Source organism: Rana temporaria, chromosome 4 (genome assembly GCF_905171775.1).
Source record: "Rana temporaria chromosome 4, aRanTem1.1, whole genome shotgun sequence".
In the NCBI taxonomy this organism is placed as follows: domain Eukaryota; kingdom Metazoa; phylum Chordata; class Amphibia; order Anura; family Ranidae; genus Rana; species Rana temporaria.
This window is the reverse complement of record NC_053492.1, coordinates 31,741,373-31,813,461: the sequence shown is the minus strand read 5'-3', so window position 1 is coordinate 31,813,461 and position 72,089 is coordinate 31,741,373. Positions and strand designations below refer to the sequence as shown.

Sequence of the window (72,089 nt, the reverse complement as noted above, 5' to 3'; positions counted from 1 at the left end):
CATTGCTTTGCATGGGACTTTAAAGAAAAACCCCGACCATGGCAAGTGGGGGTGGGTAAGGTTTAAACCACCTATCCTATGTTTGTGGCTGACATATAAGTAACCTGTGTGCCAAGTTTCATATAAATATCTTTAGCCGTTTGTACGTGATGCTGGAACATACATACATACATACATACATACATACATTTATGCACACACACACGTTGAGTTTTATATATATAGATTACCACTAAATTCCTGTGTTAGGAGTGGGGTTGTTATAGTAATCCCGTGTGCTCCATCAGGCCCTTTTTTTAACATGAGATGGTCTGAACAAAACAAAGTAGACAAAAACAGCTCATTTTAACATGGTTGCATCCCAGCTCACGCTCAGTCCCCTGTAGTGCCCACAAGACCCTTTAATATAACATTGTCCCATTGGTTAACTGTCTATATAAATCAATTTGTATTCATATACAATACAGCAGAGTACACAGAATTTGCATACGTCATTAGAAAACATTTTTATAATATATGAACATTGTGTTATTATAGGAGCTCCAATGCCAGTTGTCCGCGCCAAGCGCAGAAGGCGCCAGGCCGATGAGGAGGAGGAGGAGGATGCGGCAGAGGAGGATGCGGCAGAGGAGGAGATGCATGAGGAGGAGCAGCCAGGGCCCTCCCACTCCCCAACCCCAGCTCCTGTTGAGGAGCAAGCTGAGGAGCTTCCCCCCCCCACCACCCCAACTTCTCAAGCAGAAGAGCAGGAGGAAGAGAGCGGTCCTGTGAGCCTCATTCAGGAAGGTAAATATGTGCACAATGATTAATAACATTTCAACAACAAAATGTAGATATAAAAATGGACAACATATAAAGCGCACCTGTCAGATTGTAGAACCATAATATGGTATTGATGCTAGAAGTATACAGGTAGTGCATAATTATTAGGCAAGTTGTATTTTTTGAGGATTCATTTTATTATTGAACAACAACCATGTTCTCAATGAACCCCAAAAACTCATTAATATCAAAGCTGAATTTTTTTGGAAGTAGTTTTTAGTTTGTTTTTAGTGTTAGTTATTTTCGGGGGATATCTGTGTGTGCAGGTGACTACTATTACTGTGCAGAATTATTAGGCAACTTAACCAAAAAATAAATAGATAGCCATTTCAATGATTTATTTTTAACAGTGAAACCAATATAACATCTCAACATTCACAAATACACATTTCTGACATTTAAAAACAAAACAAAAACAAATCAGTGACCAATATAGCCACCTTTCTTTGCAAGGACACTCAAAAGCCTGACATCCATGGATTCTGTCAGTGTTTTGATCTGTTCACCATCAACATTGCGTGCAGCAGCAACCACAGCCTCCCAGACACTGTTCAGAGAGGTGTACTGTTTTCCCTCCTTGTAAATCCCACATTTGATGATGGACCACAGGTTCTCAATGGGGTTCAGATCAGGTGAACAAGGAGGCCATGTCATTACTTTTTTTTATTTAATACCCTTTCTTGCCAGCCACGCTGTGGAGTACTTTGACACGTGTGATGGAGCATTGTCCTGCATGAAAATCATGTTTTTCTTGAAGGATGGTGACTTTTTCCTGTACCACTGCTTGAAGAAGGTCTCTTCCATAATCTGGCAGTAGGACTGGGAGTTGAGCTTGACTCCATCCTCAATCCGAAAAGGCCCCACAAGCTCATCTTTGATGATACCAGCCCAAACCAGTACTCCACCACCACCTTGCTGGCGTCTGAGTTGGACTGGAGCTCCCTGCCCTTTACCAATCCAGCCACGGGCTCTTCCATCTGGCCCATCAAGACTCACTCTCATTTCAGCAGTCCATAAAACCTTAGAAAAATCTTTCTTGAGATATTTATTGGCACAGTCTTGACGTTGCAGCTTGTGTGTCTTGTTCAGTGGTCATCGTCTTTCAGCCTTTCTTACCTTGGCCATGTCTCTGGGTATTGCACACCTTGTGCTTTTGGGCACCCCAGTGATGTTGCAGCTCTGAAATATGGCCAATCTTGTGGCAAGTGGCATCTTGGCAGCTGCACGCTTAACTTTTCTCAGTTCATGGGCAGTTATTTTGCACCTTTGTTTTTCCACACGCTTCTTTTGTTTGATGATCACGCTTCAGAAGCTTTGCAACTTTAAGAGTGCTGCATCCCTCTGCTAGATATCTCTCTATTTTGGACTTTTCAGAGTCTGTCAAATCCTTCTTTTGGCCAATTTTGCCAAAGAAAAGGAAATTGACTAATAATTATGCACACCTGATATAGAGTGTTGATGTCATTAGACCACACACCTTCTCATTACAGAGATGTACATTACCTAATATGCCTAATCTGTAGTAGGCTTTCGAGCCTATACAGCTTGGAGTAAGACAACATGCATAAAGAGGATGATGTGGTCCAAATACTCATTTGCCTAATAATTCTGCACTCCCGGGATGTGTTAGACACATAACAAGTGTATACACATGATAATGATTGATTAATAAGCAAAAAAAAATATTTATTTATTTGGTAACGTTATTTGAAATCCAAATGTTTTTTTATTATATCCTAAAAGCATCAAGAGATATGAGGAGGCAAAACAGACTCATCGAAAAGACGCACCAGAAGATCCTTCAGAACCAGCGGAAGATGAGCTACCTCACCCAACAAAATGCTCTGCTAGAGCAGCAGCTATCGGGTCAGATTGCGGAAATGCACCGCATTCAGAAACGGATTGAGAGCTATATTTAAATTTATTTTTGTATTAAAAAAACTTATTTTTTGGAAATGTTTCATTTCTTTTTGAGATAGAGTTGTAGGTTTTTCAACACATCTAACTTCACATCAAACAAATCAACATCAACACATTTAACTTCATAATAAGCAAAAACATTTTATACTATTATTTTATTTAACATTAACCTAGGACAAACTAAAGCACACGACACAGACACGACGAACACAAAATAAACTGTTGAAAAATGAACATAACAAAAGCAACAATATATATATATATACAAAGAGAGAGAGAGGGAGAGCAAGAAAGAGAGAGAATGCAGATGAGCTCTTGCAGTCAGCCCAATGGTTGCAGTATAAATGCCGCAAAACAGGGTTTAACATAAGGTTCATTGTTATAGTTACACTTGCTGTTTAGATCCGGTCTGGTAGTCCGGTCTGGTAGCTTGTAGCGGAGGCTGTTGGTGGATCCGCTGTGCCAGAGAGGTCATGAAGCTTTACTCAGCATGGAGGCAGCAGCAGGAGTATTAAAATATAATATAACTAGACAATGCATTTCCTGAGGAAAATGCGAGTGGGAATGCTGAATAGCTTAATTGGTGAGCCCCTTGCCAAAGACATTCACCATAACCACTACACTATCTTTAGGACACACAGCTTCTTTCTCTATCTGCAAAGTATAGAGTATGCTGACTTCCTGGTCGCCCCTCCCCCCTCAATAGGTTTCCCCTCCCCCCCAGGTCAGTGAGGAGGAATATTGCACTGAGGTCAGGAAAGTTATTTATGGAAAGAAATAACATTACAAACGCTTTTAATTCACAGATCTAATACATGATTTAAGCCTCCAAACAAAGCTTAATAAATCCTCAAACGTACATGCAATTGATACAACGACTACACCGTTTGAAATACACGGCCCTTGTAAACGCATCGATATGAAATTTATGTAGATAAACTTAAAAATGTGGCCATGTCTGCGATTTAGAAAAGAGCGTCTTTGTGAGTTCTGCAGCAACATTTTTTAGATAATTTCACATGAGAGTCTATGAGACATAATTTCTGGCTGTTGCTCCAATAATTAAAACTAAAATACGTATCGCAGAATTGGTCACATTGCCATAAACCAGACAAGCATAGCTACGTTTTGATATAAAAATTGTGTATGAAAAGTAGATCTTGTGGGCGTGAGACCAATTTGTTTCCCCTTTTTGTAAAGATATTTTTAATTACAAAGATCTCCAATGTTAAGGTCACATGACAGACTCTAAATCCCCTCCATAGGATTACATTATAACCTATTGCATTTTTGTGAAAAATTCGCAAAACGTAAATTGCGTTTTCACCAAAAAATTGTAAACGATAACGATCTGAAAAGTCATAGCCGGATAGCTAAATATTTTGTGACCGCTTTAAAGTTTTTTCAGTGTCTGTAAGTGAAAGTATGAAGTAGCTGAAACTTTTGGCATGGCATGTGAATTCAAAGGGGAAAAGGATGTTCTCATTGACTTCAATGTTTAAAAAAAGGGTCTAAAAGCTTAAAATTTATAAAAGTGTAAAAAGTAGAAAAAAACTTGAAGAAGTCCCATCATTAGCTGAACGAGACGAACATTTTTACAGTTGAATGGTCTCAATAACTGAAAGTATGCCGAAGTTAAGCAGAACCAAAAACCGTAAGGAATAATAAGATTACTAAATTTACGGATATCAATACTGGAAATGTTTATTAAAGCATTCACACTAATTAAGATTAATACATTTACGGGTATCCATACTAGGAATGCTTATTAAAGCATTCCCACTAAGTATCACACAGGCATGATTTACAAGCAGTAGTGGTAATAGTAATACATAGCATAAAAACACTTGGGGAATACTTTACAGCATCAGTAGTGGTCATAGTAGTCAATAGTGTACCAAAAAATTGGGACACAGGTGTCTTGACTGAGCTGTAATAGTAGTAGTAGACATTGACAATACAGTGTCAAATCACTCGGGCAAGAGGTGCCATGATGAACAGCAGTCTTAATAAGAGTATATAGGGTGTGAAATAACTGCTGACATAGGTGTCTTGACTGGGCAGCAGAAGCAGCAGTAGTAGTATTAACAGTAGTAGTTGATACAGAGTCATATCACATGGGCAGGAGGTGCCATGATGAACAGCAGTAGGAATAGGAGTATATAGAGTGTCAAATAACTGCTGACATAGGTGTCTTGACTGGGCAGCAGCAGCAGAAGCAGCAGTAGTATTAACAGTAGTAGTTGATACAGAGTCATATCACATGGGCAGGAGGTGCCATGATGAACAGCAGTAGGAATAGGAGTATATAGAGTGTCAAATAACTGCTGACATAGGTGTCTTGACTGGGCAGCAGCAGCAGCAGAAGCAGCAGCAGTAGTATTAACAGTAGTAGTTGATACAGAGTCATATCACATGGGCAGGAGGTGCCATCATGAACAGCAGTAGGAATAGGAGTATATAGAGTGTCAAATAACTGCTGACATAGGTGTCTTGACTGGGCAGCAGCAGCAGAAGCAGCAGTAGTATTAACAGTAGTAGTTGATACAGAGTCATATCACATGGGCAGGAGGTGCCATGATGAACAGCAGTAGGAATAGGAGTATATAGAGTGTCAAATAACTGCTGACATAGGTGTATTGACTGGGCAGCAGCAGCAGAAGCAGCAGTAGTATTAACAGTAGTAGTTGATACAGAGTCATATCACATGGGCAGGAGGTGCCATGATGAACAGCAGTAGGAATAGGAGTATATAGAGTGTCAAATAACTGCTGACATAGGTGTCTTGACTGGGCAGCAGCAGCAGCAGAAGCAGCAGCAGTAGTATTAACAGTAGTAGTTGATACAGAGTCATATCACATGGGCAGGAGGTGCCATCATGAACAGCAGTAGGAATAGGAGTATATAGAGTGTCAAATAACTGCTGACATAGGTGTCTTGACTGGGCAGCAGCAGCAGAAGCAGCAGTAGTATTAACAGTAGTAGTTGATACAGAGTCATATCACATGGGCAGGAGGTGCCATGATGAACAGCAGTAGGAATAGGAGTATATAGAGTGTCAAATAACTGCTGACATAGGTGTATTGACTGGGCGGCAGCAGCAGCAGCAGAAGCAGCAGTAGTAGTATTAACAGTAGTAGTTGATACAGAGTCATATCACATGGGCAGGAGGTGCCATGATGAACAGCAGTAGGAATAAGAGTATATAGAGTGTTAAACAACTGCTGACATAGGTGTATTGACTGGGCGGCAGCAGCAGCTGAAGCAGCAGTAGTAGTATTAACAGTAGTAGTTGATACAGAGTCATATCACATGGGCAGGAGTTGCCATGAAGTACAGCAGTCTTAATAAGAGTATATAGAGTGTTAAACAACTGCTGACATAGGTGTATTGACTGGGCGGCAGCAGCAGCAGCAGAAGCAGCAGTAGTAGTAGTATTAACAGTAGTAGTTGATACAGAGTCATATCACATGGGCAGGAGGTGCCATGATGAACAGCAGTAGGAATAAGAGTATATAGAGTGTTAAACAACTGCTGACATAGGTGTATTGACTGGGCGGCAGCAGCAGCTGAAGCAGCAGTAGTAGTATTAACAGTAGTAGTTGATACAGAGTCATATCACATGGGCAGGAGTTGCCATGATGTACAGCAGTCTTAATAAGAGTATATAGAGTGTGAAATAACTGCTGACATAGGTGTATTGACTGGGCGGCAGCAGCAGCAGAAGCAGCAGTAGTAGTATTAACAGTAGTAGTTGATACAGAGTCATATCACATGGGCAGGAGTTGCCATGATGTACAGCAGTCTTAATAAGAGTATATAGAGTGTGAAATAACTGCTGACATAGGTGTATTGACTGGGCGGCAGCAGCAGCAGCAGAAGCAGCAGTAGTAGTAGTATTAACAGTAGTAGTTGATACAGAGTCATATCACATGGGCAGGAGGTGCCATGATGAACAGCAGTAGGAATAAGAGTATATAGAGTGTTAAACAACTGCTGACATAGGTGTATTGACTGGGCGGCAGCAGCAGCTGAAGCAGCAGTAGTAGTATTAACAGTAGTAGTTGATACAGAGTCATATCACATGGGCAGGAGTTGCCATGATGTACAGCAGTCTTAATAAGAGTATATAGAGTGTGAAATAACTGCTGACATAGGTGTATTGACTGGGCGGCAGCAGCAGCAGAAGCAGCAGTAGTAGTATTAACAGTAGTAGTTGATACAGAGTCATATCACATGGGCAGGAGTTGCCATGATGTACAGCAGTCTTAATAAGAGTATATAGAGTGTGAAATAACTGCTGACATAGGTGTATTGACTGGGCGGCAGCAGCAGCAGAAGCAGCAGTAGTAGTATTAACAGTAGTAGTTGATACAGAGTCATATCACATGGGCAGGAGTTGCCATGATGTACAGCAGTCTTAATAAGAGTATATAGAGTGTGAAATAACTGCTGACATAGGTGTATTGACTGGGCGGCAGCAGCAGCAGCAGAAGCAGCAGTAGTAGTAGTATTAACAGTAGTAGTTGATACAGAGTCATATCACATGGGCAGGAGGTGCCATGATGAACAGCAGTAGGAATAAGAGTATATAGAGTGTTAAACAACTGCTGACATAGGTGTATTGACTGGGCGGCAGCAGCAGCTGAAGCAGCAGTAGTAGTATTAACAGTAGTAGTTGATACAGAGTCATATCACATGGGCAGGAGTTGCCATGATGTACAGCAGTCTTAATAAGAGTATATAGAGTGTGAAATAACTGCTGACATAGGTGTATTGACTGGGCGGCAGCAGCAGCAGCAGAAGCAGCAGTAGTAGTAGTATTAACAGTAGTAGTTGATACAGAGTCATATCACATGGGCAGGAGGTGCCATGATGAACAGCAGTAGGAATAAGAGTATATAGAGTGTTAAACAACTGCTGACATAGGTGTATTGACTGGGCGGCAGCAGCAGCTGAAGCAGCAGTAGTAGTATTAACAGTAGTAGTTGATACAGAGTCATATCACATGGGCAGGAGTTGCCATGATGTACAGCAGTCTTAATAAGAGTATATAGAGTGTGAAATAACTGCTGACATAGGTGTATTGACTGGGCGGCAGCAGCAGCAGAAGCAGCAGTAGTAGTATTAACAGTAGTAGTTGATACAGAGTCATATCACATGGGCAGGAGTTGCCATGATGTACAGCAGTCTTAATAAGAGTATATAGAGTGTGAAATAACTGCTGACATAGGTGTATTGACTGGGCGGCAGCAGCAGCAGCAGAAGCAGCAGTAGTAGTAGTATTAACAGTAGTAGTTGATACAGAGTCATATCACATGGGCAGGAGGTGCCATGATGAACAGCAGTAGGAATAAGAGTATATAGAGTGTTAAACAACTGCTGACATAGGTGTATTGACTGGGCGGCAGCAGCAGCTGAAGCAGCAGTAGTAGTATTAACAGTAGTAGTTGATACAGAGTCATATCACATGGGCAGGAGTTGCCATGATGTACAGCAGTCTTAATAAGAGTATATAGAGTGTGAAATAACTGCTGACATAGGTGTATTGACTGGGCGGCAGCAGAAGCAGCAGTAGTAGTATTAACAGTAGTAGTTGATACAGAGTCATATCACATGGGCAGGAGGTGCCATGATGAACAGCAGTAGGAATAAGAGTATATAGAGTGTTAAACAACTGCTGACATAGGTGTATTGACTGGGCGGCAGCAGCAGCTGAAGCAGCAGTAGTAGTATTAACAGTAGTAGTTGATACAGAGTCATATCACATGGGCAGGAGTTGCCATGATGTACAGCAGTCTTAATAAGAGTATATAGGGTGTGAAATAACTGCTGACATAATTGTCTTGACTGATCCAAAGGAGTCATGGGAGAAAATCATGTGGTCAGATGAGACTATAATATAATTTTTTGATCATAATTTCACTAACCGTGTTCGGAGGAAGAATAATGATGAGTACCATGCCAAGAACGCCATCCCTAATGTGAAGCATGGGGGTGGTAGCATCATGCTTTGGTGGTGTTTTTCTGCACATGGGACAGGGTGACTGCACTGTATTAAGGAGAGGATGACCGGGGCCATGTATTGCAAGATTTTGGGCAACAACCTCCTTCCCTGAGTTAGAGCTTTGAAGATGGGTCGAGGCTGGGTCTTCCAACATGACAATGACCCAAAGCACACAGCCAGGATAACCAAGGATTGGCTCTGTAAGGAGCATATCAAGGTTCTGGCGTGGCCTAGCCAGTCTCCAGACCTAAACCCAATAGAGAATCTTTGGAGGGAGCTCAAACTCCGTGTTTCTCAGCGATAGCCCAGAAACATGACTGATGTAGAGAAGATCTGTGTGGAGGAGTGGGCCAAAATCCCTCCTCCAGTGTGTGCAAAGCTGGTGTAAAACTACAAGAAATGTTTGACCGCTGTAATTGCAAAGAAAGCCTACTGTACCAAATATTAACATTGATTTTCTCTGATGTTGAAATAGTTATATTCAGCACTGTAAATACATCAGGTCCGGGGCTTCATCAGGGAATGCATGGCAAGGGACCCTTCAGCGCCCTGAACCGACGACGGGTGCCAGAAAGTCACCGCCGATCCAGGACTCATTCATCTTTATGAATGTGAGTCTGTCCACGGAGTCTGTGGACAGACGGGTCCTCTTGTCCGTGACCACCCCACCTGCCGTGCTGAATGTCCGCTCAGATAGTACGCTGGAGGGGGGGCAAGACAATAACTCCAGCGCATACTGAGCGAGCTCGCGGCAGGTGTCCAATCTGGCAACCCAGTACTCCATGGGGTCGTCGGTGCTCATACTGTCAGAAGCACCGACGGACGCCATGTAGTCTGCCACCATGTGGGCCAGCCGCTGGTGGTGACTGCTGCTGCTGCTGCTGGTGGTGGTACTGGGTCGCTCGGTTTGGAAGAACATCCTCATCTCTTCCATTAGGTCCCCTGCTCGGCTGCAGCTGGGTGCAGCCACCTGCTGGGTGAGATGAGGGGGGACAACTGGAGGCCGGGGAGTTGCCTGCTCCAACCGTCTGACAATGGCTGCCTGCAGTTCCTCCATCCGGTGCTGCCTCCGGCTGGCTGGGATGAACTGCTCCAGTTTCCCCTTGCACCTGGGATCCAAAAGGGTGGCCATCCAGAAATCATCCCTCGTCTTGATGGTCTTAACCCGGGGGTCCCTCCTGAGGCATCTCAGCATGTGGGCAGCCATGGGGAAGAGCACAGCCCGCTGTGACTCCTCAATGCTGGCCAGGTGAATGAGGTGCGACTCTTCATCCCTGAGGCGCTGCTGGTCAAACTCAGACATGCCCAACCCCCGGACTATCGGTGCCCCCAACACCGGCTCTCCCTCCTGACCAGGCCCTGACTCCGGGACGACACCAGCAACCACCTCCTCCTCCTCTTCATCATCATCCTCCTCCTCCTCCTCCTCCTCGTCCTGGCCCTGGTCTCGGTGGAGCATTGCTGACTCCTCCTGCTCCACCAAGGCACTCTCCCCAGCCTCAAGCAGGCGATCTAGTGTCCTCTCCAGCATGAACAGTATTGGCAGCACGCTATTGAGGCCAATTTGCTCACTGCTGACCATCTTGGTCGCCTGCTCGAAGGAGGACAACACTTGGCAGACCTGGTTTATCTGCCCCCACTGCGCACAGGCGATGAAAGGGAGTTGTGGTGAAGCCCTCTCAGTGCCTAGTTCCATCAGGTACTCCCTCACCGCCCTTTGCTGCTCCCACAACCTCTTCAGCATGTGGAGGGTGGAGTTCCACCGCGTCACACTGTCCACAATCAGCCTGTGAAGGGGCAGATTGTACTTCCGCTGCAATTTGGACAGGGACGCGGTAGCGGTTGGGGAGCGCCTGAAGTGGCTGGCAATCCTACGCGCCTTTGCCACAATGTCACTCAACCCTGGATAAGTGCGCAGGAACTTCTGCACCACCAGGTTGAGGACATGTGCCAGACAGGGCACGTGCGTCAGACTGCCAGCATGGAGGGCGGCGAGTAGGTTGCTGCCGTTATCGCAGACAACCATACCTGGCTGGAGCCTTCGGGGTGTCAGCCACTTCTGGACCTGAGCTTGAAGTGCTTTCAGCACTTCTTCTCCAGTGTGTCTCCGGTCCCCTAAACTAACAAGCTGGAGCACGGCCTGACAGCGCACGTGCCCCACACTTGAGTAGCTACGGGGGCGCTTGCTGGGAGGCTCAGCAGCTGCGGAGACAGTGGCTTGAGGGAGACCAGCAGTTCTCCCCTGGACACCCCGGGGCGGCACCACAAGATCGGTTGCCGACGATCCCTCACCGACGCCTCGGAGGGAAACCCAATGGGCCGTGAAGCTGATGTAGCGTCCCTGCCCATGCCTGCTGGTCCAGCCATCCATTGTCAGATGAACCCTGTCGCTGACAGCGTGATCCAGCGACAGGGTTACATTCTGCACAATGTGCTGGTGTAGGGCAGGGACACCAGTCCTGGCAAAGAAATGGCGGCTGGGGACACGCCATTGGGGTTGGGCCTGCTCCAACATCTGCCTGAAGGGGTTGCTGTCAACTATGTTGAAGGGCAGCAGATGTTGGGCAATAACCCTTGCCAGGAGCCCATTGAGGGAACGCACACGTCGGTCTCCAGGGGGGAAGGGAGTGGTGCGGTCAAAGGCGTCTGAAATCGACGCCTGGCGCCGGACGGCAGTGCGGGACACAGACGTGGAGGGTGCTGTGGAAGTAGAGGTCTGGCTGCCGGTACCAGTACCTCTACTAGAGGGAGCGGGGGGGCATGACCTGCTGGAAAGAGATGAAGATGTGGCAGGGGCTGCTGTACCCTGCTCACTTGTGGTGGTGGCGCTGCTACCACCACCACGCTTCATCTCGTCATACAACGCCCAGTGGTTTATCCTCAGGTGCTGGTTCAGGGCTGTGGTACCCACCCGAGCCAAACACTTCCCTCTCTTCACCCTCACTTTACAAATCCGGCAGATGGCCACGGTAGGGTTGTCTGCCACCAGGGTAAAGAAATTCCAGACAGGTGACTTCAGCACCGCCCTCCTGTCAGATGGGGTGACGCTTACTTGCACCTGCTGGGACTCGGTGCGCACAGGTGGAGCTGCCTGCTGCTGCTGCTGCTGCTCCTCCTCCTGACACCTCCTGCTGCCATCACCAGTGGAGACCCTGACGATGGTCTCCCTGGTGGTGACCTGGCGCACCGTTTCACCAGGGTGCCTACCTTCCCCGTCGTCACTGACGTAGTGAGCCGACGCGTCAGATGGCAACCATGATGGGTCACCCTCTTCGCCCCCAGAGATGTCAGACCAAGGGCTGAGATGTGTTGGTCTGAGGGAACCACGTGACATGGAGCCTCTAGCCTGGCTCCGCTGTCCCCTCACCCACGCCTGGGTCTGACTAGGTGCTGCTGTTTCCTGCACCAAAACAGCAGCACCAGTTTGAAGGGATGTCTCTGGGATACTGCCAGCAGGTATCCCATCCTCCTCATCCATCCCTTCAAAAAGGTCCTGACCATCAGGACAGAGCTGGAGGTCTGCCTGATGCATGGCCTCCCCCAAGAGATCCCTCTCACTGTCGCTGTCGAACAGTAAGATGCTGGACTCTTGGGGGCTGGGGGGGGTAGTACAGGCACCGGTGTAATGGTGGTACTACTGTGAGTCGGGACCGACGACTCAGTGGCACTGCTGTGCCCCATGTAGTCCACCACTACTTGAGCCTGAGATGGCAATATCGGGCGGCTGCCCGATGGGAAGAACTCCCGGATCAGGCGTACTCCCCTTGCACCCGATCCTCTACCACTAGTAGGGGCACGAGAGGTACCCCGTGCTGGCAGCGATCCAGCACTGGGAGTAACTCCCCTACCCCTGCTGCCACGGCCACGGATGCCGCTCATTATTGCTGATATGTGTGTGGGGGGGGGGTAAACTTTATTGGGGGGGGTAAATGTGAACAAAATGTGTTTTTGTGTATTTTTTACAAGACAGGCACGCAGACAAAGACGTACACAGACAGCTACTAAACTATAAGAAAAGTAGTACACCAGACAAGGACTACAAAATTAAAGAAAAAAAAAAAGCACTAAACAAACACTAACTTTTTTTTTTTTTTTTTTTTTAAACACAAAACACAGACACTAAACACACACTAAGCTAAGCTAGATGAAATAAATGTACACTAACAGTGTGTACACTTACTACACAAAATTTAACTAAACTGAACACAAAACTTAGCTTTTATAAAAGCTCTTTAGGGAAAACTAAACAAAATGTGAACTGAGATGCCTATCAAATATCACTGAACAGCGAACCTGCAAGATCTAACAGTAACACAAGATGAACAAAACTTAGCTTTTAGAAAAGCTCTTTTATAAAGCTCAGCAAAATGTGTTCTGAAATCTCTTGCAAATATCACTGAACAGGGAGGATTGCAGGATCAAACAGTAACACAAATGAAAAAAACAGCACAAAACAGCACAAAACGTAGCTTTGAAAAAAGCTCTTGGGTCTATTGCTTTGAAAAAAGCAGTTGATATACTGGAAAAGATCCACTGGAATCACTAAATAGCAATGCTGGTGATGATCTAAATCAATCAAGAACAAAGACACAGGAAACCAGGAACACAGAAACAGCCTCCACACTCTATAGCCAGCTTCTGAATCTGCAATGAAATGGTGCTGGGAGTGAGCTTATATAATGTCCATGCAGGCAGGTTCCTATTGGTTGCTAACCTGTGACGAGTGTGGAAGGAGAACTCTGATTGGCTCTGATGCAAAAGGGCGGAGCAAATAATCGCGCAATATTCCTATTGCCGAATATTCGCATTGCGAATATTCGGCAATATAAAATGATCGCTTCAGCTACTCGGCCCAATGGCTCTAATCATACCAGCAATGCTTTCAGACGTCTATGGAGATCACTAGGATGTGATCTGTTTTAAAAATGAAACTGTAAAAATCGCTCTGATGCGGAAGATCGGGGCGAGGAAAATAATCGCGCGATATTGCGTTTGCCGAATAATCGCATTGCGATCTTTCTGGAAAATTCAATGAACGCTTCAGCTACTCGGCCCAGGGTCTCTAATGATACCAGCAATGCTTTTAGACGTCGATGGAGATATCTAGGATGTGATCTGATTAAAAAAAAAAATTGTAAAAAATCGAATATTCGGAATTGCGAATATTCACCGCGAATTTCGAAATATAGCGCGATTTCTCGAATATGCTATATTCGAGTCGAATATTCGCAATGCGAATATTCGTGAGCAACACTACCTGCCTTATCTATCTGGTAGAAAAGACACTGTGTCTCTCTCTATCTCTCTCTCTGTCTGACTGACTTATCTTTAACAAAGCCGGAACACACTGCACGCGGCCGCCTTGCAGGCGGCCTTATATAGCGTGGGGCGTGTACTAAACCCCCTGAGCCATAATTGGCCAAAGCCACCCTGACTTTGGCCAATTATGGTTCTTCGTTTTTTGCGTGCTGTGATTGGCCAAGCATGCAGGGTCATGGTGCATGCTTGACCAATCATCGGCGCGCAATGCCGCAGTGAATTATGGGCCGTCACTCGAATTTGGCGCAAACGACTTATTTTGTTCGAAATTCGTCGTATGAACAGACAATGTTCGGGTCGAACATACGTTCGAGTTGAACACAAAGCTCATCCCTAACCCAGTTATATTATGTACATTTAGGAAAGTATCCAGGCCTTTCTTAAAGCAATCTACTGAGCTGGCCAGAACCACCTCTGGAGGGAGTCTGTTCCACATTTTCACAGCTCTTACCGTGAAAAAAACCTTTCCGTATTTGGAGGTGAAATCTCTTTTCCTCTAGACGTAAAGAGTGCCCCCTTGTCCTAAATGTTGACCGTAAAGTGAATAACTCAACACCAAGTTCACTATATGGACCGCGTATGTACATGTTGATCATATCCCCCCTTAATCTCCTCTTAAGAGTGAATAAATTCAGTTCCTCTAATCTTTCCTCATAGCTGAGCTCCTCCATGCCTCTTATCAGTTTGGTTGCCCTTCTCTGTACTTTATCCAGTTCCCCAATATCCGTCTTGAGAACTGGAGCCCAAAACTGAACTGCATATTTTAGATTAGGTCTTACTAATGATTTGTACAGGGGGGCAAAATAATATCTCTCTGGAGTCCATACCTCGCTTAATACAAGAAAGGACTTTGCTCGCTTTGTAAACCGCAGCTTGCCATTGAATGCCATTACTGAGCTTATGATCTACCAAAACCCCCAGATCCTTCGCTACGGATCCTCCCAGTTCTACTCCTCCTAGCATGTATGATGCATGCATATTCTTACCCCCCCTAAGTGCATAACTTTACATTTATCAACATTAAACCTCATCTGCCACTTAGTCGCCCAATTATACAGAGCATTGAGGTTGACTTGTAAATTGGAGACTTCTAAATTGGTTCCTTTAAGCTATTGCATTGTTGGTTGCTTTACAGGAGACATCCTGTAAAGATGTTATTCCACTGCATAGCTTGGTGTCATCTGCAAAGACAGAAATGTTACTTTTGAACTCAGACCCAATATAATTTATAAAGATATTAAAGGGTCCCAACACTGAACCTTGGGGTACACTACTGATAACCTTCGACCATTCAGAGTATGAAACTTCTGTCTTTCATGAATCCATGCTGTCTGTTGCTTAAATAGTTTTTTTCCCCAGCAAGAACTCATCTATGTGGTCTTCGTTAATCTCTCCAGTATCTTCCCAGCTATAGAAGTTAAACTAACAGGTCTATAGTTACTTGGAAAAGACTTTGGGCCAGATTCACAGTGAGAGTACGCCGGCGTATCTACTGATACACCGGCGTACTTTCAAATTTACTGCGTCGTATCTTCAGTTTGAATCCTCAAACCAAGATACAACGGCTTCTGGCTTCGATCCGACAGGCGTACGCCTTCGGATCAAAGGTGCAATACTTCGGCGCCCGCTGGGTGGAGTTTGCGTCGTTTTCCGCGTCGGGTATGCTAATTAGCTTTTTCCGTCGATCCACGAAGGTACGCTTGGCCGTCGCATTCTCTTACGTCGTCGCTAGTCAGCTTTCCCCGGCGTATAGTTAAAGCTGATATTTCGTGGCGTATAGATAGACTTGCCATGTTAAAGTATGGCCGTCATTCACGCGTCAAATTTTGAATTTTTTTTTGCGTAAGTCATTTCGCGCAAAGCACGGCGGGAAATTTCGAAACGGAGCATGCGCATTTCAATCGGCATGGGGGCGCGCTTCATTTAAATGAATCACGCCCCCTACCCACCCAATTTGAAATACGGGCCGAGAAATACACTACGCCGCCGTAACTTATGGCGCAAAATCTTCCGCCGGACCGTTTTCAGCGGACATGTCCGCTCGAGATTTCTGTCTGATGGTTGTACACACCATCAGACAGAAATCAGCACGGACACGATACGAGGTGACGTGGCCGCGCCCTCGCCGCGACGATGACGCAGCGACGTGCGTGGCCCTGGAAGGTCAATGCTTCAGCGGACCAGTTTCAGCGGACACGTTCGGTCGTGTGTACAGGGCCTTATATGGCGAAAAATACGGTAGATGTAAAAACGTTAAGGTACTGCACCAAAAACTGCATGGTATTTTGTAAGCATACATTTTGCCGCAAGTGAATGAGCGCAAAAGCAAGGTGTGTGGTTGTGCCATTAAGACTTAAAGGGGTTATAAAGGTTTGTCTTTTATTTTCTAAATTGGTTCCTTTAAGCTATTGCATTGTTGGTTCACTTACCTTTTCCTTCGATTTCCCTTCTAAATGTTTTTTTTCTTTGTCTGAATTTCTCGCTTCCTGTTTTTCCTCAGTAAGCTTTCCTCCATCATCCGAGAGGTGGAAAGTCATTTAGAACAGCTTACTGAATACCTTACTGAGGAGGAACAGGAAGTGAGAAATTCAGACAAAGAAAAAAAACATTTAGAAGGGAAATCGAAGAAAAAGGTAAGTGAACCAACAATGCACTAGCTTAAAGTAACCCATTTAGAAAATAAAAAAACAAAGTTTTACAACCCCTTTAATGGTACCACTGCACACCTGCAAAAGGGCTGTGTGTGTTTTTGTGCATTGCAGCAGTGCACACAATTTCCTACAATGCAAAAATGCCCATGTAGGGTAGGGGTAATCAATTGAAAGTCAAGGAGGTCCGAATTGCGCTCAAAAAAACAAAGTAGGCCAATCACATTTCAAGTAAAAGCAAATAAAACCACCTTATATTAGGTTTCCCTGGCAGTATATGAATACAATTACCTTACCCTTAGGAGTAAATCCGACCTTCAAAAATTGAGCAAATTCGAATTTTCTTGGTGGGGTAGACTATCTGCCTTCAAAATGATACATCTTCCACAAGTTTTATATTTTTTCAGGAATTTACCCATCCCTGTTCCCATTATTTTTTTTTAAATCCATACAATCACTTTTATCTAAATTTGTCTGCAATGGGAAGAAATCCAGGTGTACTCATAATAAGTTAATCAAACATAGAATGTGTGGAGGAGCTGGATATATAGATTTTCAGGATTATTATCATTCCTCCATCTTGACTCAACTGAAGGAATGGTTACTTGAAACTCCTACTACCCAATGGGGAATGATAGAATCCAGTTACTGTACATATGGCCCTATCAACCTGTGGTTATTTGGATCTCTATTGGGTGTTAAAATTCCAATACACTTGCCTCCTACGATGCTTTCTTCTATCCAAACATGGCAAAAATGTATATCCTCCTCTAATCTAGCAGGGCCTGGCGTCAATATTAAAGTTCCTATCCAAACATTATACTTTCTTACGAATAGAATGCCAATTGCTTTTTGGAACCGAAAAGGCATTAAGGGCCAGATCCACAAAAGGGATACGACGGCGTATCTACTGATACGCCGTCGTATCCCTGTTTCTATCTTTGGAACTGATCCACAGAATCAGTTTCCAAAAGATAGGGAGAAGATCCGACATGTGTAAGCGACTTACACTGTCGGATCTTAGGATGCAGTACCGCATCCGCCGCTGGGGGCATTTCGAGTCGAAATGCCGCTTCGGGTATGCAAATTAGCACTTACGGAGATCCACAAAGCTTTTACGCTTCGTTTTTTCTCCGTAAGTATTAGTTTGCAATCGTAAAATTAGGGCTGCTTTTACAAGGCCTAAACTGTTTAGGCCTTGTAAAAGTAGACCCTTCTATCCCACGTCGCCGTCTTTTTTTTTCAATTTTTTTTTTCCCGCCGCAACTCGTATTTTTTTTTTTTACGCCCGTCGCGATTCTCAAAACCCAGCGAAACGTAAAACTGCGCAAAGCACGTCGGGAAAATGACGTCGTGAGCATGCGCAGTACGGCCGCATTAATTGATAGAATAAAGAAATGCCCTTTTTTTGTTGTGTTGGCAAAGAAAAATAGGTCCAAGATGAATCGTTAACTTGTTTGGGAATATGGCCAAGTTTATATATCCCAAACAAGTTAACGATTCGTCTTGGACCTATTTTTCTTTGCCAACACAACAAAAAAAAGGGCATTTCTTTATTCTATCAATTAATGCAACAAAAGCGAATTTTTACTAAAACCACCACCCATCTTCTTTGGGAAAAAGATTTACAATGTTCTTTTACGAATGACCAGTGGCACATGGCCTGTAAGGCCAATCAATCTGCTACTCATTGCACCTCCCTGTGGAAATTATCAACCAAAATCACTTTACGTTGGTATCTTACTCTGGTGATAGTATCCAAATTTGACTCCCGAACCCCTGACACTTGTTGGAGACTTTGCCCAACTCCAGCTTAAAGGGGACATATTCCATGTATTATGGAGTTGTCCTATGCTCACCACCTACTGGGAAGGAATCTTCAATATAATATCTGACTTAACACATACACGAGTGGCACCTGATTCAGCCTTGGCTCTTTTATCATTGGGAATAGAACGGTTTCTATTCAATCTTCGTAGAACGATAACTCATCTACTCTTAGTACTGTAGCTAGATTATCGATTACAAGAAAATGGAAAGATTCCAACCCACCATCTCCCGATGATGCTATCGACCTCTAAAATTTACATAATTCCAATGAAAGAATTTTAGCATCATCCTTGGGTTCTCTTCATGAATACACGATCCATTGAGATCCTTGGAACGTCTGGTACAAAAACATGACATAATTCTGTTTACTTTATTTTCTCCAATACCTTGTTTACTCCTTGGTTGGGAGTTATAATGGGAGTTAGCTCCCGAACACTATGAATCCCACATTGGATGTACGGGATGGTTAGATTCTATATTTTATTCATTTATTTATTTTTATTTCATTTATTTTTCCATTTGATGTTGGGATTTCGACCCTTATCTGCTCATTGATACTGGGAAAATATTCTACCATTTTTATACAGTGACTGCTGTTTTTATTGTACTTAACTAACTTTTATTTGTGTATTAGATGATAAGTATTATATCATCTCTTGCATACTGTACAACAATGTGTACTATCTACTATTGTAATGCCTTTTTTCTTTCTTTGTTTAAAGTTCACCCATTTATTTATTTTTTTACCTTTTCCCTTAGATTCCTGCTCGTTTTGTCTAGGGGAATCGGCTAGTTGTTTTAAAATATGAGCAGTACTTACCCGTTTTCGAGATGCATCTTTTCCGTCGCTTCCGGGTATGGGTCTTCGGGAGCGGGCGTTCCTTCTTGATTGACAGTCTTCCTAGAGGCTTCCGACGGTCGCATCCATCGCGTCACTCGTAGCCGAAAGAAGCCGAACGTTGGTGCGGCTCTATACTGCGCCTGCGCACCGACGTTCGGCTTCTTTCGGAAAATCGTGACGCGATGGATGCGACCGTCGGAAGCCTCTCGGAAGACTGTCAATCAAGAAGGAACGCCCAGTCCCGCAGCCCATACCCGGAAGCGGCGGAGAAGATGCATCTCGTAAACGGTAAGTACAGATCATATTTTAAAACAACTAGCCGATTCCCCTAGACCAAACGAGCATTCATCTAAGTGGATTATGTGTTCTCTATGGGTGAACCTCTGCTTTAAATTAAAAATGACAATAAAAATATATTGGAAAAAAAAAGGTTTGCCTGTCAGAGCCCGTCCTTACATTTGGCATCCCCATCAGAGTCCCTCCCCCCCACACACACACACATCCACCCTTACATGAGTTGCCCCCCCCCCCCCCTGTACTTGCAGATCAAACTGACTACTTCACTACTCACAGCACACATCGCTGTAATTCCCAAGCCAGATAAGGATCATACTGAGTGCTCCAATTTTAGACCTATCTCTCTACTGAATGTAGACATTGAACTCCTAGCAAAAATCCTCGCAAACAGGCTGAAGCCACTCCTTTCACAAGTGATAGGCCCTGAACAGGTGGGATTCATGCCTGGTCGGGAAGCGGGAGACAACATCTCCAAAGCCTTGAGCTTGATCCATTTTGCCAAACAAACGGGAACCAAGGGCCTTCTCCTGTCCATCAATGCGGAGAAGGCCTTTGATAGAGTCTCATGGGACTATATGATGGCCACTTGCTCACACATAGGACTAGGGGGAAACATGCTCAATTGGATAAGCGCTTTATACAGCAACCCAAAAGCTCTGGTTAAAGTAAACAACACTTTCTCCGAACCCATCGAGATCACTAACGGCACCCGCCAAGGATGCCCCTTATCCCCGCTCCTGTTCATCTTGTCCCTGGAACCTTTAATTAGAACAATCAATATCTCACAAGATGTTAGAGGCTTCAAGGTCCACAATAGAGAATTTAAGATTGCTGCTTACGCAGATGATCTGCTGTTCTTCATCTCCAAACCACACATATCAATGCCCAACATCCTAAAAATTTTCAATTCCTTTGGATATATTTCCAATTTCAAAATAAATCATAGCAAGTCCAAAGCAATCAATCTGACCCTCGATGCCAAGGAATATGATTTGCTAAAAAGCAACCATAATTTTAAATGGGAACAAAAAAGCCTCAAATACTTAGGAATAAAACTGACCCCAACAATAGATGGTATCTTCTCTGCAAATTTCTCCCCCCTCTTACAATCTATTCTTAAAGACTTACAAAGATGGTCCCCTAAGCTCTTTAGTTGGTTTGGTAGGGCCTCTATACTGAAAATGACGATACTCCCTAGACTGTTATACTACTTTAATGCCCTACCCATTAAGCTACACTCCTCCTTTTTTAATGACAAACAAAACAAAGACAGCGCCAAAGTTTCCAAGTTCAAAAATTACATATACACCTGAAAGCATGTACAACCAGAAGGTATGAATGTATAATGTATAAGGAAATTCACGTTGATTGGCAGCTGAAAGGATGTGCACATCAGGAGTGATGTGAAAAAGAGAAACAAATCTGAAAATCCTTCAAAGTAGCGCTACAACAAAGGAGATTATAGGAGTCCCACAATCATATAAAATTAAAGATTTATTAAAAACTTGTGTATGTCTCAAGAGCAACAGTCTCCGGATTGCCAGCTCTATAATGCAAAAGATACGAAGTTCAGTGTGAGCTTTCCGCTTGTTTGTAATCCTCCAAACCAATAAGCACAGAGCAAAGATCACTGAAGCGTTCCTGCACAGCGCAGACCTCTCCCACAGGTAAAGAGTCTCACATGTGATGAACAACAGCCGTGGGTACTGTACCGCTCTCTTACCATAACCCGGAGGGATGTATGGGGCATGCAGGTAAACAGATGATCCGTCAGCCGTGGAAGGGAGAACGCTGTCAGACCCCGTGCTCTGTAAGCAGTCGCAGCGCGCGCTCCTCTCAGACGAAACAGGACGTCTCACTGACGCTGAGTAGGGGGGGCGGTGCTAGCCTCGCAGGATACTGGTGCGGGATAGGGTGGAGGATCGGAGGTATGGCTGATAACAAGCCAAGTGGGCGGGAAGCCAGATGGATATGCAGGCGTTCTGGATCGAATAATCAGAAGAAATCTGTATAGTGGGCCATACGGGAATGCTACACTGGCTGTAATCTGGAGATGGTTGCTGCCACCAAACTAAGACGACATGTATCGGGACTAAGCCCTTCGTCGACCTTGTACGATGTATTTTGCAACTTTATCATTAATAAACTTTGATTGTGAAAAAAACCCTGAAAAGCAGCTCCCCCTTCATCTCTATCCAGTCATGATAAGTCACATGACAAGGGGAGAGAGGAAGGACAGACTGTCTTCACTCTCCTGAAGTGCCACACTGAGACTGAGGCAAGTTATGCAACCGCTTCCCTGAAATTAACCATTATGCCCAGGGCAGCTGCCCCTCCTCCTGCCCACCCCTTGTCCCTGCCAGGGACTGACAACTCATGGGGCCCCTAGGCAATAAATTATGGGGTCACACAGTATACACACACACACACACACACACACAAAAAGGTACTGGAGGAGGCGGTGCAGCTATAATCTTGGGATAAAAAAAAAACATTTTACATACTGTCCCTGGTTTTACCAAGGCTGGCAACCCTGATAGGTCCCCCTAGTGGCATGGTGCCCTCGGGCATTGCCCAAATGGTCAGTCTGCCCATGGTCCCAGCCCTGTACCTCACCCACCTAATCCCACAACACCATCCAAAAAAGGTTTTAGACGCACTTCGTAAAAAAACATTAGCCCATGATAAACTGACCCTTTCATGAATCTGGTTATCTGTTAGCTACAACACTTGATTTTGGATAGACAGGAATGCAATAAGTTCACTTGAACCATTCAGCAATACTTGGTATTGTCCTATAAGGAGGAGCCTCTTTCAATGCTCTACATATTTTGCAGTATACTGATTGAAAACCAGTTTTGGAGAGCGTTGGCCGATATCTGAACCTCCAACTAAAATACTTTTGGTATCTCTTCTGATCTTTATCCAAACCTTTATCCAAACCCAGAAGATATTCAGCCAGTGAAAGACAGAATTGCATTTAAAGCACTCTGCCTGACACATAAGTGCATCCATGGGAAGGCTCCTAGATATCTATGCGACAAGATCAAACCGCACAATTGCAACCGCATTCTGCGATCCACCGACCAAAATCTGGTCAAGGTTCCTAAAACCAAATACAAGTCCAAAGGAGAAAGAAGGTTTGCTTTCCAGGGCCCCAGGCTTTGGAATGCTTTACCAACCAGCATTCGGTTGGAGCAAAACCACCTGTCCTTCAGAAGGCAGATCAAAACCCTGCTTTTCTGAAAGGCATGAGACACAAACAACAAGCGCCCAGAGGCGATTCAGTTCGCATGTGCCGCGCTATATAAATTTTTCATTCATTCATTCATTCATTCATTCAGTTCTTGGGGAGATGAAAAGTCGTCAACATGAATAAAAGCATCGGGTGGAATAAAACGCTCATAATTTTTACGTGGAGGACCTATGACGATGGGCACAGTTCCTGCCATCAGTGAATTTTTCCAGAACTTTTCCGTGATGTAATCCTCATGTATGGAATTCTCAAAGGCGAGGTAGAACTTATATGTGGCCAGAGTTTGCAAAGTCTCGTTCCGTGGAAGAGGCAAGCCGTTTTTTCCATAGATGTCGATTGGAATGTATTTCTTTAACTCCTCACAATATTGGGTTCTCCTGTACTTTGTATTCCAGTTGCTCACCACCAAGGCCACCAACTTTGACTTTTGGGGGATTGTAAAATTTATTTTTCCATCAACTTTTTCTAGCGCTCCATTCGGAACAGATATATCTGAATCAAGTCGGTAGGACATGGTGAGGTTTATTTTGTTGTCCATGAGCTTTAAATTTGGGCAGTTGGTTGGAGACTCCACACTAAACCAGATCCAGTATTGATTGGATGGTCTTGGCTCTGGAGGTAAAAGCTTTTCTGACTTGTATACATCCCTATGACTAATAACAACAGCGTCTGCTATGGAGTACGCATTTCGGTTCAAGGTGTAGAAACAACCAGAGTTTTCATTTCTTGGACAACTATTTAGAGGAAACTGATAACCTAATGGCCACGTCCAAATGAGGATGGTCAGCAGAGACCTATTGAAGGTCTCCAATATCTCAGTTGGCGTTGGTGGCTTTGTCACAGTCAGTTGATTTGATGTCACCGAGAACTCAGTCACAGAGTCTGTCGTCACCTTTGGCCTGTGTTTTATTTCAACATCTGTGACCGACTGTCTTTCTATATGAAAAGAAGCAAACAAAACGTAGGAAATGGCTCCCAGTAATAACATGCTGAAGTAGACCAAAGTCCATTTTGAGGATAGTTTTAGGAAATCCATATGGAAGTGAAGCGGTTCTTGTATACGAGTTTAACATGCAAGCTCACCTTAATATTTAGCTCTGTTCCTGGGGGACAAAAAAATAAATACATGTAAGTGGCATGTAGAAACATTTATGGCAACATTAAAAGAAAAGAAAAAACACACATTCAAAGTGCATAGACCCAACAGACCTTTCGAGGACTACCTTTTTTTTGTGTCTCAATTGAAGTTTCTGTTTAGTGACAAACCAAAGAAAAAAAAAAAAAGTTGGAGTTGGGATTAGAGCTTCCAGATTATCTTTTGTGGGGGGGGGGGGGGGGGGGGTATATTTAGTTATTCTTTATACAAAATTCAAATTGAGCGATCGTTTTTTTACCGATTGAATAGTTCGAAAATGATTATACCAAATGAAATAAACCATTTTGTTCAGAGATTCTGATACATCCGAATCTCGGAATAACCAAAAATTCATCTGAATTTACATTTGGACTGAAACGAATTGCACGTGTCTACAGTAGCTGGCAGTAAGGAGGAGTAGGAGGATATGGGCCATGCGTCTAGGGAAACGCATCAATCTATCCCAAACCTTGTGCAGCGCCTGTGTACTTTATTGTACCGGTGCTAGTTAAATTTAGATGGAGATCAGAGTGTAGTTAAACTCTGATCCAGATTGTTAGTTGTAAAATAGGGTCTCTGCCTCAGCTTGGCTGTGCTGCAGGCTTATTCTGTTATACTGGGGTGTTCTTCCAGCCCCAGTGCTGCAGGTGGCAGCAGTGGAGTCAAGGCTTGGGTGCTCTTTCCCAGCAGCCAATCAGGAGGGCTGCTGTATGACTTCGCTGTGCATGATGGGGAGGGGTATTTATGGGGCAAACGCCATTGGTTCTGGGACTTCGAGTGTGGCACCCACCTTTAGGGTGACCACATCACGGCGCCCCGGTGTTATGGGCTACCTGGCCGGGGCATGCGTGCCACGTGGTGTTCCTGGTTTCCCAGGACCATGTTTGCCCGGAGCATCTGAACAGCGACAGGGACCCAGCGAGCGACTGGGTTCCCACCTTTGAGGATCCCAAGCTGTATTTGCTGTTCGGTGGGGAGTTCGTCGGAGGAGCGCCATTGAGAGGTTGGCGGTCCAAAAGGGCCTCGACAAACCACCGGGAATCGAGGTAGCCAGACACTGAGGGATTGATCACCTGTCAGTGGGTACCTGGGCGACAAGTTGGAAGGAGATTTTGGCGTAACTCATTTAAGGAGGATCATCTCCGTAACCACAAACCAGAGAGGGCCTGTGGCAAAGGTACCTTTTTGATGTTCACCAAGGAGGGTCTGTGGCAGGGACTTTATCCTACAAATGTTCGAGTGACACTCCGGCTGCCAGGTCAGTGAGAGAGGCCTGTCCGGGTACACTAAACCCACTCACAAAGGAGTGGCTCAGAGAAGTGTTACGTTTGGGAGCAGGACTGTTTCCCTATCATCACGCCTGAATCTGCTGCCCTTTTCTCTTTTTCAACTTTACTTTCCTCACGACAAGTTTACTGTTTTTACCCAAGTGGGTAATAAAGAGCACAGCAAAGAATACCTGTTGCGGACATTCCTTTACTTCTACTAAATGCAGAATGCATCATCCACCCCTAGGAATTTGGGGGAGGCATGAGGTAAATGTGCCACCCAAAAAAAACAGAAGCTCCTCCGGGAGTAATGCTACACTTGGGTATTGTACATTGATGGGGTGAAATTGCTGACACTGGATTAGGACTCCTCTTCTGAGGGCAATTTGTTGCAAATGGGCTTTCATACCGAAATGCCTGTGCAAGGACAGGATTTATAAAATACAGAGGGACCATTTTTGGGTGGCAAAACTTACCAGCAAGAGGCTGTCCTTTTGAGAGCGCCCCACAATGGGACTGGTCAGGTTTGGCAGGCAGCATGTCAGGGGACAGGTTTTTATTTTTTAATAAATAGCTTGTAAAAATCTGTTTGTATTGTTATTTACTTTTGGTAAATGAGTAGGCAGGGCCACCATCAGGGGGATTCAGGCAGTACACCTGTAAGGGGCCCGGATGGCAACCCCCCCCCCTTTTTTTTTTTTTATAAAAAAAACAAAAAAAAACAATCTATTTTTATTAAAGGGTACAGAGGTCCCCAGATGGCTACCCCCCCTTTTTTTTAATAATATATATATATATATATATATATATATATATATATATATATATATATATATATGTGTGTGTTTTGTAAGGGGGCTCAGAGGTCCCCAGGGCAACCCCCCCCCCCAATTTGTGGCACCCCCGCTTCTTAATTTGAGGTGGCAGCACCCCCCACGGTTTTCTACTCCAAGGGGCCCATGCGTGAAGCTGTGTAAGGGGCCCCATAATTCCTGATGGTGGCTCTGCACGTAGGGGTACCCTATGCTCATTCCCATAGGGGGCAGGGCGGGATCAGGAAGTTCCCTTATTAAGGGGTGCTTATAGATTCTGATAGGTCACCCCCCCCCCCTCACAACCACCAGACCAGGGTTGTGGTAAAGAGGTCCTTGTCTTCAACATAGTGACAAGGTGCTTTAATGGGGTATCCCTCTTGTTAAGGCCATGTGGTCTGATATGGTTTGGGGTGGGGGGTGCTTGCCACATCCCCCTTTCCAAGGGTTTAGTATCGATTTTGGGGGTGAACCCCAATGCCATTTTTTTTTTACATTTTGGCATCGGATTCCCTTCAAAAATCCAGACTAGAGGGGCTATAAAAAAAAAAATTCTAAGCCAGTTCTTCTCCCACTGACAGCAGACGAGTCATTGTTGTTAAAGCCGAGTTCCACCCATTTAAAAGTCAGCAGCTACAAAAAGTGTAGCTGCTGACTTATTCACACACACTTACCTGTCCCACGGTCCAGCGATGCGGGTGCACGAAGCCCCGCTTCTCTCCAAGGCACCAACATTTTAACTGGGCGCCCAGCCAGGCATGCACTGCGTGAGCCGCAAGTGGCCGGGCAATCTTGTGGGAACTTTGACGTATCCCAGAAGATTGCAGGGAGGCAGGGGAGGGATGGGGGTGGGACGAGGTGGGTACCCGCTCCCCCCCCTCCAAAAAAATGTAAATAAATATGACATGCAAGATGTGGCATGTCAGGGGGTCACCAGCACTAAAAGCAGAAGTTCCATTTTTGGATGGAATTCCGCTTTAAGGTCGCAGCAGCCGCCTGCTCCTTTACTGATTATTCCGAATGGAACAAATGCTGAACAAAACAAATTCCAAAATCAAAAATCGGTTAAAAAATGATCACTCCTGTTACCCTGCACTCTGTACGTAGCACACTCCTGAACATTGTATTCTGTATGTAGAAAATGTATTTATTGCCCTTTAACACACTCTCACTCTTTGGGCAATTTAGCTTTGGGGTGCACACCCTAATGCAATTGGCCACACACACCTATGCAAGCACATAAATCACACTGGGGATGCCATTATAGCAAAAAAATACAAAAAAATTAAAACTTAATTTCATTTGATGGACACCTACCATTAGGGACTGACCTCTGTCTGATCCATTATATTACAATTCATCCTCCCTCTTCAATCCTAGTTTTAATACTCCTCCAGCCTTCTCATAAACCTCTCCCCCAGCACTGCAGAGCCCTTTCCATTTGGGTGCAAACTATCTAGACTCTAGATTCTAGAGCATATAGGTTGCACCCAATGAAAAGTCAGCCCTGTGCTCTAGAAATCCAAATCCCTCCTCCTCGTGTAGCGCCTGGTTACTTTTCAGAACCGGTGCTAGTGTAAATTTAGAGGAGGTCAGAGAGTTAAGCGACTCTGACCAGGTTTTTTTATAATTGCTTATTTTCTTTATTTTTTCCAAATTGTACCACATACACAAAAACAAATAACAGTAACAAAAGAAAATATAAGAAGACATATCAATACATAAAAAAAAAACCTTCATACATTACATTACCCCCCCCCCCATGAGCACCATCAGCCTCCCCTTCCCTCTCCTCCAGTCCCCCCCGTCCCGCCCCCCACCTACAAAAGGCAGGGAAGGACGCCAGGGAGGGAAAGAGGGAGGAGGGGGAAAAGGAAAGAGGAAGAGAAAGAGCGAAAAAAACAAGAGAAAAAAAACCCCTTCCCCTCCCCTTCCTCCCGATCGGACCCCCGACCCGCGGAAAGGCAGGGACGTACATGTACGCCCATATGCCTGTACGTGCCATTCTGTGGACGTACATATACATGCGGCGGTCGTTAAGTGGTTAATGACACCCCCAGATCGGTTTACAGAACGCATTGTGAACTCGTACAGGAATGAAATTGCATAGGTGGGAACACCCATGCGATCTGATTCTAGTGCGGGGGGAAAAACAAGTCCCTGAACTTATTTCTGTAAGAATCTAATGCGAGTTAAGCCATATAACTGTATGACTGAACTCGCATCTCACAGACATTGCATGTGATCAGCACTGCAGGTGCCGATCACATGCAATGTCTGTAATTGAGCTAGTGTGAGCCTGGGCTAAGTGTCTGAGCTGTTGCAGAACTACTTGGAGTGGGAGCAGTGGGGGCCCATGCATTATGGGTGCACAGGCGCCACCCCCATCCCTGCTGCAGACCCCTATCCATGCACCCTGCCCCTTTCAGGACACCGGACGCATGGATTCCTATGGTGGGGTGTTTTTTTGGTAGCACCTGATTGGAGCCAGATGCTCTAATAGGCTTCAAAACAGGGTGGGACCGAGAGGCAGAGAGTGTGCCCCGATCCCACCCAATTGTGTGCGATGGCAAATGAATTTGAGCTATTTTCACACTAACATTCCTTTCCACCGATCAGGAGAGGGAGGAATGTTAGACCTGTTTCCCGATTGGCCAAATTGCCAGTCGATCCTATTGGATGCCTGGTGCTTAGGAAGAGCAGGCACGAACAGAGAAGACATGCGCTGGACTTGAGGAAGGACACCGCCGCTGCTGCTGCTTTGCAGGAGACAGTCAGGACACCACAGCCTGGCGGTAAGTGCCGCAAGCGATGGGTGCCATGAGCTGTCAGTGCCAATCTGTGAGGCTGAGCTGATGCTATATTCAGTGATCAGTGATGCTATATACAGTACTCAGAAATGTGAGGATGAACTGTATATACCCTGATCTGTGAGGCTGAGCTGTATACTCTGTCCTGTGATCAGTGGCGGCCCGTCCATAGGGGGCGCCTGGGCGCCGCCCCCCACCCCCCCAAGGCTGCAAAAAAAAAAAAAATGAAAAAAAAAATGAAAAAAAAGTCCCTTTTAATTTTTTTTTTTTTTTTTATTTTAAGTTCTTTAAGTTTACTCTGCTAGGGCGCTGGCCACTGTGAACTATGAGAGCGTTCATGTCACTGCAATCCCGTGATTGCAGGCGAGACGCTACATTTGCAGGGTTTTGTGTTGATTCGAGGCGCAGAGCTAATAGCCCCAGCACTCTCATTGGTCAGACTTCTGCCTGTCTTTGTGTCTGACCATTAGCAATCACTGTAGGACTTGGGAGGTGCTTCCCCCCCCCCCAGCAGCCGTCTTACTTTCACTTTCTGTTCTAGTGAAGTCAGGAAGACTGTAGCTGGAGGGACTATTTATTTTTTCCTTTCTGCTCCTATGTGGATGTACACTGGCTGCATTTGAAGTACTAGGCTCACACTGCCTCCTTCCTCCATCCATCTCCATGTGACAGCCAGCAGTGCACACTGAAAACAGAGAAGGTACAGTACTCCGAGGGTCAGGACGAGGGGGAGGGGGGGAAGTAAATGTTTCACTGACTCCTGATAACAGCTCACTGCACACTAGGCTCAGCCTTATATATTGCAGGAAATAACGTTCTTCCCCTGTGACAGGTTACCCTCAGACTGCTGCTATCTCACTGTTTATTGAACTTGAGGACATAGGTTAAGTCTTTACTTCCCTGCATTTGTTTTGTTGGTTTCTCTGATTACCTACTGGAGGTAGGGTATATGAGCCCAGGTTCAGACTACTGCGATTTAAGACATGGCATGTGATTTTCACCCGCACTGTGGTGTGAATCGCATGCGATGTCAGTGAGATGTGAGTTCAGCCATACAGTTGTTTGGCTGAACTCGCATTAGATTCGCAGGGAAAAAAAGTGCAGGGACTTATTTTCCCCCCACACTGAAATTGGATCGCATGGGTGTTCTCACCTATGCGATGCGATTTCTGTGAGTTCACAGTTCACACTGCGATCTGTGAACCGATCTGGGGGTGCCATTAACATTGTAATGACACCCGCAGCTGTTCGTAGAGGGCAGTGTGAACTGCCAGCAGGAGAAATGCGATGCGGGAACCAACGCTGAAATCGCACTGGTTCCCGCATCACAATCAGTGTGAACCCAGGCTAAAGGAGAAGGATCATCTCATAAAACCAGGGCTGGTGCTCCATGCTTCTAGATTAGAAGCATCCACTATTTTAGAATTCAACTGTTTGTTAAACCTGGGTGTATTACAAGGATGAGGATGATGATGACCAGTGTATTATACAATGATGAGGATAAAGATGACGGGTGTATTATACAATGATGAGGAGGATGATGATGATGATAATGATGGGTTTATAATGATGGGTGTATAATATGGGGATGACGATGACGGGTGTATTATACAATGATGAGGAGTATGATGATGATAATGATGGGTGTATAATATGGGGATGACGATGATGGGTGTATTATACAATGATGAGGAGTATGATGATGATAATGATGGGTGTATAATATGGGGATGACGATGATGGGTGTATTATACAATGATGAGGAGTATGATGATGATAATGATGGGTGTATAATATGGGGATGACGAAGACGGGTGTATTATACAATGATGAGGAGTATGATGATGATGATAATGATGGGTGTATAATATGGGGATGAGGATGATGGGTGTATTATACAATGATGAGGAGTATGATGATGATGATAATGATGGGTGTATAATATGGGGATGACGAAGACGGGTGTATTATACAATGATGAGGAGTATGATGATGATGATAATGATGGGTGTATAATATGGGGATGACGATGATGGGTGTATTATACAATGAGGAGGAGTATGATGATGATAATGATGGGTGTATAATATGGGGATGACGATGATGGGTGTATTATACAATGATGAGGAGTATGATGATGATAATGATGGGTGTATAATATGGGGATGACGATGATGGGTGTATTATACAATGATGAGGAGTATGATGATGATAATGATGGGTGTATAATATGGGGATGACGAAGACGGGTGTATTATACAATGATGAGGAGTATGATGATGATGATAATGATGGGTGTATAATATGGGGATGACGATGATGGGTGTATTATACAATGAGGAGGAGTATGATGATGATAATGATGGGTGTATAATATGGGGATGACGATGATGGGTGTATTATACAATGATGAGGAGTATGATGATGATAATGATGGGTGTATAATATGGGGATGACGATGATGGGTGTATTATACAATGATGAGGAGTATGATGATGATAATGATGGGTGTATAATATGGGGATGACGATGATGGGTGTATTATACAATGATGAGGAGTATGATGATGATAATGATGGGTGTATAATATGGGGATGACGAAGACGGGTGTATTATACAATGATGAGGAGTATGATGATGATGATAATGATGGGTGTATAATATGGGGATGACGATGATGGGTGTATTATACAATGAGGAGGAGTATGATGATGATAATGATGGGTGTATAATATGGGGATGACGATGATGGGTGTATTATACAATGATGAGGAGTATGATGATGATAATGATGGGTGTATAATATGGGGATGACGATGATGGGTGTATTATACAATGATGAGGAGTATGATGATGATAATGATGGGTGTATAATATGGGGATGACGATGATGGGTGTATTATACAATGATGAGGAGTATGATGATGATGATAATGATGGGTGTATAATATGGGGATGACGATGATGGGTGTATTATACAATGATGAGGAGTATGATGATGATGATAATGATGGGTGTATAATATGGGGATGACGATGATGGGTGTATTATACAATGATGAGGAGTATGATGATGATAATGATAATGATGGGTGTATAATATGGGGATGACGATGATGGGTGTATTATACAATGATGAGGAGTATGATGATGATGATAATGATGGGTGTATAATATGGGGATGACGATGATGGGTGTATTATACAATGATGAGGAGTATGATGATGATAATGATAATGATGGGTGTATAATATGGGGATGACGATGATGGGTGTATTATACAATGGGAGGAGTATGATGATGATAATGATGGGTGTATAATATGGGGATGACGATGACGGGTGTATTATACAATGATGAGGAGTATGATGATGATGATGATGATGGGTGTATTATACAATGACTGGAGCCTCAGGGGGTCAGACAGTGTCATTGAGTGTGCCACATCATGTCTCGTTGGCTGCTTTGCAATACATTATTTTGGGGATTTCTGCCATGCCATGTGCTGACTATGTTACACTACATAATAGTCACAAATTGTGAGTACATCTGTCCTGTAATGTATACAGCTATATACACCCATCTGTATATAGAGACCATCCTCCATCATCACTGACTGCAGATATACATCATTATTATTGTATTTTTATTTTATTTCAGGTACTTCTATAGCGCCGTCAACACATACTGGGGCCAATTTAGACAGGATCCAATTAACCTCCCAGCATGTCCTGTTACTGTATACATAGCTGTATACAGGACAGATGATGTATATCTGCAGTCAGTGATGATGGAGGAAGGTCTCTATATACAGGAAGGAAGGTTGGTGTATATAGCTAGCTGTATACAGGACAGATCAGTGCTTTAACTGGGCCGGAACGCGGCGGTACTCAGTACCGCCACTTCCAAAAATGGCCCTGGAGAGTACCAGCACCTCTCCGTGCGCCCAGTACGTGGGTTTACAGTACCGGAACGCAGCCGGTGGGCTTGTCGAGTTGCGGGCCTGTAATGTGTGTCAGACAGGCAGCGCAGTCACAATAGAAACTGTATGCCGCCCGCCGGAGCAGACTCACTGCTGCCGAGTGCGCTCCTGGCTCCCTTTCCTCTGTCCTGTCACTCCTGTCCTGTGCGTTTCCTCGACCCCCCCCCCCATGGAGGAGAGTTGGTTCATTCCCCGGCGTGCGCCGCGTGACGTCACGCCGGAGGCGAGGTGAGAGGTGAGAGGAGGACTCGCGCAGGGAGCTGTGTCGGCGGCAAGGAAAGAAGCCCAAGTCACGAGGAGCCTCAGCTTTGCCTGCGTCTACAGTTCCTAGTGCTGCTACTGTCTGGATCCTGGACTCAGGACTGCAACAGAAGAGAGTAAGAAAATAATTGACTGTATTGGAGGGAGGGGGGGGGTTGGACTGAGGTGACCATCAGTTTTTTAATAAAAAAATGGCAGAAAAAAATATTTTTTAGTTATTTTGAGCTTGCCTTCTCTAACTAAAAAAAACCTCCATTAATTGCAGCCTCACTGTGCCACCAAACGCAGCCACTGTGCCCATCAAACGCAGCCACTGTGCCCATCAAACGCAGCCACTGTGCCATCAATTGTCGCCACTCTGCCCATCACATGCAGCAACTGTGCCACCAAACGCAGCCACTGTGCCATCACATGCAGCCACTGTGCGAACACACGCAGCCACAGTGCCATCAATTGTCGCCACTGTGCCATCACATGCAGCCACTGTGCCAACTCACACTGCCACTGTGCCATCAATTGTCGCCACTGTGCCATCACATGCAGCCACTGTGCCTATCAAATGCAGCCACTGTGCCATCACACGCAGCCACTGTGCCATCACACGCAGCCACTGTGCCATCACACGCAGCCACTGTGCCACCAAACGCAGCCACTGTGCCCATCTAATTCAGCCACTGTGCCCATCTAATGCAGCCACTGTGCCCATCTAATGCAGCCACTGTGCCCATCAAATGCAGCCACTGTGCCCATCACACGCAGCCAAGGGTATTTTCATGTTCAGTATTGGGGGGGGGGGGAGCACCAGCGCCTAATAGAGTACCGGCACCTCTTTTGGCCCACTTAAAGCACTGGGACAGATGATGTATACCTTCATACCCTGATCTGTGAGGCTGAGCTGTATATTCTGTCCTGTGATGCTAGGGCTGTATACTCTGTCCTGTGATGCTAGGGCTGTATACTCTGTCCTGTGATGCTAGGGCTGTATACTCTGTCCTGTGATGCTAGAGCTGTATACTCTGTCCTGTGATGCTGGGGCTGTATACTCTGTCCTGTGATGCTGGCGCTGTATACTCTTTCCTGTGATGCTGGGGCTGTATACTCTGTCCTGTGATGCTGAGCTGTATACTCTGTCCTGTGATGCTAGGGCTGTATACACTGTCCTGTGATGCTAGAGCTGTATACTCTGTCCTGTGATGCTAGGGCTGTATACACTGTCCTGTGATGCTAGGGCTGTATACTCTGTCCTGTGATGCTAGGGCTGTATACTCTGTCCTGTGATGCTAGGGCTGTATACACTGTCCTGTGATGCTAGAGCTGTATACTCTGTCCTGTGATGCTAGGGCTGTATACACTGTCCTGTGATGCTAGGGCTGTATACTCTGTCCTGTGATGCTAGGGCTGTATACTCTGTCCTGTGATGCTAGGGCTGTATACTCCTGACACTATGGGTGGAATACAGGGGATGGTGTGGGTGGAGTATGTAAGGGGTGGGGCTTATGGGAAGTGGTACAGTGTTACGAAAAAAAGGAAATAAAAAAAAAAAGGAAAAATAGGAATCAGTATCAGTGAGTACTTGAGGAAAAGTATCGGTACTTGTATTTGTAGATTTGACGGTGCCCTGCGTAGAGAACTACTTTGCTGTGAGCTTCTGTTTGCCCAAATTAAGGTATGTGGTTCTAGATCCTCCCTCATGTGCAGTGCTAGCAGTCTGCCCCTCTCTCACATTGGTGTATCTATACTGTGGATGTGTAATGTCTCGTTTTATCCTTGTTTTACCCTCAGGTTCCAAGGCTTATACGAAGCAAAAGATTTGACGGTGCCCTGCGTAGAGAACTACTTTACTGTGAGCTTCTGTTTGCCCAAATTAAGATATGTGGTTCTAGATCCCCCCCATGTGCAGCGCTAGCAGTATCCCCCTCTCACATTGGTGTATCTATTTCTTGTGGATGTGTAATGTCTCATTTTATCCTTGTTTTACCCTCAGGTCTCTGGCTCATACAAAGGAAAAATATTTGACAGTGCCCTGCATATAGAACTACTTTGCTGTGAGCTTCTGTTTGCCCAAATTAAGGTACCGTATATACTCGAGTATAAGCCAAGATTTTCAGCTTTTTTTTTAAGGCTGAAAATACCCCCCTCGGATTATACTCGAAGCAGTGTACCTGAAATTCTTGACAGGCTGCGGGCATCCATTGTTTAAAAGTCGCGGTCTCCTCTTTGTCCCTTCCATGATAGGCGTTTCCCAGCAGACACTGTGTCAGTGTTCCGCCAATCACGGACGTTCTCTCATCCTCTGACTCAATTTCCCAGCAGACACTGTGTTCAGTGTTCCGCCAATCATGGATGTCCTCTTTTCCAAGGATGAAAGGACGTCTGTGATTGGCGGAACACTGAACACAGTGTCTGCTGGGAAACTGAGTCCGAGAGAATGTCCGTGATAAGCGGAACACTGAACACAGTGTCTGTTGGGAAACGCCTATCACGGAACAGGACCAGGAGGAGACCGCGACTTTTAAACAATGAATGGACGCCCGCAGCCTGTCAAGAATTTCAGGTACACTGACTCGGGCACAAAGAGGCTGCAATGGGCTCAGTGAGGTTGAGCACAGTGAGGTTGGGCACAGTGAGGTTAGGCACAGTGAGGTTGGGCACAGTGAGGTTGCAATGGGCACAGTGAGGCGTGCAAATGGGCATTGTTGACCCTCTTTTCCGCTTACAGTAGCTGCTGCATTTTCACCCTAGGCTTATAGTCGAGTCAATACGTTTTCCCAGTTTTTTGTGGTAAAATTAGGTACCTCGGCTTATACTCGGGTCGGCTTATACTCGAGTAAATACGGTATGTGGTTCTAGAACCTTTCATGTACAGTGCTAGCAGTCTCTGACCCTCTTTTTATAACGCTGCTGTGAGTAGATTTTTCCATTTTGAAATTGTTAAAGCCGAGTTCCACCCAATTTGACAGCTACCCGCCCCCACTTCCGGGGGATTTTGCCGAGACCTTGCCATGGCAAGATCACCGGGAAAGTCGGGCCCCCCTCTTTCCCCCACATGCGTAGTAGGGAACCGGCTGTGAAGCTGCAAGGCTTCACTGCCAGTTTTCATTACTGGCAATGGCGCGCTGTTGGCACTTGAGAGCTGGTGGAAACATTTAAGCAGAAATGCTGTCAAATACTTGTTAGTGCCCGTTCACGCTACCACGACTTGGGATCCGAAATGTGTCGCCCCAAGTCGCGCAACATGAGAAATTACATTAAAGTGAATGAGAGCCGTCTTAATGCACACTACTGAAGTCGCTCCGACTTTAGAAAAGGTTCCTGTACTAGTTTGAGGCGACTTCTAGGCGACTTTTTCATATGGATTTCAATGGAAATTGCCTCCAAAGTCAGATCTCTGTCTTAACTGAAGCAACTTTACAGGAAAAGAAAATAGTTTTCTCAGGCTAACCCCTCCCTCCCACAGAGCTGATTATTGTTTGATTGGCCACTAGCAAAGTTGCCTGTCCTGAAGGCGACTTGATGTTGCCTCGAAGTTGCCTTGAAGTTGCCTCGAAGTTGGCTTAGTTGCCTCACAAAGTCGTGCCGACTTTAATATCGCTGTAGTGTAAACCGGCACTTATGCCCTTGTTTTTCAACATGGATTAAATGTCATCCTGGTTGAGTCAGTAGTTGCTCTGATGTAGTGGAACAACTTTACTACCATGATGTAGCTGAAAGCCAGCTCGATCATGGTTCTCTTTTTCTGGGAGGGTCTCTATAGACGTCCTCCTAGAAGGTGCCTTATGCGTGGCCCCTTGGGCACACATCAGGCATGCTCCTGTGAAGTTTGTCAAAACTTACTTTACTTTATTTTATTTTATTTTTTGATTTAAAGGTGACATTTTTTAAATTGCATTTGTTCTGTTAGGCCCCCCTTTTTTTTCTCTTCTAGTCTTCCTGGTTTTCTAATTTGAAAGTTGAAAAATAGCACTTTAGTGTGTTCTGTGATTATTAACATCAACACGTTATGATTCCAAATCGGCTTCCCAGGCAGAGCACACGGGCTTCCACAATCAACTTTACTCATGTAATGTAATTGAGACAGCTAAGAGGTCTGGCTGTGTCAATTACAATACTAATCGCCCTAAAATATAACATTTAAGGTCCAGTTCACTACTAGTATATTCTTAGAGTGTGGTAGGACCTGAAGAAGGTTGTCTTGGACCACCCAAGACGCAGTGGGTAGATAACCCCCCCCCGACTTTCACATGAAGGATGTTTAAAACTGGACCTCCTAGTTATCACTTGAAATTGAAAGTGATAGTAAAAGGTGATTGTATGTTTTATTTTAAAAAAAAAGTCTTTAATTGCCACCTCTGTGCAAGGGTTTTGCAGAGAGTGGCCCTGAACCTCCACTCCTAGGATTCCGCCGGCGGCACTCCTAGCTACTCCTTCACATTGAGTGCCCCTATTGAGCCCTGTATTCCCCGGGGGCACTCGTGCGGGCATGCTCCTCGGTCCTGCTGCGTTCATTGACACAGATAGCACACTCGGCCCCACATCGTGTGTCACTAGATTTGCTTGACAGCAGCGGGAGCCAATGGCTTCTGCTGCTATCTATCCAATGAGGACAGTGGCTGGAGCTGCTGTGCTTGTCCTCGAGGTTGAAACAATGGGTTTAGGGAAGTAAACGGGGGGGTCTCTGGGGGGCTGCTGCACAACAACAAAAAATTCAATTGAATGCATTATGGTGGAAAAACTTGGAGACTAAACAACCCCTTTAACCACTTCCAGACCGCCGCATGTATATGCACGTCGGCAGAATGGCACGTACAGGCACATTGGCGTACCTGTACGTCCCTGTCTAGACATGGGTCGGGGGTCCGATCGGGACCCCCCCCCCCCCCCCCCCCCCTACATGCGGCGGTCAGATTCCCGCGGGGAGCGATCCGGGACGATGGCGCGGCTATTCGATTATAGCCGCTCCGTCGCGATCGCTCCCCGGAGCTGAAGAACGGGGAGAGCCGTATGTAAACACGGCTTCCCCGTGCTTCACTGTGGCGGCGGCATCGATCGAGTGATCCCTTTTATAGGGAGACTCGATCGATGACGTCAGTCCTACAGCCACACCCCCCTACAGTTGTAAACACACACTAGGTGAACCCTAACTCCTACAGCGCCCCCTGTGGTTAACTCCCAAACTGCAACTGTCATTTTCACAATAAACAATGCAATTTAAATGCATTTTTTGCTGTGAAAATGACAATGGTCCCAAAAATATGTCAAAATTGTCCGAAGTGTCCGCCATAATGTCGCAGTCACCAAAAAAATCGCTGATTAGTAGTAAAAAAAATGTTTTGATAAAAATGCAATAAAAATATCCCCTATTGTGTAAACGCTATAAATTTTGCGCAAACCAACCGATAAACGCTTATTGCGTTTTTTTTTACCAAAAATATGTAGAAGAATACGTATCGGCCTAAACTGAGGAAAACTATTTTTTTTATATATATTTTTGGGGGATATTTATTATAGCAAAAAGTAAAAAATATTGCATTTTTTTCAAAATTGTTGCTCTATTTTTGTTTATAGCGCAAAAAATAAAAACTGCAGAGGTGATCAAATACCACCAAAAGAAAGCTTTATTTGTGGGGAAAAAAGGACGCCAATTTTGTTTGGGAGCCACGTCGCTCGACCGCGCAATTGTCTGTTAAAGCGACGCAGTGCCGAATTGTAAAAACCCCTTGGGTCATTTAGCGGCATATTGGTCCGGTCCTTAAGTGGTTAAATTCCAGTAAAAATCCCTGTATTTCTTGGATGGCTTCCATGTTTAGGTATCCCTTTAAATTGCAAGTCTTGTCTACCATTTCCGTACCGTGAAAGGTTGATCACATATACCAGGGATATGCAATTAGTGGACCTCCAGCTGTTGCAAAACTACAAGTCCCATGAGGCATAGCAATAATCTGACAGTCACAAGCATGACACCCAGAGGTAGAGGCATGATGGGATTTGTAGTTTTGCAACAGCTGGAGGTCTGCTAATTGCATATCCCTGACATATACCCTCAATTTCTACTTTATTAGGTACACCTTGCTAGTATCAGGTTGGACCCCATTTTGCCTTCAGAACTGCCTTAATTCTTCTCACCATTGAATGAACACAGTGATGGAAACATTCCATACAAATTTTAGTTGGTATGCAGTTGGTGAGCATGAACAGCCAATTTTTGTTGTCGTTAATTCAGACAACAATTGTCTGATGGAGCTTACACACGGTCGGATTATCCAACACAACACGTTCGTCAGACAATTATGGACATCAAATTGGATTGTGTGTACGAGGCTTTAATCTTCTATATTCAACAATGCATTAGCAACAATTTTACGTGCTGGAAAAACCAATGAAAAGACTTCTATTATCTCTTTCGATTGACTTCTCCGATGAAGCAATCTCCAGCAGCTCACTTTCATGCCGCGTACACAACGAACGTTATTCATGTCATGGAAAAAAATGAAGTTTTTCTCTACGTGATTCCTCTCAAGCCTAACTTGCATACACATGATCATGATAAAAAATGCTCGAGCAAAGCATGGTGACGTATAACACGTACAACGGCACTATTAAGGGGAAGTTCCATTCAAATGGCGCCACCCTTTGGGCTGATTATGCCAATTTTCCTTCTCATTACTTGCTTTTGAGCATGTGCGCGGTCATTAAAGCCTACATACGACCGTTTTTTACAACGAGAAAAATGAAGACAAACGTCAAGAAAAAATAGAGCAGGTTCTAAATTTTTAATGCCCATTTTTCTCGTCGAGAAAAATGCTCTGGGGCCTACACGCAAGTGCCATGGGCGCCATATGAAGGGGGCGCTGTTGAGTGGCTGGGCAGCAAGACACTTACCAGGGTCTGAGGGTCTCTTTTTACCTTCTTCCGAGCATAGGCAGGATCTCCTTTTCAGCACCTTTGCTAATGGACAATGGCAGCGCTATCCCTGCTGCGTTCAGCCATAGCCCTCCCCTGTTCTCCCAGGCTCTCCCATTCCATCTGGTCGGACTGAAAATGCACAAAGGATAAGGGAGGAACATCAGTTTCTCCCTCTTCTCTGTGAAAACTGAGGCCTTAGTTGATGAAGATTTCATCACTTCCAGTATTGGTTCTGCATTTACCTGGGCCTGGAGGACAGAGGAGGGATCAGGGGTCTAATAAACCCCAGATTTCTCCATAAAGAGGTTATGTCACTACCCAAGGTATCACAAGGTATGATAAATATCACTAGTTTTGTTAGCTGTTTTTTTGTTAAGGTTATTTGAAATATGGGTTTCAAATGTTTTCACAGGGCGCAGTTTCAGTGCTTGCCATAGGCGCTATTTTCAAATTAACGACCAATTTAAAAAATGTAATATTTCTCGTCATGAAAAAAGGTTGTGTGCGTCACTCTTGTTTTCCAAAATGTCCAGTCTTACAGGCTTGACAAGAAAGTGAATGTGCAAGATGACACAGACAAATACTAAAGGTTGTTGCAATTTCACTGCTCACTAGTATGCCTTCCTATTATGGCACCTCAACTGTCACTGATGTACGCTAAACATTTATTTTTTCTAATTAATGCCTTTCTCAACCGCTTTGTTGATAACCTTGAATATATTTTCAACAGTTGCCTTGTTACAGGGGAAACATATCCAGCAATGATGTAACATGATGCGTAAAATTAATTGGGAAGTTTATTCTGTGTCACTACTTCCATTGATAGCAATAGCAAACCAGGCATCTTCTGTATTCGCCAATGCATCAGCAATAGGGATGAGCTGAACCCCCTCCCCCCCCGTTCGGTTCGCACCAGAACCTTCGAACGGACCAAACGTTCGCGTGAACATTTAGAACCCCATTGACGTCTATGGGACTCGAACGTTCGAATTCAAAAGTGCTGATTTTAAAGCCTAATATGCAAGTTATTGTCGGAAAACGGGGTTGAGAACCCGGGTCTTTCCCAAGGGAACATGTATCAATGGAAAAAAAAGTTTTAAAAACTGTAGTTTTTTCTGGAGCAATGATTTTAATGATGATTAAAGTGAAAAAAAAATGAAAAATTCCTTTAAATATCGTACCTGCTGGGTGTCTATAGTATGCCTGTGAAGTGGCACGTGTTTAGAACTGTCCCTGCACAAAATGAGATTACTATAAGAAAAAAGTAATTTAAAACTGCTTGCGGCTTAAATGTAATGTCTGGTTCCTGCAATATGGATGAAAACTATTGAGAAAAATAGCATGGGTTTCCCCCAACTCCCCTCAGGTCATTACAAGCCCCTTTGGCCCTATATACTTTGAACAGCATTATACAGGCGGTGCAAACAAGACAGGGACTGTAGGTTTGTTGTTAAGTAGAATCTGTTTGTAATTGTGAACTGGTACTTTTTTAAAGTGTAGCTCCAGCCATAAAATCTATTTTTAAGCTTTTCTGAAAACATAGACAAGGGTTATCACCCCTGTAACATTTGTTTTGCTATCTGTGTGCATCTGTTCAGAAGATTGCAATTCAATTTCTGTCCCAATGACAAATGTTTTTTTGAAAATGTGTTTTTTTTAGTGAAACAAGGATTGGTGATAAAGCATCAGTGGACAGGAGACCCCCTTTTTATAGAAGAGAATTTCCCTTCCTAGGGGTAGATTTCCTCTAACTTCCTGTTGTCTCCTTCTGTTTGCAAGTAGGAGTTGTTTGTAAGTTGGATGTTTGAAAGTAGGGGCTTGCCGTATATATTCTGCAGAAATTTGGGCCGTAGGTGTTGGTGTTGCCACAACACTGTAAGCCATCACAGTTAGTCTTGGTGGGCGCTGGAACGCTCCCTGCTGTGTGAACTATTATATCAAGAACTGTAATTACATGCCATTGCTGAACAGTGGTAGAAAAATTGGGCCTTTGGTGCTGGCGCTGGTGCCACAACACTGTAAGTCCTCACAGTTAGGCCCTGTACACACGTCCGAGGAACTCGACGGGCAAAACACATCGTTTTGCCCGTCGAGTTCCTTGTGAAGCCGCCGAGGATCTCGGCGAGCCGAAATTTCCCATTGAACAACGAGGAAATAGAGAACATGTTCTCTATTTCCTCGCCGAGATCCTCGTCGGCTTCCTCGGGCCAAAAGTGTACACACGGCCGGGTTTCTCGGCGGAATTCAGCTCCGACCGAGTTTCTGGCTGAATTCTGCCGAGAAACTCGGTCGTGTGTACGGGGCCTTACTCTTGAATGGGCCCTGCTGTGAAATATTAGATCAAGAATTGTAATTACATGCCCCTGTTGAACAGGGGCAGAAACATTGGGCCTTTGTTGGTGGTGGTGGTGGTGCTGGTGCCACAATACTGCAATCCCTCACAGATACTCTAGTTGGAGCGCAGGAATGAGCCCGCTGCAAAGTATTGCATCAAAAATTGTAAATACCTGCCTCTGTTAAACAGGGGCAGAAAAATTGGGCCTTAGGCACTGGTGCTGGTGCCACAACACTGCAACCCCTCACAGATACTCTAGTTGGAGCGCAGGAATGAGCCCGCTGCAAAGCATTGCATCAAAAATGTTAATTACACGCCCCTGTTAAACAGGGGCAGAAAAATTGGGCCTTAGGCACTGGTGCCACAACACTGCAACCCCTCACAGATACTCTAGTTGGAGCGCAGGAATGAGCCCGCTGCAAAGTATTGCATCAAAAATTGTAATTAGCGGGTGATGTTTTGGCCACGCAAGATACGCTTGAGACATATGTTGCAAATAGCAGTGGTACGATCTGATGCAAGAAAGGCCCACACCAAAGAACTTTTGGAATAACGCTGAGAGACAGCAGCGCCCTGCACATGCGTAGCTCTGCGTTGTGATGCAGTCGATGTGCTGCCCTTAAGCTGGCCCCTGGAGGGCATCCTGCCTCGTTGGAGATGTGCCTGTGCCTCCTCCTCCTCCTCTCTCCTCTCTCCTATCAGGCACCCACGTAGAGTCAGTGACCTCATCATCCCCTCCCTTCCTCATCACTGTAGAAAACCTGGCAGTATGCTACAGCTGGGGGAACATGACTGCCAGATTGCTGTCCTTCTTGGGCACCCCCTCTCTCTGGGCTCACGTTACTGCCTTCCTCTAGCTGTGTACCACCATCAAAACCTTCAAAACGCTGCACATCCTCATGCAGCATGTACCCAACACTGTGGTCAAACAGTTTGGGGGACTCCTCAGGAGGACATGGTGGGGCTAGGGAAGGAGTTACTGATGCCATTGAGCAGAGGGAAGAGGCCGCCTTGTCAGCTGCTTTGCCAGACAAAGTACCCTGAGCCTGGGTGAGAGAGGATGAGGAGGATGAGGACGGCTTGGTCATCCACTCTACCAAGTCTTCGACATGGTGCGGCTCAACACGGCCAGTTGCCAAAAAAAAGGATGAGCGGGTCCCACGGCCACATGCTGATGAGGATGCACCGTGTCCACGACCAGCACTGTTGCCTCTAGACACAGAGTCTGCTTGCCCTCTTTTATCGGCTCGTGACTCTCTGCCTCTACTTGTTGTCCTTCCAGACATACTAATGGCCTGCACACTGCAGAGGACCACGTACCTTTAGGTGCACACTGCAGAGGACACAGGCAGTACACACACCACGTAGCTTTAGGTGCAAACTGCAGAGGACACGGGCAGTACACACCACGTAGCTTTAGGTGCAAACTGCAGAGGACACAGACAGTACACACCACATAGATTTAGGTGCAAACTGCAGAGGACATGGGCAGTACACACCATGTAGCTTTAGGTGCACACTGCAGAGGACACAGGCAGTAGACACACCATGTAGCTTTAGGTGCAAACTGCAGAGGACGCGGGCAGTACACACCACGTAGATTTAGGTGCAAACTGCATAGGACATGGGCAGTACACACCGCATAGCTTTAGGTGCACACTGCAGAGGACACAGGCAGTACACACCACATAGATTTAGGTGCAAACTGCAGAGGCCACAGGCAGTACATACCACGTAGCTTTAGGTGCACACTGCAGCGGACACAGGCAGTACACACCACGTAGCTTTAGGTGCAAACTGCAGAGGACACGGGCAGTACACACCACGTAGCTTTAGGTGCAAACTGCAGAGGACACGGGCAGTACACACCACGTAGCTTTAGGTGCACACTGCAGAGGATACAGGCAGTACACACCACGTAGCTTTGGTGCACACTGCAGAGGACACAGGCAGTACACACACCACGTAGCTTTAGGTGCAAACTGCAGAGGACGCAGGCAGTACACACCACGTAGCTTTAGGTGCAAACTGAAAAGGACACAGGCAGTACACACCACATAGCATTAGGTGCAAACTGCAGAGGACACGGGCAGTACACACCACGTAGCTTTAGGTGCAAACTGCAGAGGACGCAGGCAGTACACACCTCGTAGCTTTAGGTGCAAACTGCAGAGGACACTGGCAGTACACACGACGTAGATTTAGGTGCAAACTGCAGAGGACACAGGCAGTACACACCATGTAGCTTTAGGTGCAAACTGCAGAGGACAGGGGCAGTACACACAACACCACGTAGCTTTAGGTGCACACTGCAGCGGACACAGGCAGTACACACCACGTAGCTTTAGGTGCACACTGCAGAGGACACAGGCAGTACACCACGTGAGAATACAGCAGCTAGCACAATCACCTGCCTGCCAGTAAATTAGGAAGAGCGGATCTAGCTATACTATACAGTGTATAAATATATATACAACACCTGGGATGCATATATATCCTCTACACACTGTAACTTTAACTGACTAGCCTGCCTGCTCTATCTACCTAGAAAAAATCACACTCTCTCTCTCTCTCTCTCTCTCTCTGTCTTCTCTCTCTTAACCTCCACAACACACTACACAAGGCCAACCTGTAGGCGGCCCTTTATAGTGCGGGGCGTGTACTAAACCCCCTGAGCCATAATTGGCCAAAGCCACCCTGGCTTTGGCCAATTATGGCTCTCTGTTTTTTGCAAGCTTTGATTGGCCAAGCATGCGGGTCATAGTGCATGCTTGGCCAATCATCAGCCAGCAATGCACTGTGATGCCGCAGTGAATTATGGGCCGTGACACGCCACTCGAATTTGGCGCGAATGGCCCGTAACGTTTGTATTTCGACGAACGGTCGAACATACGATGTTTGAGTCGAACGTGAGTTCAACTCGAACGTGAGTTCAACTCGAACACGAAGCTCATCCCTAATCAGCAACAATGTTATGTGCAGGAAAACCAATCAAATCACTTTTATCTCTTTGGATTGCTTCTTTGGTCAATCCCTTTCACACGTTTGCCAAAATGTCCAGTCTTATGCTGCGTACACATGACTGTTATTCATATCATGCAAAAAAAAGTTTTTCTCAACGTGATTTGTCGTGATTCCTCTCAAGCCTGCCTTGCATACACACTTTTGCGAAAAAAAATTCTCTAACAAAGCGCGGTGACGTACAACTCGTATGACGGCACTATAAAGGGGAAGTTCCATTCCAATGGCGCTACCCTTTGGGTTGCTTTTGCTAATTTCCCCATCGCATAACTTGCTTCTGAGCATGCACGTTTTTTTCCCTCTCGTAAAAGCATACACACGAACGTTTTTCACGACATGAAATAGAACGACGTGAAAAACCATGAGAAAAAATAGAGCAGGTTCTTTGGCCCAGATTCTCAAAGGGCTTACGACGGCGCAACGCAATGTACGCCGTCGTAAGTCCTAATCTGGGCCGTCGTATCTATGCGACTGATTCTTAGAATCAGTTACGCATAGATAACCATTAGATCCGACAGGCGTAAGGCTCTTACGCTGTCGGATCTTAAATGCAATTTTTTTTTTTGCCGCTAGGTGTCGCCTCCGTCGTTTTCCCCGTCGAGTATGCAAATTAGCAAAATACGCGAATTCCCAAACGTGCGTGTGGTCGACGCAGTGAAGATATGACGTTTATGTTAGATTTGCGACGCGTAAAGTTGCCCCTGCTATATGAGGGGCAACCAATGTTAAGTATGGACGTCGTTCCCGCGTCAAAATTTAAAAATTTACGATGTTTGCGTAAGTCGTCCGTGAATGGGGCTTGACGCCATTTACGTTCACGTCGAAACCAATGACGTCCTTGCGACATCATTTAGCGCAATGCACATCGGGAAATTTTAGGGACAGCACATGCGCAGTACGTTCGGCGCGGGAACACGCCTAATTTAAATGATCCACACCCCCTACCCGGCTCGTTTGATTTAGGCGGGCTTGCGCTGGGGGATTTACGCTACGCCGCCGCAACTTTACAGGCAAGATCTTTGTGAATAAAGCACTTGCCTGTAAAACTTGCGGCGGCGTAACGTAAATGACATACGTTACGCCACTGCAGTTTTACGCTCAGATACGAGAATCTGGGCCTAAATTTTTCTTTTCACATTTTTTATTGAGGATCAAAACACAGAGTACAATAACAGACATTTCCAGTTTGTCACACGAATGGGCATATTCTGGTGCAATCCTGGTGAGTCAAGTGAGAACACAATAATAAAAAATAATAAAGTATACTAAACACAGACATTTAACGTCCAAGACCAGGAATGTCTAAAACATCATAGAGAGATATAAGGACCATAGGTCCCTCAACGGGGGACCAATAAAGGGAGTAACAATAAAAAAGGGGGAAAGGAGGGGGAGAGGTCCCATACCGTTAACAGTATACATTTCAAAAGAGTACTCAGTAAATTGAACGGAGATATAATGAAAACTAAATCTAGGCAATAGCCTGTAGCCTTGCCTGTTAGGAGTCATTCAGGACATTTCAAATAAAACAAAAAAAAACAGAAGAGGAGAATGAGAGAGGAAAAGGAAAAAGAGTACAAGAGAGGAGGAGAACGAGAGAGAATAGGAGAGGGCAGAGAGAGTGTCGGCCGGGCCACACGGACCCCAGAGGGATTGAGTGTATTAAAGCATGGTTAGTTTCAAACTTTTATGTTATCGGCAAGGCCATGTCAAACCCCGAGGGAAGAAAATGTTCCACCCAGGGGGTCCAGGTTTTATCGTGTTGGACCATCCGGTCTAAAATCGTAGCCTCTATCTTACTGTGGATCATCGCCTGGGTCACCCTGTTCTTAACTTCCGCAATGTGTATACTGGGAGTCTTCCAGGCCCTAGCTATAGACTGTTTGGCAGCAGTGGTCAGTTGGAGTAAAAGTCTAACTTGGGCTCTAGTGTAATCCTGCTGCATATGATTCAGAAGAGCCAGGGACGGGTCAGGTAGGAGTTCGTCATTTAATAAAGTGGAGGCCATTTGAAATATAGTTACCCAAAACCGTTGTACTATCGGACAGGACCACCAGATATGTTCATGTGTACCTCTCCCGCCACATCTCCGGAAACATACAGCTGGGTAGGATGGTAAAAATTTGGAGATCCTAGCGGGGACCAGGTACCACCGCATCAGGACCTTATAGTTGGCCTCGAGGGCCACAATGTTCTGAGAAGAAGATTTTGTACGGTCCCAGATACCTGTCCAATCCTCCTTATCCAACGTAATCTGGAGGTCCTTGGACCACTGTGCAGCATAGAGGGGAAGATCGGTAGAGGAGGTGGTGAAGTGACTATAAATTTGGGAGATAATACCAGGGGCATGGGGGTCAGATCGACAGATATTTTCATAAAAGGACATACCGTCCAGAGAAGAGCAATCACCTATAACCGAACAAACGATATGAGCTATCTGTAAGTAGCGAAAACACTCTCTAGAGGGAAGCTTAACCTGGGTCTGTAGATCCGAAAAGGATTTGAGAGAGGTGTCGGTAACAAGATCTCCTATCCTGTGTATACCTGCCCGGAGCCAGAATCGGAAGGAGTCAGGCTCCGTATAAGCCGGGAAAAAGTGCGAGTTACCTAAGAAGGAGAGCAGCGGGTTATGGGTGGACAACAACCGAAAACGAACGCGCAAGCTGTCCCAAAGCCTAAGTGACTGGCGCGTCACCGGATTAAGTATAGGGCTACGGGCCAATGGAGGCAACCAAAGGAGGTTGGAGACTAACAAGGGAAAAATATTCACGGCTTCCAAACTAACCCATATGGGTGTTTCCGACAAGGCGTGATATAACGTGATTTGAGCAAGTTGTGCGGCCTGGTAATAGCGGGCAAAGTTGGGAATACCCAGGCCCCCACTAAGTCTGTTTCAAAGGAGGATAGACTGTATGATACGGTGAAAATAGGAGGGGACCGAAATCGGGAGAACTCTATACAAATATAACAGTTTTGGAAGTAGGGACATCTAAAGGCTGCCACACGTCCTAACCAAGAAACACATAGCGGCCTCCAAGACTCCATTAGGGAAGTCAGGTGTGACAGCATAGGAAGGTAGTTAGATCTGTAGAGGGAGGATGGATCAGTCGTCAGTTTAATGCCTAAGTATGGGAGAGAGTTGGTGGACAAGCGAAAGGAAAGTATTCCTGTAAATGGGCAACTTCTGAGGGGGGAAGAGATACATTGAGAGCTTGAGACTTAGAATTGTTCACTTCTAGACCAGAGACAATGGCGAATCGTTCCAAAATTCGTATGAGGTTTGGGAGAGACGTACGGGGGGAGGTGACAAACAAAAGCGCATCATCCGCAAACAAACAGATTTTGTGGGAGGTAGAAGCCACCTCTAATCCCTTGACATCAGGGCTAGCCCTAATCAAGGCCGCCAGGGGTTCTATTGCCAGAGCAAATATTAAGGGGGATAGGGGACACCCCTGTCTAGTACCCCTACCTATCGGAAAACTCTCTGAGCGGAAACCAGAGTATTTAACATAGGCCTGGGGTTGATTGTAAAGGGAGTTCACCCACTGTAAAAAGTGTGGTCCGAAACCCCAGTGAGCAAGGATATAGTTTAGGTAGGGCCAGGAGACCGTATCAAAGGCCTTCCTGATGTCAAGGGATAGCAAATGCATAGGGATCCTGCGCGTTCTGGCTAGATGTTGTAGGAGGACAACTCTTCTAATATTATCACTGGCTTGTCGGCGTGGTATAAAACCCACCTGGTCTTTATGAATTAATCCCTCAATGATGGGGTTAAGGCGTAAGGCCATCACTTTGGCCAGTAGCTTAATGTCAAGATTAAGGAATGAGATAGGCCGAAAATTCGACCAAAGGGAGTTATCTACGTTAGGTTTAGGGATCATGGCGATTATAGCTGTCAATGTATCCCGTCCAAAGGAGTGATGTTGAAGCAAGGCATTAAAAGAATTAGCAAGGAGCGGGGCGAGGGTACCAGCACATTTCTTAAAGTAGGTGCCCGAGAGCCCATCAGGACCCGGTCGTTTATGAGATTTAAGAGTCTTGATAGCAGCGAGGACCTCGTCAGTCGTAATGGGTCTCTTAAGGCACTCATGATCAGAATTTGATAAAGTGGGAAGAGGGATATCTTGGAGTAGTGCATCTGCAGTAGAGGAGGAGAAAGAGGATTGGGCCTTGTAAAGGTCCTGTAACCTATCTTGAAATTCAGCTAAGACTTTCACAGGATTACTAGTGTAAGTGTTTTTGCCTACACGTAGTCTAATAGGGACATGATTCCGTTCCGGACGACGAAGACGAAGGGCCAGAAAGGAATCTGGTTTGTTTGCTTTGGTGTAGATAGTGAGGTTTGATCTACGAATGGCCTTGTCAGCTGATTCAGCCAGAGCTAGATCAAGTTCCGTCCTAGACTTTTCCATCAGTATCCTATGCGTCTCAGTAGGGGAGGACTGAAATTGGAGGGAACAGTGATGAAAATCCGATTCCAGCTCCGCTAGCCTAGCTTTCCTATCACGGTTCAGATGGGTGGATACTGAAATGCATTTACCCCTGATTACTGGTTTGTGGGCCTCCCAGAGAAACACAGGGGAAATGTCAGGGGTAGTGTTATGTTTCAAATATTCTGCTAGAGCAATTTGGATATCAAAGCAGTATGACTGATTGGTGAGATGCGCTTTGTTTATACACCAGGTATGGTCTTTGGACATAGGGATTAGGGAAGAAACGGTGGTAAGCACTGCACAGTGGTCGGACCAGGAGATAGGCTGGATGACAGAGTTAAGTAATATGGGGGAGGAGGCGATCGAGATAAAGATATGATCAATTCTGGAAAAATATTTATGTGGGTATGAATAGAAGGTATCATTTTTCTTAGTTGGGTTGCACTCCTGCCAGGTGTCAAGCAAGGAAGCTTGTTGCAAGAGTTTCCGGAAACGTATGGAGGGGGAATATTGGTCAGGAGCATAAGGCGATTTATCTATATGTGATTGTAGGATGGAGTTGGAGTCTCCACATAAAAACAGCGTCCCTCTACAGTGAGAGCGCAGTACCTGTAATAAGTGTGAAAAGAAGGGATTCGGGTTCGTATTAGGGGCGTAATAGGAAACAAGGGTCGTCTCAACATCCTGAAGAAGGCCAACTAATATGATATAACGACCCTCCGGGTCCTTAATCTCAGAAGTTACGGTAAAAGGGAGAGTGTGATGCAGAGCAATCAGGACTCCACAGTGTTTCGTGGGGGCTGATGCAGTGAACACCTGAGGGTATCGGGAACTAAAAAATTTGGGGGTAGAGTGAGCAGAGAAATGTGTTTCTTGAAGAGCTACTATACCTGCTTTCAGGGTTGCAAATGTTTGGAAGGCCTTGACTCTCTTATTGGGTGAGTTGAGACCTTTAACGTTCAACGAAAAGCACATTCAAGGGAGCCATCTGGGATCGGTTGTGGGGTGATGAGATGAAACCTTCAGGGCCATGTGACCCTATAAGAAGAGAAGGAAAAAGAGAAACGAAAAAAAGAAAAAGGAGAAAACGGAAAATAAGAGTAATCATGTAGGGCAAGTAAATGGTCATAGAAAGGGAGAAGAGTCTAACTCTATCGCCCGACCAAATAGTACACAAACACAGGAGACAGCCAGCTAGCCCGTGGGTGGGTGGACCGTAAGAAAGGGGGAGCAGTGACAGCTCCCCGCCACAAACGGGGTATACGTAACATATTATACAAGACAGTTTGCAATAGAAAGTCAATTGAACAAAAAGACTTGCACCTGGAAGAATTATTGCAAGCAAAAGAAAAATATAAACACTGGCAACATCAAAATTAACAGGACTGATTTCATCAGCCTAACCTTTCCATTGTCTCAAGGGAGACCCCATCAGGGGAGTCGCTTAAGAGACCAGGGAAACAATGTAAAAAAGTATAAACATGGGGGGGATGTGCATGAAGGTGGGAGGGGACGGGACGGGGGAGGGTGAGACAAAGATCAGGGGAGAGGTGGGGATGACAAACAGAGAAAACACAAAAGGTAAAAGGGGTTGGGGGTGGGGGGAGGGGGGAGAGGAAGGGGGAATAAGGGGATGGGGGGGAAGGAGAGGGAAAGGAAAATGACCATGAGGGGAGGGAAAGGGAAAGGGACTTTTAAGGGGACGGGACACAAGAGTGCACATAATGACATAGTTGTAATGAAATCCCACCCATGTGTTTGAGATTATAACTGAAAACCACCAGCACAGTATATAAAAACATAGGTCAACGACCGCCAGCACCCAAAGTGGTACAGGCGGGGGTCAACCCAGTAGTGCATAAAGAATCATCCGCACCGGGTGAATCGGGGAAAGGGGGAACAAACCTACACAAACTGTCTGAGCCAACAGCATTAAAGAATAAGCCAGGTAAAACATAAACAAAATGGAAAGTAAACTTTGGCATAGTGTGGATCTGGACCTGAGCAACCTCTAGGGATGATGAGGGGTTGCAGCAATCCTCTCCTCAGGGGGAGAGAAAATTAGGGCAGGCAGTCCCTGAATGCCTCTAATGGAGGATCGTTCATGGGTAGATCGGTGGAAAATGAAGGATCCAAACAGTTCAATCATCTCTGAAGAGGAGGCAATCTCCGACGTCAGGGGAGAACCAAGAAACCTGCGAAGAGAAAGTTAAGCAAACAGACTCAACGAGGTGAGTACAGCTGACGATCAGGCACACCAGTTTTAGGCGTGCGAGCAGGGGTTCCCTTTCGAACAGAAGACGGACCCGGCTGGGGCCTCTGTGGGGTGGCCGAGTATGGATGAGCAGCATTACGAGCTGGGGTGCGGGGTAGGTTAGTCTCTGAAATTTGTGCCGGGGCAGCCAGACAGAGGGACTCCAAGAGGCTCTGGAGGGATTCTGGTGTAGTGCATGAATGCTGTTGTCCTTGATAAGTAAATTGCAGGGCAAAGGGAAACCGCCAGGTGTATTTCAGTTGGTTTTGCACAAGCACCTGTAACTGCGGTTTCATGGCAAGTCGCTTCATGGGGTTCCCTTTCGAACAGAAGACGGACCCAGCTGGGGCCTCTGTGGGGTGGCCGAGTATGGATGAGCAGCATTACGAGCCGGGGTGAGGGGTAGGTTAGTCTCTGAAATTTGTGCCGGGGCAGCCAGACGGAGGGACTCCAAGAGGCTCTGGAGGGATTCTGGTGTAGTGCATGAATGCTGTTGTCCTTGATAAGTAAATTGCAGGGCAAAGGGAAACCGCCAGGTGTATTTCAGTTGGTTTTGCACAAGCACCTGTAACTGCGGTTTCATGGCAAGTCGCTTCGCAATAGTGAGAGGGGCCAGGTCTGAAAAAAGCTGGTAGTTATGACCCTGGAACAGGAGAGCGTCTTTATTGCGAGCAGCGGCAAGCAGCTGCTCTTTCGTGCGGAAATAGTGCATTTTAACAATAATGTCCCGAGGGAGACCGTCTTGCTGGCGGCGGGTAAGGGCCCTGTGGATTCGGTCAAATTCCAACCGTTCGATCGGTATGGAGGACGCTGAGAGCTCCTGGAATAGGGCCGTGGAGAAAGACTGCAGGTCATCGACAGTCTCAGGTATACCGCAGATGCGCAAATTCGACCTGCGAGAGCGGTTCTCCGCATCCTCCAAACGTGAGAGGAGAGTGGCATTCTTATCACGCAAGGCCGCCTGCTCTTGGGCCAGTTCTTGGAGGGTGAGTTCCATGTCGTCCACCCTGGTCTCCAGGTCAGCCGTCCTCTGGCCCAGCTCCCTAATTTCACGTGACAATCTATCAGTGATTTGGTCAGAGGTAGTTTTAAGGGCCTTTTGCAGCATGGATTCCATGTGTTTAAGAAAGTCCGTCTGAGACATACCTGACGATGGTAGGATAGGGGAACCGCCGACATGGAACTCGGTGCAGTCGTCCTCTTCACTGTCAGCCTGTACAGATTTGTCCGGGGAGGCGGCCTGCTGTCTAGCCAAGGCCTTCGCCGCCATCTTGGAAGAGGCGCAGGCCAGGGCTTCCTTGATAGGTTTTGGCTTGGTTTTGCCGCGGTGGCCGGTCAAAACCAACCATGACTAAGCACTGACGCCAGTGCGAAACATTGGCCATACTGATTTTTGTGGGCTTGCAGTGACTGTATGCACAGTTGAAAATAAAGACATCTCTTTTAAAGAAAATTTTGGAGTGCGGCTGTCCAGCTTTTGTTCTTTTGTTTTTTTGCTAATCCCGGGTGCGACAGTGTCTGTTTCGGAGGGGGATGCTCGAAAAAGCGGGGTTGCAAGGTGGTCCAGAAGGCTAATTAGGTCCCGATGGTGTGGCGGGAAGTGCGGAGCTCTAAAGGAACACGTCCTCCATCGCGAGCCTCGCGCATGCGCCCCCCTGGGCCTAAATCTTTAATGGCCATTTTTCTCATCGAGAAAAATGCTCTGGAGCCTACACACGACCGTTTTCTCGTCATGAAAAACGGTCGTGTGTACACGACATTACAAGCTTGACAAAGTGCTTGTGCAACTTTAGAATTCCTGTAATACATGATTTAGGAGTTCTTTTGATTGCATAAATATTTTAAAGCTGTCAACACCATTTAAAACCACATTGATAAAATGGAGGTATCGTGATTCTGTTTTAAAAAATTGAAAAGATACGTTTTTCTCTTTCACTTCCTTTCTTCATACCTTGTCCATTGTCTTCAGCTTTAACAACTTGCCGACCGCCGCCAGTAGATATACGTCAGCAGAATGGCTGGTGTGTGCAAAGCAACGTATGGGCACGTTGCTTTGAAATTCCCGCGAGCGGGCACGCGCGCCCACAGCTCTATTTGTGGGGAAATAAGGACGTCATTTTTGTTTGAGTACCACGTCGCACAACCGCGCAATTGTCAGTTAAAGCGACGCAGTTCCGTATTGCAAAAAATGGTCCAGTCATTGGGCAGCCAAATGTGGTTAAAAAAACACTAACACGTATTGGGACACCTGCCTTTACATGCACATACAATGTAATTGTATTCCAGTCATAATCCGTAGGGTTCAATATTTAGCTGCCTGACTTCAGCCTGCTGTCTGTTGAAAAAGTTAAAGGACTGCAGAATGAACTGCACTCCTGTGAGCCACACAAGAATTCCAGCCAACAAGTTTTGGCTGTACTTCTCTAATAGGGATGAGCAGGTGATTGTGCTAGCTGGTGTATTCTCACGTGGTGTACTGCCTGTGTCCTCTGCAGTGTGCACCTAAAGCTATGTGGTGTGTACTGCCTGTGTCCTCTGCAGTGTGCACCTAAAGCTACGTGGTGTGTGTACTGCCCGTGTCCTCTGCAGTGTGCACCTAAAGCTACGTGGTGTGTGTACTGTCTGTGTCTGTGCTATTTTTCTCAATAGTTTTCATCCATATTGCAGGGACCAGACATTACATTAAAGCCGCAAGCAATTTTAAATGACTTTTTTCTTATAGTAATCTCATTTTGTGCAGGGACAGTTCTAAACACGTGCCACCTCACAGGCATACTTTAGACACCCAGCAGGTACTATATTTAAAGGATTTTTTCTGAACCGGTGCTAGTGTAAATTTAGAGAGGGTCAGAGAGTTAAGTGACTCTGACCAGGTTAATCTGTTCAAATTTGGAGCCTCTGTCTCAGCTTTGGCTGTGCTGTAGGTTCATGCTGTCCTTTCTGGGGTGCTGATACCACCCCAGGCGGACAGGTGGCAGCAGTGGAGTCAAGGATTTGGATACTTTTTCCTTGCAGCCTATCAGGAGGAGCTCTCCTTGCTGTGCATGCTGGGGAGGGGTATTTATGTGGCAGACGCCATTTTCTTGGGTCTTCTTCCCATGTGGCACCCACCTTTAGGGTAGCCATACCTAGGCACCCCAGAAAATGGCCTTCCGGGCCGGGGTGTGCGTGCTATGCAGTGTTCCTGGTTCCGGGACCATGGTGGCCCGGAGCATTTAATCTGTGTCTGGGGCCCAGTGATTGACTGGGTCCCCAATCTGATGAGGTCCTGAGCTGTCAGTCCTGTTAGAGGAAGCTCTATGGTGGAGAGTCTGCCTGAGGAGTGCCAAGAGAGGCTGGTGTTCCGAGAGGGGTCTGACCATCCATCGGGGATCAAGGAAACTGGGTACTGAGAGGCTGGACATGGTCGCCTATCAGTCAGTAACCTAAACAAAACTACCTGAAGGAGATCCGTGTGTTGAATCTGTTAAGGAGGATTCCGGGCCATTATTATCTCCATTAGTTTCAACAATTGGGAGGGTCTGTGGCAGAGACTTAACTCCAAGTTCCGAGTGACACTCTGATTGCCAGGCTGGTGAGAGAGGCGTGTCCGGATGCACTGTACCCACTTCGGCTGGAGTGGTGAAACAAGAAGTTGTCGTTGGAAGCAGGACTGTTTCCCAGCTACATACACCTGAATTTGCTATTCTACATTTCTGCTATCTCTTTATTCTTCAGTTTTTACCCTGCTGGGTAATAAAAGCACAGAAAATACACCTGTTGTGTGGACATTCCATTTACTACAACTCCTTTACTACAAGTACCCTAGACGGCAGAGAAACAGAGGTAACATGCCACCCAAAACAAACCAGAAGCTCCTTTGGGGGTAGTGCTACAATAGCAAAAAAGAAAAACATTTTTTTTTTTTTTTTAATGAAGTAGCTCATACGATGGAAAAATGTTAATGCCATTTTGCCCTGTTGCCAATTTATACTACACAGTTGCAAAATTTTTACAGGTCTTCCTTGTTGGTACCAGTTACTGTACCATCTTTTTCTTGCCCTGTCTAAACTTTTTAACCACTTCCAGGGGAGGGTGAACTACAATTACATCGGGCACACGGGTCAGTTAGGGGTCAGACATTAATGGAGAGTGGAATGGGGATAGATGGGGGGAGGGTTATGGCAGGTGACAATAAAAATCCCATGTTGCAAACAGCCATTGGAAATGATAGTGCCATTTGTACTACTATAAATTATATGAAAAACACCAGAGACAAAATGTGTCTGCGCCAGTAAATTTCGGGTGTCGTGTCAGTAAATTTCAATCTGGTAGGTTGGCAACACTGGCCCTGATTTGTCCTTGAAACAGCGAACAGGGAAACACCGGTGCCCTGGCTGCTGCATGCCGCATCCACAAGCAGTGTAAACCCAGCCTAAGTCACACAGGTAAAACTGTTAACCACTCGCCGACAGCTGCATGCCGATATATGTCGGCAGAATGGCAGCGGTAGGCAAATGTACATACCTGTATGTCCCCTTTAAGAAGCTGTGTGGCGGGTGGGCACCCGCCGCACTCTCTGTGACCGTAAACCGCGGGCCGCGTGAACTTGATGTTTGTGTCATGGAGAGGCAGAACAGGGGGGGGGGTGCCTGTGTAAACAAGGCATCTCCCTGTTCTGCCAAGTGACCGGACACTGATGTTCTGCTCCCTGTCATCGGGAGCAGTGATCAGTGTCGTGTCACTAGTATTCCAACCCCCACACAGTTAGAATCACTCCCTAGGACACACTTAACCCCTTCCTCAACCCCTACTGGTTAACCCCTTCCCTGCCAGTCACATTTATACAGTAATCAGTGCATTTTTATAGCACTGATCGCTGTATAAATGACAAAGGTCGAAAATAGCGTCAAAAGTGTCCGATGTGTCCGCCATTATGTCGCAATCACGATAAAAATCGCAGATCGCCACCATAACTAGCAAAAAAATAATAATAAAAATGCCATAAAACGACCCCCCTATTTTGTAGATGCTATAACTTTTGTGCAAACCAATCAATATACGCTTGTTGCGATTGTTTTTTTTTACCAAATATATGTAGAAGAATACATATCGACCTAAACTGAGGAAATTTTTTTTTTTCTATATATATATTTTGTTGGGGGATATTTATTAAAGCAAAAAGTAAAAATAAATACATTTAAAAATTGAGGCTCTTTTTTGGTTTATAGAACAAAAAATAAAAACTGCAGAGGTGATCAAATACCACCAAAAGAAAGCTCTATTTGTGGGGAAAAAAGGATGTCAATTTTATTTGGGTGCAACGTCGCACGATCGCAGTGCCAAATCATAAAAAAATGGCCCGGTCATTGGGCAGCCAATTCTTCCGGGGCTGAAGTGGTTAAGCAGGTCACCAATGTAGGGCAGCAGCTATAGAGAACAGCTGCAACCATTGTTTATCCAATCTTCATTCTTAGCCAAGCACCTTCATACAGAAATAATACTGGCCCAGATTCTCGTACAGCGGCGTATCTTTGAGCGGGCGTTACGTATCCTATTTACGTTACGCCTCCGCAATTTAGACGGGCAAGTGCCGTTTTCTCAAAGCACTTGCTCCGTAAGTTGCGGAGGCGTAGCGTAAATAGGCCGGCGTAAGCCCGCCTAATTCAAATGTGGAAGATGTGGGCGTGTGTTATGTAAATGTTATGTGACCCCACGTAAATGATGATTTTTACAAACGGCGCATGCGCCGTCCGTGGACATATCCCAGTGTGCATTGCTTCAAAGTACGCCGCAAGGACGTATTGGTTTCGACGTGAACGTAAATTACGTCCAGCCTCATTCACGGACGACTTACGCAAACGACGTAAAAGTTTCCAAATTTGACGCGGGAACGACGTCCATACTTAACATTGGTACGCCGCATGTACGCCTCATATAGCAGGGGTAACTTTACGCCGGGAAAAGCCTAACGTTAACGGCGTATCTGTACTGCGTCGGCCGGGCGTAAGTTCGTGAATTTGCTTATCTAGCTGATTTACATATTTCTAGGCGTAAATCAGCGTACACGCCCCTAGCGACCAGCGTAAATATGCAGTTAAGATAGGACGGCGTAAGAGACTTACGCCGGTCGGATTCTAAAATTTAGGCGCATAGATACGACGGCTCGGACTCAGAGTTACGACGGCGTATCTGGAGATACGCCGGCGTAACTCGTTTGAGAATCTGGGCCCAAGTATTTTGTGCAGTTGTGCTTCGGAAATATTGTTTAAAGTAGAAGTCTGTGCAAAAATCTAAAATCCCTGCATCTACAGACACCAGCATAAGCGTGCACACAGGGTGTGCCAGGTGTGCCCAGGCACACTCTAATCACCCTGTGCAGCACAGATTTCCCCTACTGCCCTGGCTCCCATCTTTCCCCCCATAGCGCTGCCAGCTTCCCTCCTCTCCTATCGGCTGTTGCTGCTAGGATGTTTTAGGAGTGGGGAAGGGGCCAGTAAATATGTAATTTACCGGCCCCTTCCCTTTCTGAATGAACATTGTGAGTGATTGGTAGTGTGTGTTTGGGCTTTGGGGTGCACACCCTAATGCAATAGGCTGCTCACACCTATGGACACCAGGGATCTAACGCTAACCTCTCTATCCCTGTAAAGAAAATATGAATATACATACTTTTTTTGGAAGCCAGTCTGACCCACTCCGACCCGATCTCCGCAGCAGAAGCTCTGCAGAAGACACAAACAACTGATGTGAAATTAATGGGGCTTCTGTTGTCATCCATCTAAACAGAGAAGCCATGATTGACAGCTCAGCCTGAGGATCCAGTAAGAATGGGTCAGACTGGCTTCTAAAAAAGGCATGTATAATTATCTTTTCTTTACAGGGAGTGTTCCATTCCGTGGGGTCTATACAGTCGATTTTTTAAATTTCAATGTATTTTTATTAAAGAAAAACAAGTTCCAAAGTAGACAGACACATTGGCCCAGATTCAGGTAGATCCGTGCAATATTTGCGTGGGCACAGGGCAACGAGTTTTGCTCTGCGCCCACGCAAATATTTTGAAATGCCCGCGATTCACGGAGCAGTAGCTCCGTAAATTGCGCGGGCGATATGCTAAACAGCCGGGCGTAAGGCTGCCTAATGTAAATGATCCCGCCGGGGGCGGGAATCATTTAAATTAGGCGCGCTCCCGCGCCGAGCGAACAGCGCATGCTCCGTCGGGAAACTTTCCCGACGTGCATTGCGGCAAATGACGTCGCAAGGACGTCATTTGCTTCTAAGTGAACGTGAATGGCGTCCAGCCCCATTCACGAATCACTTACGTAAACGACGTGAAATTTAAATTTCACGAGCGGGAAGCGCAGCTATACTTTAGCATAGGTTGCCCCTGCTATAGCAGGAGCAACCTTGCGCTAAAGTCGCCGTACGGAAACTCCGTACCTTGCGTGCGCAGGGCCCGCGCAACTTTTGTGAATCGGTGGTAGTATGCAATTTGCATACTATACGCCGATCACAATGGCCGCGCCCCCTAGCGGCCAACGCAAGAATGCAGCCTGGGATATGAAGGCATAAGGAGACTTATGTCTGTCATATCCTAGGCTGCAGTCGGTGTAACGAGGTTCCTGAATCAGGAGCACTCGTTACACCGGAGCAAGTAAGCACTTGCGCCGCGCAACCGCTTCTTGAATCTGCCCCATTGGCTGAACTAAGTAAAATTTTTCGGGCCATCAACAGAGATATAGAAAATATGGCCATAACACACATCTTCCAGTTATCACAACAGCAAAACAAAAAGGGGGCAGATCCACAGAGCGAGTACGCCGGCGTATCTACTGATACGCCGGCGTATTTTCAAATTACCCGCGTCGTATCTTTGGTTTGAATCCTCAAACCAAGATACAACGGCATCTGGGTTAGATCCGACAGGCGTATGGCTTCGTAAGCCTTCGGATCTTAGATGCAATACTTCGGCGTCCGCTGGGTGGAGTTCTCGTCGTTTTCCGCTTCGAGTATGCAAATTAGCTATTTCTGACGATCCACGAACGTACGCGCGGCCGTCGCATTCTCTTACGTCGTCTCTATTCGGCTTTTTCCGGCGTATAGTTAAAGCTGCTGTTTTGCGGCGTATAGTTAGACTTGCCATGTTAAGTATAGCCGTTGTTCCCGCGTTTCATTTGAATTTTTTTTTTTTTGCGTAAGTCGTCCGTGAAAAGGGATGGACGTAATCTGCCCCAAGGAATATAACAGGCCCCAAATACAAACATCCGTATTGCATAAGAAAATTCTAGAGAAAAGAATGAGAAAAAAAAAAAAAAGAGGGGGAGAGGGTCATCCCGGAGTTCCCTAGGGAGTCAAAATATAATCGATCCATGGATCCCATATTTTGTTAAATTTCTTTGCATTATTACAAAGCATATGGGAGAGTTTATCGTTAATCATAATCCAGTTGAGTTTACCTTTAACTTGGTCAAGAGGAATTGCTGACTGCTTCCAGTGCCTAGCAATCGTAATTCTCGCCGCCAGCGATATATAGTTAATCAATTTTATAGATTTCTTGGGTGTGTCATCAGGTAGTTTGTGAAAGAGAGCGGCTTCAGGAGAAGGAGAAGTTCCCAGCTGTCCACAATGTCGAAAGCAGTTTGGTGAAGCGGAAGGATGCATCTTAGCTACCCTAGTTGGCACCAGGTACCAACGCAGGAGCGTTTTATAATTGGCCTCTATAAGAGTAGTATTGATGGAGATTTTGGATAACTGATAAGCAATTTTTGCCACTCGATCAAATCAAAGGTAAGGTTCAAATCCCTTTCCCAGTGATCCATATAGGCAAGTTTTGAATCAATTTCAGTAATAGAAGTATATAACGCAGATATCTGACCTCTCTGCAAGCCTCTACCCTGACAGGATAATTCAAATGTCGTAAGGGTAAGGGGTCTCACCATTAAATTAACTTTAGATCTGACAAATGATGTGATTTGGTTGTACCGAAACAATTCGCTAGGAGGCATAAGAAACTCATCTTTAAAGTGTTGTATAGGATTAGGGTTGAGCGAACCCGAACTGTAAAGTTCGGGTTCGGTACGGACTTTGGGTTTTTCCCGAACCCGGACCCGAACCCGAATAATTGGAAAAAGTCTGGGTTCAGGTTAGGAGTTCGGGTATGTTTTGGCGCGATGCACGGCAGCCAATCGCCATTCGTGTTACTACTGTGACTGGGAACTGATCACAGCCATGCCTACTTATGGCATGGCTGTGATTGGCCAGTGCAGCATGTGACCCATCATGTGACCAGTCTCTATATTAGATAGAGGCACACAGCACAGATCGTCACTCTGCTTCACTCATGATAGGGAAAGGCTGCTGGAATCTGCTGCTTAGGGAAAGTCTTAGGTGTATCTGGCTCGTTGTCACTGTGCTTCACTTATGTGAGGGAAAGGTTGCTGAATCTGCTCAGGGACAGTGTTAGGTGTATGCTGCTATGCTGCTCCAGAAATATCAAGAAGCACACTTTATTTCTTAGATATCTGCATCATCTTATGGCATCTGGCTCGTTGTCACTGCTTCACTTATGTGAGGGAAAGGCTGCTGAATCTGCTTAGGGACAGTTTTAGGTGTATGTTGCTCCAGAAATATCAACAAGCACTCTATTCCTGTGACATCTGCTGTGCTTCATATAGTTTAGGAATTTTGTTCAGCTATAGGGGCAGTCAGCACTCTATAGGTGACTGAGTATTTCAACAGCAGTACACCTGCCACACCACCTGTGCACCTGTGATATACTGTGTTTCTGTCAAGTACATAGTCAGGGACATGTTCCTGAAATATTTTTCCTATAGGGGCAGTCAGCACTCTATAGGTGACTGAGTATTTCAACAGCAGTACACCTGCCACACCACCTGTGCACCTGTGATATACTGTGTTTCTGTCAAGTACATAGTCAGGGAGAGTTTCCTGAAATATTTTTCCTATAGGGGCAGTCAGCAATCTATAGGTGACTCTGTATATTTCAACAGCACTGCACCTGTCCCCTGTGATATACTGTCTGTGCAGTACATTGTTTAGTGCTGGCTTCCTGCTTATTGCTATAGGTAGAGAAATATATAGGTGAATCTCTGCCTATTTCACCAGCTTACACTATTTTTGTATTTAAAATTTCTCAAAATTAGGACAAGACCCTAAATTTGAGAAACATGCCTGGCGCATGTGCTGAATTTGGTGGTGCAGAGTTTCCTGAGAACTTACCCCGATATGCCACAGCTGCTGCAGAAAGTGCGGGCCATCTGTGCGCACTTTCGGCGTTCTCATGTGTTCAGGTTTAAAGGGATGAGGTAGCAACCCTAGATCTGTCTCACTATTTTGGGGTTTACCCTAATTTAAAAAATAAATCAATTAAAAACCAAAACCTGCTGTGTTGGCTACCTCCTCCTCCTCCACCGCCGCTTCCACCTTCAGTCACATTCTTAGGCTTGTGCACTGCAACTGCTTTCTTTAAGTCCCACCAGAGGTTCTCAATCGGATTTAAGTCTGGTGACTGCGATGGCCACTCCAAAATGTTCCAGCCTTTAATCTGCAACCATGCTCTAGTGGAGTTGGAGGTATGCTTGGGATCATTGTCCTGTTGAAAGGTCCAACGTCTCCCAAGCCTCAGGTTTGTGACGGACTGCATCACATTGTCATCCAATATCTCCTGGTACTGAAGAGAATTCATGGTACCTTGCACACGCTGAAGCTTCCCTGTACCTGCAGAAGCAAAACAGCCCCAAAGCATGATTGACCCCCCGCCATGCTTCACAGTAGGCAAGGTGTTCTTTTCATCATAGGCCTTGTTCTTCCTCCTCCAAACATAGCGTTGATCCATGGGCCCAAACAGTTGTAATTTTGTTTCATCAGTCCACAGAACACAATCCCAAAACGTGTGTGATTTGCCCACATAACTTTCGGCATACTGCAGTCGACTCTTATTCTTTGGAGACAGCAAGGGGGTGCGCCTGGGAGTTCTGGCATGGAGGCCTTCATTACGCAGTGTGCGCCGTATTGTCTGAGCAGAAACTTCAGTACCCACATCTGACAAATATTTTCTCAGTTCCTCAGCAGTCACACAGGGACTTTTCTCCACTCTACGCTTCAGGTAGCGCACAGCAGTCGAAGTCAGCATCTTCTTTCTGCCACGACCAGGTAGCGTTTTAACAGTGCCCATTGCCTTGAATTTTGCATTTACTACTGTATTACAAAACCAATTGATGTCATATTAGTTGCATATGGTTCTTTATGAAGTCCTTGTAGGATTTCATTCTGAATACAATTACAAATGTACACTAAATTCCCTAAAACCCTTTACAGCATTGGGGGGTTCAATAATTTTGAACAAAACTGTATGGACCTCGTCCTCAAAGGTCAAAAATCATTATATTTTTTATTTTAATTTTTTTTATGTTATTTTAAGTTATTTCCCTATCCACATTTATTTCCAGAGTACTTGCCATGCTCTTCCCGACATTTTGCTGCCATTTGCAGCTCTCCAGCACTTTCCCTTAGTTTTTTAGAGACATTTTTGTAGTCAAAAGTCCGGGTCCCCATTGACTTCAATGGGGTTCGGGTGAAAGTCCGGGTTCGGGTTCGGTCCCGAACCCAAACTTTTTTTTCAAAGTCTGGGTTCGGGTCCGAACCCGAACATCCAGGTGTCCGCTCAACTCTATATAGGATACATCTCCATTAAGGAAATCGCAGATTCTCAAAAGCCCCTTATTGAGCCACCACTGGAACAGTTGTGGAGTCAAACCAGGGGGAAACTCAGGGTTGCCGAGAATGGGAGCCAATGGCGTGTGAGGGGATGATAAAGAACTGCGGTGGTGTGTCCTATCCCATATTGCTAAGGAATGTGACAGAGTAGGGCATAAAATAGGCAGGCGTAAACGACCAGGAAGGCACATTAACCGGTTAACGCCCGCCGCATGTATATGTACGTCCACAGAATGGCACGTACAGGCATATGGGCGTACATGTACGTCCCCGCCTTTCCGCGGGTCGGGAGTCCGATCGGAACCCCCCCCCCCCGGTACGTGCGGCAGTCGGAAACCCGCGGGCAGCGATCCGGGACGAGGGCGCGGCTATTCGTTTCCAGCCGCCACCTCGCGATCGCTCCCCGGAGCTGAAGAACAGGGAGAGCCGTATGTAAACACGGCTTCCCCGTGCTTCTCTGTGGCGGCTGCATCGATCGAGTGATCCCTTATATAGGGAGACTCGATCGATGACGTCAGACCTACAGCCACACTCCCCTACAGTTGTAAACACACACTAGGTGAACCCTAACTCCCAAACTGCAACTGTAATTTTCACAATAAACAATGCAATTTAAATGCATTTTTTGCTGTGAAAATGACAATGGTCCCAAAAATGTGTCAAAATTGTCCGAAGTGTCCGCCATAATGTCGCAGTCACGAAAAAAATCGCTGATCGCCGCCATTAGTAGTAAAAAAAAAAAGAAAATAATAAAACTATCCCCTATTTTGTAAACACTATAAATTTTGCGCAAACCAATCGATAAACACTTATTGCGATTTTTTTACCAAAAATAGGTAGAAGAATACGTATCAGCCTAAACTGAGGAAAAAAAATAATTTATATATGTTTTTGGGGGATATTTATTATAGCAAAAAGTAAAAAATATTGAATTTTTTTCAAAATTGTCGCTCTATTTTTGTTTATAGCGCAAAAAATAAAAACCGCAGAGGTGATCAAATACCACCAAAAGAAATCTCTATTTGTGGGAAAAAAAGGACGTCAATTTTGTTTGGGAGCCACGTCGCACGACCGCGCAATTGTCTGTTAAAGTGACGCAGTGCCGAAAAGCAAAAACTGGCCTGGGCATTTAGCTGCCTAAAGGTCCGGGGCTTAAGTGGCTAAGGATCCAATGGCAAACGGCTGGCAGGAAAGTGCTTCAATGGAAACCCAAAGGCGCATAATTATGTGCAATTTTACGCTGGCCGCTAGGGGCGCTTCCGTAGATTTCAGCGTAGAATATGCAAATGCGCTGGATATGCCGATTCAGAAACGTACGTGCGCCCGGCGGAATTTTTTACGTTGTTTGCGTAAGGCTTTTTCCGGCGTAACGTTGCTCCTGCTATATGAGGAGCAACCAATGTTAAGTATGGACGTCGTTCCCGCGTCAAATTTTTTAATTTTTACGTCGTTTGGGTAAGTTGTTCGCGAATAGGGCTTTGCGTAAATTACGTCCACGTCGATAGCATTGACGATTTGCTGCGGAATTTCGAGCATGCGCACTGGGATTCTTTCACGAACGGCGCATGCGCCGTTCGTTAAAGATGTCATTTACGTGGGGTCATGTTTTATTTACATAAAACACGCCCACCTCTTCTCAATTTGAATTCGGCACGCTTACGCCGGCTGATTTACGTTACGCCGCCGCAACTTACGGAGCAAGTGCTTTGTGAATACTTCACTTGCCTGTCTAAGTTGAGGAGGCGTAGCGTAAATGGGATACGCTACGCCGCACTAAAATACGCCAATCTACCTGAATCCAGCCCTAAATGTATTTTGAAGAATTTGCACTACGGTAGAGGGTAATGATACATTAAGTGCTACTGTTTTTTGAGTATTCAGGGACAGGCCGGTAAGTTGTGAGAAATTATCTAGTAGGGACAGCAAATTAGGCAGTGTTACTTGTAGGTTAGTGATATCGGGCCTGATTCCCAAAAAAGCTGCCTAACTTAACTTTCAGCAGTTAAGTTACACTGACTTAAAATCTCTACCTAAGTGCCTGATCCACAAAGCACTTACCTAGAAATTTCAGGCCGTGTAACTTAAGTGCCGCCGTCGCAAGGCGGTCCTCCTCTCCGGGGGGCGTTTAAAATTTAAATGAGGTGCGCTCCCGCGCCGGCCGTACTGCGCATGCGTGTGATGTAATTTTCCAGACGTGAAGCGCGCAAACGTAATTGACGCCAGGCGGCTTTGTGGATTGCGACGGGACACTAAAGTTGTGACGGGTGAAAAAAAATATACGCGCCGGGAAAACAAATAATTATAAAAAAAATGACAGCGTCGCTCAGCATGCATTCCTGAGAGGGAGAACTCCATGCCAATTTTCAAAGAAAAAACCGGCATGGGTTCTTCCCCCCCAGGAGCATACCAGGCCCTTAGGTCTGGTATGGGTTGTAAGGAGACCCCCCCACGCCGAAAAATCGACGTAGGGGGTCCCCCTACAATCCATACCAGACCCGTATCCAAAGCACGCTACCCGGCCGGTCAGGAAGGGAGTGGGGACGAGCGAGCGCCCCACCCCCCCTCCTGAGCCGTGCCAGGCCGCATGCCCTCAAAATGGGGGGGTTGGGTGCTCTGGGGCAGGGGGGCGCACTGCGGGCCCCCCCACCCCAGAGCACCCTGTCCCCATGTTGATGAGGACAGGACCTCTTCCCGACAACCCTTGCCGTTGGTTGTCGGGGTCTGCGGGCGGGGGCTTATCGGAATCTGGGAGTCCCCTCAAATAAGGGGGCCCCCAGATACCGGCCCCCCACCCTAAGTGAATGGATATGGGGTACATCGTACCCCTACCCATTCACCTGGAGGCAAAAAGTAAAAGTTAGTAAACACACAACACAAGGGTTTTTAAAATAATTTATTATTCTGCTCCGGAGGCCCCGCCTGTCTTCTTTATTAGCTCTAATACCAGGGGGGCTTCTTCTTCCGCTCTCCGGGGGTCTTCTTCCACTCTCCGGGGGGGGTTTCTTCTTCCGCTCTCCGGGGGGGGGCTTCTCCACTCTCCGGGGGTCTTCTTCTCTCTTCGCCGCTCTCCGCTGTTGACTCGGCGCACCCCGGTTCTTTTCCAGCTGTCCGGTGCCTTCTTCTTCAGCGCTGGCTGCCTGCTATCTTTGTGTGTTAGCTCAATTACTAACAGGCAGCCGGCGCGGTCTTCTGTGACATCAGGTTCTTCTTCTCCCCTCTTCCGATGTTGACTCGTCGCCTCTTGACACTGCAATGATGGAAGCGCGCCTTGCATCCCATTTATATAGGCATCACCGTCCCATCATGCTCCGGTAGGTACCCACGTGGTGGGTGCACGTGGGTAGGCACCCACCACGTGGGTACCTGCCGGAGCATGATGGGACGGTGATGCCTATATAAATGGGATGCAAGGCGCGCTTCCATCATTACAGTGACAAGAGGCGACGAGTCAACATCGGAAGAAGGGAGAAGAAGAACCTGACGTCACAGAAGACCGCGATGGCTGCCTGCTAGTAATTGAGCTAACACACAAAGATAGCAGGCAGCCAGCGCTGAAGAAGAAGGCACCGGACATCTGCAGAAGAACCGGGGTTCGCCGAGTCAACAGCGGAGAGCGGCGAAGATAGAAGAAGACCCCCGGAGAGCGGAGAAGACCCCCCCCAGAGAGCGGAAGAAGAAACCCCCCCTGGAGAGTGGAAGAAGACCCCCGGAGAGCGGAAGAAGAAGCCCCCCTGGTATTAGAGCTAATAAAGAAGACAGGGGGGGCCTCCGGAGCAGAATAATAAATTATTTTAAAAACCCTTGTGTTGTGTGTTTAATAACTTTTACTTTTTGCCTACAGGTGAATGGGTAGGGGTACGATGTACCCCATATCCATTCACTTAGGGTGGGGGGCCGGTATCTGGGGGCCCCCTTATTTGAGGGGACTCCCAGATTTCGATAAGCCCCCGCCCGCAGACCCCGACAACCAACGGCAAGGGTTGTCGGGAAGAGGTCCTGTCCTCATCAACATGGGGACAGGGTGCTCTGGGGTGGGGGGGCCCGCAGTGCGCTCCCCTGCCCCAGAGCACCCAACCCCCCCATGTTGAGGGCATGCGGCCTGGCACGGCTCAGGAGGGGGGGGGCGCTCGCTCGTCCCCACTCCCTTTCTGACCGGCCGGGTAGCGTGCTTTGGATACGGGTCTGGTATGGATTGTAGGGGGACCCCCTACGTCGAATTTTCAGCGTGGGGGGTCTCCTTACAACCCATACCAGACCTAAGGGCCTGGTATGCTCCTGGGGGGGGAACCCATGCCGGTTTTGAATTTAAAAATTGCCGTGGAGTTCTCCCTCGGGAATGCATACCAAATGCCGTCGCTTGAATGGGCCTTTACAAGGTGTGACTAACTTTCCACATTGTAAAACCAGCCCTAGTTTTGCGCAGGCAAATTCGGAACTTACGCAGAAATCACAATGATGAAATGCTTTGTGGATCTGCTTAAGTCCTCATTTGCATACTCAAAGCTGCATTTCAATGAGAAATGCCCCCAGCGGCGGATGCGGTACTTCATCCTAAGATTTGACCGTGTAAGTGTCTTACACATGTCAGATTTTCTGCCTAACTTTGGAAAAAGCCTTTTGAGGATCGTTTCCAAAGTTAGGCACAGACTGAACAGCAGTTAAGTCTGCGTATCTCTTTTGGGAATCAGGCCCATCATCGGCAAATAATGCGCATTTATGTAACTGCTGGCCGCAACAAATACCATGAATGTCAGATTGGGAACGGATCGCCATAGCTAGGGGTTCTATCGCTAACGCAAACAATAAAGGAGAAAGTGGGCAACCCTGTCTTGTACCCGGCCGAACAGAATAATGATGATTTATGATCTCTAATGGAAATTTGGGCTACTGGAGAGCTATATAAAGTTTTTAGTAAGGAAAGGAATACAGGGCCAAATCCTAGGGTCTCTAGAGTAACACAAAGATAGTTCCAATTTAAGCTGTCAAAGGCCTTATTAAGATCTAGTTCCCGGGTGAGCGGAGCATCCCAGTTGGAACGCGCCGCTGATATTAGGGTTATGGATTTATGAATTTGGTCCAGGGTCTGACGGCCCGCTACAAATCCTGATTGGTCCTTATGAATGTATTGTGCTAGGCGAGAGGCTAAAATTTTTGTAAGAATCTTCAAATCCAAATTTATCAGCGAAATTGGGCGATAATTGCGAACATCAGTAGGATCCCTGTCGGGTTTAGGAATAACACTGATATATGTTTTGTTTTCATCTAAAGGGACCACGCCTCCATCCCGCAGGGAATTAAAATATAGAGCCATATGTGGAGCCAGCTATTTTTTTAATAATAAAGATTGGGAAGCCAGCGGGTCCCCGATCCTCACCCTAGGGGGATCGGGTGGTCGGATGCTGCGGACGAGGCGCGGGACCACTAAAAAAAGCAATAACTGCCGGGGGTGTGCGGAGCAGCTCAGAGGCACATCTGCGCCAACCGGTCGCGCATGCTCTCTTATACAGTAGATTTTATAGTCTATAGATTTTCTATAGATTTTATAGTCTATACAGTAGATTTTAGATTTTGCATTGGACTTCCACTTTAATTCAAATCATGCACTTTTTGGGGCCTGTGGTGATTTATTTTTTTTGATTTTTTTTTGTACTCAAGGACATTCAGGCTGCTTGTTTCAAACACTGTGAAGATAAAATCACTTGGGGAAAATGTTATAGCAATTGTCACTACTACTGTATTTGATGGCTGATATTTTTTCTGTAGCTGGTGAATACAGTTGATTTTGTTTTAACCACTTCAGCCCCGGAAGAAAAAAAAGTGACCCATTTTTTTTTAAACAGTGTCAAAATCAATAGAATAAAGTAAAATAAATACGTTTTTTTTTTATAAAAGAGCCCTATCCAGACGAGCTTGCGTGCAGAAGCGAACGCATACGTGAGCAGCGAAGGCATATGAAAACTGTGTTCAAACCACACACGTGAGGTATCGCCGCGATCATTCGAGAGCAATAATTCTAGCCCTAGAGCTCCTCTGTAACTCAAAAAATGCAACCTGTAGAATTTTTTAAACGTCGCCTATGGAGATTTTTAAGGGTACAAGTTTGTTGCCATTCCAAGAGCGAATCAGTGCATTTTTATAGCACTGATCGCTGTATAAATGACAATGGTCCCAAAAAAGCATCAAAAGTGTCCGATGTGTCCGCCATAATGTCGCAGTCACGATAAAAATCGCAGATCGGCGCCATAACTAGTAAAAAAAAATTATAATGAAAATGCTATAAAACGACCCCCCTATTTTATAGACACTATGGGCCAGATTCACAGAAGAAATACGCCGGAGTATCTAATGATACTCCGGTGTATTTTCAAATTTGCCGCGTCGTATTTTAATTTGTGATTCACAAACAAGATACAACGGCATTTGGCTAAGATCCGACAGGCTTACGGCTTCGTACGCCTTCGGATCGTAGGTGTAATACTTCGGCCGCCGCTGGGTGGAGTTCGCGCCATTTTCCAGCGTCGGGTATGCAAATTAGCTTTTACGGCGATCCACGAAGGTACTCCCGTGCGTTACGTCGTCGCAAGTAGTTTTTTCCCGTCGCAAAGTTAAGCCTGCTTTTTCATGGCTTAACTTTAGACCAGCCATGTTAAAGTATGGCCATCGTTCCTGCGTCAAATTTCAATTTTTTTTTCCTATGACGTCCGGGAATACGTTACGCACGTCGCCGTTCAAACAATACGTCGGGGCGCTGTAATTTCGCGCAAAGCACGTCGGGAAATTTCCTAACGGAGCATGCGCAGAACGTTCGGCGCGGGAGCGCACCTAATTTAAATGGTACACGCCCCATTTGAATTAGGCGGGCTTGCGCCGGACGGCTTTACGTTACACCGCCGTAAGTTTACACGCAAGTGCTTGGTGAATCAGGCACTTGCGCTGAAAACTTGCGGTGGTGTAACGTAAAGACGATACGTGACGCCGCCGCGATTCTTTATGAATCTGGCCCTATAACTTTTGTGTAAACCAATCAATCTTTTTTTTTTTACCAAATATGTGTAGAAGAATATGTATCAGCCTAAACTGAGGAAAAACACTTTTTTTATATATATATATATATATATATATATATTTTGTAGGGATATTTATTAAAGCAAAATGTAAAAATTATTGCTTTTTTTTCAAAATTGTCGCTCTTTTTTTTGTTTATAGCGCAAAAAATAAAAACCGCAGAGGTGATAAAATACCACCAAAAAAAAGCTCTATTTGTGGGAAAAAAAGGATGTCAATTTTGTTTGGGAGCCACGTTGCACGACCGCGCAATTGTCAGTTAAAGCAACACAGTGCCGAATCGCAAAAAAATTGTCCGGTCATTGAGCAGCCAATTCTTCCGGGACTGAAGTGATTAAGCAGGTCACCAATGTAGGGCAGCAGCTATAGAGAACAGCTGCAACCATTGTTTATCCAATCTTCATTCTTAGCCAAGCACCTTCATACAGAAATAATACTGTATTTTGTGCAGTTGTGCTTCGGAAATATTGTTTAAAATAGAAGTCTGTGCAAAAATCTAAAACCCCTGCATCTACAGACACCAGCATAGGCATGCGCACAGGGTGTGCCAGGTGTGCCCAGGCACACCCTAATCACCCTGTGCAGCACAGATTCCCCCTACTGCCCTGACTCCCATCTTTTCCCCCGTAGCGCTGCCAGCTTCCCTCCTCTCCTATCAGCTGTTGCTGCTAGGATGTCTGAATGAACATTGTGAGTGATTGGTAGTGTGTGTTTGGGCTTTGGGGTGCACACCCTAATACATACCTTTTTTGGAAGCCAGTCTGACCAACTCCGCAGCAGAAGCTCTGCAGAAGACACAAACAACTGCTGTGAAATGAATGGGACGTGACGTCACCCATAGAGTTACTATGGGGCTTCTGTTGTCATCCATCTAAACCAGTGGTCTCAAAGTACCGGCCCGCGGGAGCTGGCGCCATCTGGTGGTGGCCGTTGGTATTACAAGTTAAAGCGGGGGTTCACCCTTAGAGGGCACTTTTCCCCCTTCGCTTCCTGCTCGTTATTACTAGGGGAATCGGCAATTTATTTTAAAATATGTGCAGTACTTACCCGTTTACGAGACGCATCCTCTCCGTCGCTTCCGGGTATGGGCTTCGGGAATGGGCGGTCCTTCTTGATTGACAGGTTTCCGAGAGGCTTCCGACGGTCGCATCCATCG

At 45.9% G+C, this 72,089-nt stretch overlaps 1 protein-coding gene across 1 annotated transcript; it reads right to left on the bottom strand.

Moving 5' to 3' along the window:
- Nucleotides 1–23,016: 23,016 nt before the first annotated feature.
- On the bottom strand, nt 23,017–58,934 carry LOC120935596 (3-galactosyl-N-acetylglucosaminide 4-alpha-L-fucosyltransferase FUT3-like). The gene is made up of 2 exons (XM_040347644.1): nt 58,805–58,934; nt 23,017–24,043 (listed from the first exon to the last, which is right to left on the bottom strand). The coding sequence occupies exon 2, from the start codon at nt 23,974–23,976 to the stop codon at nt 23,017–23,019; it is 960 nt and encodes a 319-aa protein (XP_040203578.1). The 5' UTR covers nt 23,977–24,043; nt 58,805–58,934.
- Between the last annotated feature and the right edge of the window lie 13,155 nt (nt 58,935–72,089).

Coding starts and splice junctions, on each gene's coding strand:
- LOC120935596 (XM_040347644.1), bottom strand. CDS start 23,976: ATGGATTTCCTAAAACTATCCTCAAAATGGACTTTGGTCTACTTCAGC.